This window comes from Uloborus diversus, unplaced genomic scaffold (genome assembly GCF_026930045.1).
Source record: "Uloborus diversus isolate 005 unplaced genomic scaffold, Udiv.v.3.1 scaffold_229, whole genome shotgun sequence".
NCBI classification, from domain to species: domain Eukaryota; kingdom Metazoa; phylum Arthropoda; class Arachnida; order Araneae; family Uloboridae; genus Uloborus; species Uloborus diversus.
Window position 1 is genome coordinate 159,678 of NW_026558383.1, and position 61,501 is coordinate 221,178.

Below are 61,501 nucleotides of genomic sequence, written 5' to 3' on the forward strand. Positions count from 1 at the left end.
TAAAAAACAACTATTGCTCTAAATTCATCGAAAAGTCAAACTTTTTAGTGTGCAATGTGCAATGCTTCGTTAAACTTCTTTTATGAACAAAAGCTTTGTCACAAAATTCACATTTGTAACACCTGATATTGTCATGAATTACCTTATGCTTTGCCAAGTCCCCCCTTCGACCAAAGCATTTATTACACACGTCACAAAGATATGGTTTTTCTCCGGTATGCATCACATAATGCGTAGCAAGGCCTTGTTTAGTGTTAAATCTTTTATCACATGTATCACAAGCCCACGGCTTTTCACTCGAATGAGTGAGTAAATGTGAATTCATGTACCTCTTCTGGGTGAACGTTCTTCCACACACGTCACATTTATGTGGTTTTTCACCTGTATGAGTTCGATAGTGCTCTTTCATGTGTCCTTTACGGCTGAATTCTTTTTTGCACACATCACACTGAAAAGGTTTCTCCCCAGTGTGTGTATAGTAGTGCCTAGAAAGAATAACCTTCTGGCTAAAACTTTTATTACACACCAAGCATTTATAATTTAATTTCTTCTCTTTCAATGATGATGCTTGTTCAATAGTGCTTTCTGAAAAATTATTATCTAATGTAGTGGAATCTTCTGAAGGGAATGTTTCTAACAGATCTGAATTTGTTGACGGCAGTATGTTTAAGACTTCGGACTTTTCGGATTTGATTCGAATCGGAGGGCAAATATCCGAAAAAGTGGAATTTTCAGTAAATAGGACATCAGAATAAATAGTTTCTGGAAAACTTTGATCTGGGATTATTGTTTCAGTTGAAAAAGAACATGGATTTAAAAGATTTTCAGACGTTTGTATATTTTCGAAGGTTGACATTTCATTCGTTGAAAGATTTTTAGATTTTAAGTTTTGCAATGTGTAAAATTGGAATGCACGCCCAAAGTTGTGTGTGAGCGGAAAACTGATTCAACTCAATCATTAATATTACACAAAAAATTGTAATCAACAAACACGGTACTCGTTTCTTAAACAAGAGGTTTTTAGCTGCTACATCATGTAAAAACTTTGAAAAGAATTTAAATGCAAACGAAAATTCTTGTCAATTATTTTCAATCGTTTCATTGAATAGTATCATTTATAATACGAGATGCAACTAAACCTTTCATTCTCTTCGTTAAAATGTAACTCTTATTTTGTTTGCTGTCTGTTTCATTTCCTTCAAAAAGTCGAGATTCAATGAAAATTGAAAACCATTATCATAATTCGGATTAAAATAATTGACATCACTGATCATGAAGCTTGAAAAGCAGACAACAAAAGTAAACACTAGTAGACGACGGAGAAACTAACACTGCCAGATGCCAGATAAATTATTTTTGACTTGACTCAAAAAAAAAAAAAAAATTAATCTTGGCGCATGCGTACTGAATATATTGTAATCCCAAACGGAGCAACTGGGAAATGAAATTCAAGTAATGCAAAGACAATTAAAACAAAACTGAAAATGTATTTCGTAGTAACGAGATTTCACTGCAAACCTAGTCCCAAATAGATGTTCTGACAACCATCATGCCCCCAAATAAACAGCTTTGCATCCTCGTAGGCTTCAGTATAAACATAAGTATTTAAACTGTGCACTAGATGGCGCCACTATTTTTTTTTTTTTTTTTCATATATTGGAAATCATGGATCTCCATGATTGGAAATGCACATTTTATTCAATTATACTTGTAAAACATAATTAATCTCTCTAACAAATGTATTTTCGCTCTGACATTTGAAGTTTTGCTACTTGTATTAATTTTATTTTTCTGCTTCTGAAACTATCAGCTTTGTAAATTAAAAGAAAACAAAAACATGATGAACATTTTTCATATCATAGAATAGAAATTACAATGAAACTTGTTTCTTTATCGTGTATCATAATTATTTCTAATTCTTCTGGTTTTTTAAAATTATAGAACGAAAAGAAATTCTTTCACATCTTGCTGACGTAAAATACAAAGAAGTTCATAGCTCTTATTTTTTTTCTTTTCTTCCCTTGCGTGATAAAACTATTTTGATGTTTGAATAATAAAAAGTCTAACTTCTTGTACATTGATGAATGTATATTTCATAAAACTTTTTTAATATTTCTGCTCGGTGAAATATCATTGTGCCTTGATTAAATTTTTAATCTTTCAACTTATTTCTTTTCATCAAAGATTTCAATTTGACACAAAACAATTTCACACAAAATCTGCACTTTAAATGCCAATTAAACCAAATATTCGATAATTAACTGATGTTCAAATTACATTTCAACGTCCTGTGAACTCTGCAGTCTGCATTAAATTAGTGCGATAGATGTTCAAGAGTTAATAAATAAAATTATCAATTGAAAAGGGCGGGGGGGGGGGGGGAGGGAATTGCACAACTAAAAACACACAATTTTCATTTCATTTCTATTTTGTTATACAAATATACAAATACAAATGTGACGACTAGCAACAGGCAGCTAGGCTAGTCCTAGTCAATTAATTAGTCCCCAATGAAGATGAATGGCCCTCTTAAAGCTATCCACTCCCTTGCTCATTACCGCCTCTTCCGGTAAGCTATTCCAAGTGCCCACGACCCTGCTAAAGTAGTAGTTTTTCCTGATTTCCAAGTTAGCCTGAGATTTAAATAGCTTAAAACAATGACCCCTTGTCCTGCTTTCCCCGCAAAAATTTAATCCATTTACATCTTTCATTTTGATAAATTTAAATAACTGAATCATGTCCCCTCTGACTCTCCTTTGCTCCAGGCTATACATGTTAAGCCTATTAAGTCTGGTATCATAATCTAAATCTGAGAGTCCCCTTACTAATTTAGTTACCCTTCTTTGAACCCTTTCCAATACAAAAATATTTTTCTTCAAATAAGGCGACCAAAACTGAACAGCATACTCCAAATGAGATCTTACTAAACTCCTATATAAAGGCAGAAGAACTTTCTTAGATTTGTTAGAAATAGATCTTTTGATGAACCCAAGCATTTTGTTGGCTTTGTTACTAGCAATACTGCACTGTTGACTAAACTTGAAGTCCTGATTTATAAAAATACCCAGGTCCATAACATTTTCTGCCTGATTTATGACTGAACCCTGTAAACGATATCTCATACGCTTATTTCCATGACCTAAGTGTAGCACTTGACATTTCCCTACATTAACTGCCATACCCCATTTATCTGCCCACTTAGTAATATGATCTAAATCCTCTTGCAGCTGTTTTACTTGTTCTTCATTTTCGACAATCCCCATAACTTTTACATCGTCAGCAAAACAATTCATGCTTCCAGAAATATTTTCATTGATGTCATTCATAAATATAATAAACAAAAGAGGCCCTAAAACTGATCCCCGAGGAACCCCACTTAAAACATCACTCCAATTAGAATGATTTCCTCTCACAACTACTCTTTGCTTCCTACCGGTAAGCCAATTCCTAACCCAAAGTAAATTTTTTCCTCCTATTCCAATGTCAGCTAACTTGCTGAGAAGAGCAACATGCGGTACCTTGTCAAAAGCTTTTTGAAAATCAATATAAACAACATCCACACATTTTTTGTTATTTAAAGCTGAGGTAACCTTGTCGTAGAAATGCAATAAATTAGTAGTACAGGATTTACCTTTCCTGAAATCATACTGCAAACTAGTCAACAGACTATTAGTCTCTAAGAACTTCATGATCTTAATTTTGTTCAATGTTTCGAAAATCTTACAAATCACCGAAGTCAAACTTACAGGTCTATAATTCCCAGCAATACCTTTAGAGCCCTTTTTGAAGAGTGGCGTTTTGTTAGCCAGCTTCCAGTCCTCTGGCACCGTCCCCGAGTTATAAGAAGCATTGAAAGTATTCAAAATAACATCCACTAATTCCTCTGCACATTCAACTAAAATTTTTGGATAAATATTATCTGGTCCCGGAGCTTTAATTGCTTTAATCTTTTTCAAATGAAATAAAACCTCCTCCCTGGAAAATACAAAATCCTCCAGCTGTATAATAGCTTGTGTCTTGTTAGTGTCAACTGTTGAGATACAGTTATCGTTAAACACACTGGAAAAAAAGTTATTTAGAACATTTGCAATATCCCTATCGTTTTGGATTAAATTTCCATACTCATCAACCAAAGGCCCAATTTGATTGTTTCGAGCTTTCCCAGAATTAGCGTAAGCAAAAAACCTCTTAGGGTTCCCATCAATGTCATCTGCCAGCCTTTGCTCCAATTCCCTTTTCTGAATCCGTACCAAATACTTAAAATTTCGCCTTGCCTTACCATACTGGAGCCTCTCCGCACTCTGACCAGTTTCTTTAAACTTACCAAAAGTGGCTTGCTTATAATTAAGAGCTTCTTTAGTCTCCCTGGAGAACCACATGGGCCAAATTTTGGTACTAACACCTTTTCTCCTAAATGGAACATAGTCCCCAACCGTTTTAGCAAGTTTATCCTTAAATTCCGTCCACTGCTGATCTACGTCGCTATTTTCCAATCCTGACGAAAAAACCTCTTTCAAGCTCTGCCTAAGTGCAACAAAATCAGTGCTTCTGAAATTGGGCACAAACCTAAAATTATCATCTTTGCACACTTCAAATTTAACCCGGAATCTAATGCTGTTATGATCACTATCTCCAATATGCTCCCCTACACACAACCCCTGAACAAAACTACCTATGTCACAAAAAACTATATCCAAAATCGCCTCCTCTCGAGTTCCCTGAGTTACAACTTGATCTAAGAAACAGTCACCAATTACTTTTAAAAATTCCTCTTCTTTGCCATTACCAGGATAAAAATTATTCCAATCAATACCCGGAAAATTGAAATCCCCCATAATAATAACGGATCCCTTACTGGACATGTCACTAATAATACTGTACATCTGTTTATCTTGTCCCTGGTTTGAATTAGGTGGCCTATAAATGTTTCCAAAGCGTAGCTTTTTGCCCTTACTGCTCATCAACTCCAGCCAAACCATATCAATATCAGTAGGCTTATCATTTTAACCAATTCATTGCAAATAAAATTGTCTCTAACATAAAATAAAACCCCACCACCTCTTTTACCTACTCTATCCTGTCTGAACAAATTATACCCAGCAATATGTAATAACTCTGCATCAGATTCGGTAGCCCATGTCTCTGTAATTCCAATAACATCCAACTTCTCATTCATAACTATGCTTTTCAATTCATCCATCTTGTTCCTAATACTGCGAGCGTTGGTATAGAAAACTTTAAGCATGCCTAAGTTGCTTTTATTTAACACCCTGAAATTTCCTAAATTACAATTGTTAACATTACTACTCTTGTTCGTCACTTTATTTTCATTTCTAGCAATACCCAAAAAAATTTCATTCTCTCGATACCTGATGCTTGAACCATGCCCCCCATTCCAACTTAGTTTTTTGACTCCGAAGCCCTTAAAATTAATCCACTAACCATTTTGACCCCTGTAGAGCTCAGATGCAGGCCATCCCTAGCAATCCAATCCCGTTTACAATGACTCCATACATCAATGAACCTGATACTGCGCTTTTTGCAAATTGACTTCAGTAGCAAGTTCCTATACCTCGCACGTTGATTTAGCCAGCTCCTATGCACTCCATACCTGGGAAGCAAATCAACCACTTGGACATTCGTCGAAAAGCTGGTTGCTTTATCCAACAGGGATTCCCATTCCCTAGAAAACTCCTCATTTTTACTGTGGCCTACATCATTTGTTCCCACCCACAAAGTAACCATGTCCTCCTTCTTCAATACTCCCTTCTTCAGTGTCGGATCATGCGATTTTGGGGCCCCAGGCGCAACCTATCCGGAGGCTCCCTTTAATTGACACAACGAAAGGTTTCCTATATTTACAATGCAAAAAGTCATATTTTTTTGAATCAACAAGCTTTGGGGGGGGGGGGGGGATTATTCTTATTTAAAAAAGAAAAACAACGATATTTCTGACAAAAAAGTTTACTACGAAAAATTTTGTCTTTGTTTTTTGGTAATTTAGGTAGTGCAGGGTGTGAGATCCGAACCCCGATTTCAGACCATCTAGCAAAATCGCAGCTTTCCCCTGTTTTTCAATGCGCATCATTCAGTGGCGCAACCAGAGAGAAAAAAAATCTTAGGGGCGGGAGGTTTTTTTCATTTGGCCCAGAAAAAAAGAGAGAGGAGAAAGAGAACCTTTAATTGGATAGGAAAAATAAGGAGAGAGGGGGGTCCGGGGGTTCTCCCCCGGGAAAAATTTTAAACTCGTAGTTTTAAAAACGCAGTTTTAGACTTTCTTTGATGATGTCAGGGGGCACAAAGGTGCAGCTGCTGGCAGGTCCGGATCTGCGCACCCGCAGACCCCGTAGTGCGGGGATGCACCTGGTCTTTTTACGGCTCAAGAAATTGAAGAAAAAACTGAAAAAATCTAGCACCCTAAGACTTATTAACGTTATAAATATACTCTGCTGGCCTCTGAGGCCCTACAAATTTTGTTGTAGGGGGTCCGAAATTTAAAGATCCGGTCCGGGGTGCAGGGGTCTCAGCGGAAAGTTGTTGAAATTGAAGTTCTAAAAACACGATTATAGGTTATATTTATTGACGTTAGGGTAAGGGATGGAGCTCAGGGACTGCCTTTAATCGATTTTTTTTCAAAACAATAGATAGAGATCAATTCCTTCTCCCCCCTTCCCAATTGTCGAAACTGTATAGTTTCAAAAATACAACAGTAGACAAACTTTACGGGATATTTAAAATCTGATGAAAACCTTCGTGAGAGATTTGCTTTTGTTTCTTTCTTGAAAATTGTACAGTATAATGAAATCCATACTTAAAGGATAACTTAATAGGCTAGACCGGTTATAGTTTAGACACATTTTACATTTTGATTTTTGTTATATTTGTTATTTTATATTTTTCGTTACGAGGGTTACGTACCAAATCAAAATTTCATCGGATGCAAGCACTATTTTCTTATTAAATAATGATTTCAAACCTTTGTAAAGATAATGTATTCGCAACAATAATATCTTAAATTTCTTCTCGAAATTTATTAACTATACTCAACGTGAGTCAAGTAGATACACAAAAGAATAAACTGTTGCGCTGAAGTAATAAGCGAAGTGAAGTTTTTAAGGGTTGTTTTGAAAGAAGATTCTCACAAAATATTTTGTTCGAGTGAGATGCTAAAAGTAAATTTGATTTAGTTAATGTAAATAAAGTATGGCTATCTTCTCCGAATTACGCTCTTTTAAATATTTCTAGAGTAATTTCATTCATTTGAAGGTTTTTTTTGAGCAATCACGATTGCTTATTGTTCTCATTTGACTGTTTTTGGCGTTACGCTGATTTTATTTTCCCGCCAGCACTCTCTGCCAGCATCACCGTCGCGTCAACCGGCCTCACGATGCTGCTCTTGCGAAAACCGTCTCCAGGTCGCGTCCATGTCCTACACACACACGCCTGCGCACAGACACAAACACACACTCCGACACACATACACACACTCATGCCTGCACACAAACACATATGTCTACATACACACACACGAACGCCTACACACACAGAACTGCAGACACAACACGCACACACATGCATACATACACACACACGCACCCACACACATGCGCCTACAGAAACATACACGCTCGTGATTGCGAAAAACATAATTTGAATTCAAGATGCCAAAAATTCAAATTAATTTTTTTTTTTTTTTTGAGGAATCACGAATTGCTTATTGATTATTTACTTGACCAAAGTTGATGTTGCTCTGCTTTTTCAGATTACCATGGCGATGGCTGTTTTTATTATTTATTTAGAGAGCAAGATTTTCATAGTCATAGTTACAAATCGTCTGAGGCCAGGGGCGGCAAATAGGGAGGGGGTGAGAGGGGCGGTTGCACTCCCAAATTTTTTACTCAGAATAATAAAAAATGGTCAATTCATTTAAGATAACTTATAAAATCATTTGCCTGCATTTTCAGAACAGAAAAAACTGATTTAGAATAATTATTTTCCTTAACTAAAGAAGTAGTCTCTTCATATGGGTTAAATATGTCAAAAATGCGTAGTCTATGTTATAATCGGGCATCTTGTATGAGATGCCGGTACAGTGTTGAGACTGCGCAATTTTTACGCGTAAACTCCATGTCATTTTACATAAATTTTAATGTTCATGTTATATTTTAATGTTTAGCTAGTAAGTATTCATTGATTCCTTGTACTAGAAACACATCTCGCAGGGGGCGCTATATTGGGAGCAATCAGCCCGCGCCTAAAATCCATGACTAACTGTCAATTCCATGAGTTTTGAGCATTTTTCACTCAAAATTATGACTTTCCATGGCAAATTCTCAAAAGAGAGTTTTTTCTCCCAAAAAATTCAAACGAAGGCAGCTGAATCCTGGGGCCCCTTCAGACGCAGGGGGGCCCTATTGAGAGCAATCAACCCGCGCCTAAAATCCATGACTAACTGTAAATTTCCATGAGTTTTGAGCATTTTCCACTCAAAATTATGACTTTCCATGGCAAATTCTCAAAAGAAAGTTTTTTTCCCGGAAAAATTCAAACGAAGACAGCTGAAGCCTGGGGCCCCTTTAGACGCAGGGGGCCCTATAGGGAGCAATCAACCCGCGCCTAAAATCCATGACTAACTGTCAATTTCCAGGAGTTTTGAGCATTTTCCACTTAAAATTTTGACTTTCCATCTTTTAGGAAGTGACGCGGCTCCGAGGCCCCTTGCTTTGTTGGAGGCCCCAGCTAGCGCCTCATGCGCCTATTCAGTGATCCGCCACTGCCCTTCTTTTCAGCAACCATATTAACGTCTTTTACCCGAGCCCCGGTAAACAACACCTAGCCACCTTTCGCTTTACTCTCCCAACTGTGTTACCCACCTCCCTTACCATAGAGTCCCCCAAAATTACACCCTTAGTTTCCCAATCTAACTCCTCATTTGAAACTTCCCCCTGAATCTCTGGAACATTTATACCCTCTACAACCGGCCTACACCCTAATGCTAACTGGGCTTCCAAAACTAGCATCTTAAGTTTTAAGTCTGAGAGTTCAGCACATTTAGTGCAAATATAATCCTCCTCAAAAACAGACTCATTTTCCCCCTTATACAGGCAGAACATATGACATAAATCACAAGAGATCCACCTGTCCCCCTTCCCACTCTTTACCTCTTTCATAATGCATATAACACCCATTTCTACTCAGTGAATATGTTCCAAAAGGCAAAACAGAAAGATAAAAATGCAAAAAAACACAGAATAAATACTAAAAACAGCAGTAAATAAACAGAGTTGCTACACCCAATAAAGCACACAAGATCAAAAACCAGGAGATCACCACATGTTAGGCTTAGCTCCAAAAAATGCAAAAACACTTCAAGAATACAATTACAGCAAAAATGAGCCCCCAAAACACATTAAAACTAAATTACATGATAAAGTGAAGTAAAAAAAACCTAAAACTAGACAGTAATAATGAAAAATTATAGTAAGAAAACACTTATCAAATTAGCAGCAGTAACACTCCCTGCATCACAGGCGCCCTCTAGTGGCCAAAAACAAATTGTTTCGAATCTCTCCTTTTGAAACTCTAATGGGACAAATGAGTTTCTCCCCGAAATTTCAACGTCAAACAAATTTATTTTGAACTAGCCGCCTGCGGCGACCAGCTGGTCCGCCTTTTCACGCAATTCGCCTTTTTGCGCCAGTGTTGCCGCCTTCGGCGGCAGCTTAGACAATTTAGCGACGGTATTAATCAATGTTTTTCTTTATATATCAATATTATCATTCGCCTTTTTACGCCAATGTTGGCTTCTTCGGCGGCTGCTTAAAAAAATTTGTCGATGGTATTAATCAATCTTTTTCTCTATACATCAATATTATCATTCGCCTTTTTACGCCAAGGTTGCCACCATCGGCGGCTGCTTAAATAAATTTTGTGTTGAATAAAGTATTTTCTAGATCTATCTCCAGTTATATGTCCTTTGGAATATTTTTAAAGGGGGGGGGGGGGGAGGCACAAAGAGCATACTCTTCATGCAAATTTTGTCGGAAAATAACAAAAAGCACTTTAACTTTTATGTGAAAGCATTGTTTTTTCAAAGTCATGGTATGTGTTTGTGTGGGGGAGACGGCTATTGATCATCCGTTGAAGTTCCTCTATTTCTTACTGTCTATCTACTGTATCCACCTCTATATTTGTCCACCCTTCTTTCTCTCTATCTATATATACGATCCATGCATATCTATCTCTGATAGTAATTAACAATCCTTTTCTATGTAAAAAAAAACATTTTTTGCCCACTTAATATAATCTCTCTATCTACCAAACCTAACCACCAATTCCTACAAAAATCATGCAAAAAACCGCGGGTTTTAATTATTTACTTAAAACTGCACGCAAAAAAAAAAAGGCTCTGTGTTCTCCGTAGTGTGCAAAAAGCAGCGCTTGCAAAAGATTAAAAAAAAAAAAAAAACACCGCTTTTATTGAATTAAAATGCGCACAAATATTTGACCAAAAATAAATATAGCAAAACGTCCAGAAAAAAAAAGTTGGAAAAATAAAGGTATGAAATCTCTGAAAGTTAAAGGGAAAAAAAAAGTGAAGAGAAAGCAAACGATTTCAGTTAGGTCACGTGATGAGGAAGTGCGGAACTCAGCCGGCAATGCTTACAGGTCGCGTCGCGTTCTGCATTAAAAAAATTGTAAAAAAAAAACTTTTGCGTATTTTTAAAAACTTTTTTCTTCTGAAGGAGGCGGAATGTTTTTACTATTACCAACTAAAATTTTGGAATCGAGAGTTCAATACTTTTTGCAGGATGGGTTTCGAAAAAAACTAAACCCAGAAAAAAATGCAAAATAAAGGTTTTTTAAAAAAATTATAAAAAATACAAAAATTTCAATATCTTCAAAATTTTTTCAATCATCATATTTAAAACTAAATTTCCTACATTATAGTACTAAAAATATTTGTATGGTGCGATTAGTTCGGGGTCTGTGAGGTAAAAAAGTACTAAAAAGTGCAAAAAAACGCGTAAAACATTAAATAACTTTTTTTCTAATAAAAATATCAAAAATCGAAGCCCGAGGTGCACTTTTTCAGCAAAAACTGCACCAATATACCAAATTTCATCTTTCTAGGCCTTACCGTTTTCCTGGGATACGCGCCACAAACACACACACACACACACACACACACACACACAAACATTTTATTTTATTATATGTATAGATAGATTGCACGTCATTATTTATTCACTAGAAAGTACTTCAAAATAAAATTGTTTGACAACTCTAAAAAAAAAAATGAATACAGATAGGGCTTACTGAGCAACTCTAAATATCATAGGTGTCTCTCCGAAATTCCGACAAAAAAATCATTTTGATCTGTACGCCATTACTTTATTCACTGGTTAATTTCTGTCAAATAAAATAGTTCTCCCATCGTTAATAAAATAAACAAATACGGGTGTATGTGGGGGGGGGGGGGGATTGATCACCGCTTGACGTCATAGATGTATCCATGTAAAATGTATTCTCGTACATCATCATTCGGTAAAATTCGAAGTTTCATTCGTTAAATTAAAAGAATCTTCAGTCCCCCCCCCCCCCCCAATAATAGTTCAGTTTGGTGCCAAACGAGGAAGATGCCTCTCTCGCAAAACGAAGACCATGGTGGGGAAAAAAATATGAATTTAACATTTTATAGTTATTAAGCAGATAAGAATTTTACCATACGATTATTTTTCTTGCCTAGTTCTTATTATAACCTAAGACTTTTTTTTGAGCAATCACGATTGCTTATTGTTCTCACTTGACTGTTTTGATGTCCTTTGATTTTATTTTCCCACCGCCGCCCTCTGCACCATCACCGTCGACCGAGTCCTCACGATGCTGCTCCTACAGCGAAAGCCGTCCCCAGGTTGCATCCATATGCTACACACGCGCATACATACACAACTACACACACACACACAAGCACATACACACACATACACCTACACACATACACACAACTAACTACCCACACATTCATGCCTGCACACAGACACAAACACATATGCGTACACACACATACACATACCCCTCACATAAACACGCATACCCCCCACACACAAACATACACCCCTACATACACACACTCGTGATTGCGAAAAACATAATTTGAATTCAAGATGTCAAAATTCAAATTAATTTGTCTTTTTTTTTCTTTTTTGTCAGTTCGTTATTATTGATATTATTGGTCTCAAAAATATTACTTATATTGTTAGTTTAATTGTTAGTTTAATATGTTTCTAGATTTTTTCCTATTGTTTTTAGGATTTTAAAATGTGTATGTATTCGTTTTATTAGTTTGATTTATATGCGTAGTGATTAATGGATTTATTTATGATTTTATTTATTTTTTTATTTATTTATTATTATTATATATTTATTCATTTTGTTATCTTGTGTGATGAAATTTTACGAAATAAATATTTATTTTTTTGATATTTGCTCACTTTTCTGAAATGATTTTTGAAAAGCTAACAAATACGAAATATTAATGACAGTCTCAATGCTTTTTTTTTTTTTTTTTTTGCCGACTTTCCCGTCAAAATTTTAAAAAATGAATAAAGACATGAAAGATACAAGATGGCTGCCCCTCACATTCAAAACTGTAGGAGCCCTGCCCCCTTGCTTTCCAAAGTAAAAAATTATTAATTAATTGAAAAATGATTTTTTTTTTAATAGGGTGAATTGATATATTTCTCAAAAGTAAAAACAAAAAATTCCGAATAAAGGAATTTTTCTAGTCTTATTTCCTAAGAATGGAACTTTAAAATGGAATGGGAAAGTCGACGGTGGACATCCGCCACAATTTTTGATGCACATTTTTAGAAGTTTTTTAATCAGTAGAGGGAGAGTGTTGTACCTTGGGACACTGCTAATTTCTACATATATATTTTTAGTAACCGTTTTTTTTTTTTTTAAATATCTAATAGTAACCTTCTCCTCTAAATGGAGCCATAGTAACAATCAGTATTAAAGAGTTGAATTGAGGCACTGAGAAGCAAAGAGATGTAAGTGGCAGAGTTAAAAATTTGGAGATAACCAGTACAAATGGTAGGTGAATCCCTCCTCTGTCTTGGGGCAAGCGATAGTACTAGACTAGTAGCCCTGGTAGGTGCTGCTGTACAGCAAGATTTAGATATTTTTTTTAAATGAAAGCCTACCTAGGATCTGAACTTTAAACGCGATTTACTCGAAACTTTAAATAGTCTACTTACACCCCTTTGCTCTCACTGCCTCAATTGATGATTTTGTGAGAGAAAGAAAATTTCATGACTCCAAAGTAAATATTTCCTTCAATTTTGTTTCATTTTCTATCTTTGTATTTGTAAAACTAATCAACTGAATTTCATTTTGTTATAACAGAGAAGTACTTTCAATATTTCGGTTATGAGAATATAATGATATTGCATCAAGATTGATCACCATTTTGGTTTTTCTTAAACCAAATTGTAATTGTACCTCAGGACAGCCAAACATATTGCACCATGGGACACGTCCAAGGTACAGCATATGCATGGTTCTTAATAATTAAGATATGTTTAGGACTATGGAAAAATGTTCTAATCTGATGTAGTCTTTTAAACACACTGAATGATGAATAATTCATTACTTATGTGATTCATTATTCATAATTTAATTCATTCCCATGAAATATATATACAGTAAAACCTCGCTAACGCCAATGTTCTATCAGGGAGGAGTTGAAAAAACAGCCCAGCTTCATCAGCGTTATAAATGTCTTCTGGTGCATACTTTTGAAGAATATCTTTCATCTTCTCTTGTCTCCAGGCATTTGCCTCATTCATCGGAGCAGATTTTTTCTCTCCGTGAATTTTCTGGAAAGTGATTCCGTGACGATCCCGAAAACGCATTAGCCAACCATTGCTAGCTTTAAAAGTTTCGTTCCCTAGCATTGCTGCATATTTCCGTGCTTGTGCACATAACAAGGGTCCATTTATTGGGATATTTGTTGCTCCCATCTTTTGAAAACACTTCAGGACGGCAGCATCAATGTTTTCATTAGTCGCGACTTTTAGTCGTTTTCGCTTGGGATTGACTGAATTTGATCTCACAGCATCTTCAATATGTTTCCTCTTCTTGAGGAACGTTGCAACTGTAGATTGAGATAATCCATATTTCTTAGCTGCATCAACCTGCTTCATTCCATCATCAATATCGCAGATGACGTTGAGTTTATCTTGAAATGAAATTTGCTTTCTCCCTGCCATCTTAGGGAAAAATACTCTAGTGAATAAAATCAAATCTTTCGTTTTCGTCGATCATGTGACAGTGATGACGCAATCAGATGGGAATGTTACACCTTTTCGGACCATCTTCATTTGCCACTCACTCAAAAAAAAAAAATTGAACATTTTCTGTTTTTTTACTTTTCAAGCATTTTTAGATGTTTAGTTTCCCCCTCCATGTGCATGTTTTCTTTTCCCAAAAAAGAAAAAAAAAACACTGTGGTTTAAACAAAATAAAAGAACAATCTCAAGGGGGGAGGAAGGACGGTTTCAGCTCTTTATTCCTTTGGTCTAGACGCCTTTTGATACAAGGGCGCCTTTTCTTTTTGTTCATTTGTGTTAAAAAAGAAATTTATACGATTGTACTGCTTTTTTTATTTATTTTGGAAGGTGCATTTTTGTTTTGACTTGTGAAAATAAACTATCTCCAGCGCGACGCCATTTTGGAAACGCATTGTTTAAAATGTAGCGCGAAACTTAGAGCTAACCATTTTTAAAGAAAAAATAAAGTTTTAAGCTTTTTTTTTTTTTTTTTGAAAATAAGAGGGATTACTTTCAGGGTTTTACTGTACTTGAAAATTAAATTATCGTAATACAGAGGGGTTGAAAACTTAAAAAAACATCGCTTTACAGGGGTTTATTGCTGTAGAGAATATCGCAATATTGAGAGGAGGATAACATTAGTTCCTATGCGAGTTCACCGGGACCCGAAATATTATCGTTGTATAGGGATTTATCGTTGTATCGGATAGCGTTGTAGCGAGGTTTTACTGTATTAGCTACCAGTTTGTTTGGCATTCTTGGCTTCCTAAAGAGGTTTTCCATCTCCAGCTGTGTCATTTTCCTATGCCGCGCTGATGAGTGCTAATGAGCACGAAACTGCAGTCCTCGGCTGGAAATGACTGAGCTGGCGGTGTATTTCATGTATTGTTAATATGATTTGTTTTTATTTTAACTTTAAATTTTTAATTTATGTACTATTCTATTTACGGTAACGGCAAATAAAGTGAAATTCGGAGTCTTTTATACTTTTACATAAAGAACTGCGCAGACAATTTTTTTCCGGTGATAGAAATTATTTTTTAAGTGGATATTTTATTGTTCTTTACTCATTTTTTATTGAATATTTATTTATTTTTTTTGGTAAGGAGGGAAAATAAAATCTAAGATGCCTTATTTTTACATGGAAAAAAAGCTTAAAAAACGGTTTATTGTTATTTATTTATTTATTTTATTTTATTTATTTATTTTAATTTATTTATTAATTTATTTATTTATTTTTATTTATTTATTTATTTGACATTATGCGTTTATTTTAATGTGCTTTCTAAAGCTTCTATTTTATTGAATACATTTATAAAGAAACTATCACAATTACAAACTTTCAGGAGAGACAGCAAGAGGGTTGAGAACTAGCTACCCTTAGGATTTCTTAAATACGCTGCGTTGCAATAACCAAAAAAGTAGTGTTGGAGTGAATGAATTTAAATGAACACAAGTTTCAGGATGCAAAGCTACAAAAATAAGTATGTTTGTCAAATACCTTTATACTTTTTTTCGTGATGAAAAAGTTATTCTAGATATTCGAGTAAATCTAGAGATAATCGCCCCGGACAGAGGTCCGTTTGTCCAGCCCTAGGGCCGCCCCTGCCGTGCACGTACATATTTCTCAATAAAAATAAATGGACGCTGTAAAAGTTGTTTCTCCGCGCAAGTATTCTTGATGCAGAGAAAACAACATATCGCTAAAATATTCAAAATTATGTAGTTCGATTTCTATATCAACAATTTTTTTCTACAACTTTGCTAGTATGACATAAAATGTTTTAGTTCTGAGTTAATCTTTATCTGAAAATCGCGGATTCTTTATTGTTTGCTGTTCCTTGTGCCCTAATATTTGTCGGACAGTCGGACTCCGACTCACCGACTCTGACTCCGCAAATTTGGCAGAAAGTTAGACTTCACCTCATTCCTAACTTGGGATATTTAACATTTTGATCCTGTAATTGGAAAGTCCAAATAATCCTTAATGTAGCTGTTTCTTAACCTCTACATGATCCTCATTTCACATCTTTTCATATTCATTTCCATTCCTTCATAATACGTGAAATTCACAGTAAATAAATTAGTCTCATCTATACTTTGTGACTCATTTTCATTAGTAGAACTAACATGTGTAATACTTTGGTGAAACGTCTTTTGCTCATTAATAGATTCCAATTTTTAACAGTGACAACTTTTCTGTCCTCTATCGGTATGATACAGTTAATGTCATCAGAATAGTCATAATTTTTAAAAAATTTGTATCTATACCTTTTTCTTAATACAATTATACACTTTATTTTCTCGATATTCCTTATGGATGCTTTTTATGCCTTAGTACCCTAACTTGAAACAGTATCTCAAGTTAGGAGCTTATTTGCAATTTCTCAAATTTATGAATAAAGTAATTAAATTTAATTAGTTAAGTGGAAATGAATTTCCCCCAAATGAGGAACGGGTACGTAGCTGAGATGATGTGTGAAACAAATTTAAGCTACTCTGTTAGCGTAGGAAACTAAAATCATTTCCATTCTTAAAATCCGCATATTTTTTTGAAATTTTCAAAATCAGTTAACGAACCTATAACGCTGATGCATCTAACTCACATAGCCTCAAAAGATAACTATTCATTTGTTCTTTTTTCTTTAGCACCATTTGTTTCTTATTGGTGGAAAACTGACAGATGTACCAGCCCTCAAAACTAAATTCGGCAAAATGTCCCAAGTAGGATACTGTCCTAGCCCCAAGTATGGACACTTGATTGTACATGATATTGGCTTTTCTTGCCAAGATTTTGAGAATTTTATGAGCTCAATCTTGGTTTGGCAAAAAAAAATCCCACTGGCAATAGGTACTGACAGATTCTGCAAGGGTGCCCAACTGGAAAAGGGGGGGGGGGGGGCTCGTAACGCAGACTGCGCCATATACATTGTAGGGATAGTTTTTTCTTTTTGAGGGATTCTTGCTCTTTGGGGGGGGGGAGTGACTTTATGGTGGTATTTTGGGGAAGGAGCGCGGCATTGCTCTTGGAGCGGATGGGCACCCCTGGATTCTCATAATCTTTCTGTATCATTATTATGGATTCATGTCTTACTGTGTCATTATTATACGTTCCTGTGCACTACTCCTGAAAACTCTGTGACAAGGTCACTCAGGCGGAAAACTTGACTGCAGTACTATAAAAGAATTTTTTCTAAGGAAACGAACATTATTTGTAAATTGATTTCACAGTTAATTGAGTACTTACTAAAAAAACTCTAAATTTAATTATCCCCCCCCCCCCCAAGACAATTATTTCGATGTGTCAATGAGAAATTCGGAAAATTGTTTTGAAATAAACAAATGTTATGTCTTCAAACAAAAACCGATCAAAAGAAGAAAAACTGAATTACGTATATAAAGAACGAAAGCCACCATTAAGCTGTTTGAACCTGAATAGAGGACAAACGAGAAGACAATGTTTACTAAGGTTGTCTTTATAAAAGAGAAGGAAAAAAAAAGATCTTTCTTCATCGCCGCTTTTCTTGCAGCACTTCGTTCTTCTCGCCAAACGCGTCATGCAGACTTTCCTGTGAGGAAGGTATTCAAGGCCGCTTTCTTCTAAAAAAACAAATAAATAATCGTTTCGGACAGTAGATTATATAGTCACGCCATTATGTTGTAGTGATACTTTAACTGTTGGGAGACTTCTGTAGCTGATCGTCTTGCGTCGTGCGGCTGTTTAATTTCCCCAATTCAACGACGCTAAAACGTATAACCGCGTCAGTAGTTCCTGATAATTGATCGGATTTTTGTCAAATAATTTGTTTGTTCTTTTGTCTTCAGATAGAAGGAAAACTAAAATGGATATCTTTGACGGGTGCTTGTGGTTCATTTCTAACAGCAAGCTACAGTTTCTTGGGTGCTTGCTGACAATACTGAACTGCTTTTCGGCCACGTTCCGACCCATAAGGAGACTGTATGATTGGATAAAATCCTGATATCGGTTTATCTCAGTACGACCTATGTGCCATCGGAATTATCCCCCGTGCGTGTTGTCCTTGTGATTTGTTTTTCTTTCGTTTCGTCATTTTTCGTTCTACTGTTGCGGGCTAGTGTTTGTGCTATAAACGGAATCTCAGTTTCCTCTGCTTTATGTGTAGTCAGTATTTGGTGATAGAATAATCTCAGTTTCCTCTGCTTATGTATAGTCAATATTTGGTGATAGAATAATCTCAGTTTCCTCTACTTTATGTATAGTCAATATTTGGTGATAGAATAATCTCAGCTTCTTCTACTTTATCTTTATCCAGTATTCGGTGATCGAATAATCTCAGTTTCCTTTGCTTTATGCGTAGTCAGATATTCGGTGATAGAATAATCTCAGTTTCTTCTACTTTAAATTTAGTCAGTATTCGGTGATAGAATAATCTCAGTTTTCTCCGCTTTTTATGCACTCAGTATCTTGGTGATAGAATAATCGCAGTTTTTTCTAGTTTATCTGTCTTTAGTATTTGGTGATTGAATAATTTCAGTTTCCTATGTTTTTTATGTTGTGATGATAGAATAGTCTGTTTTTTTTTTTTTTTTTTTTTTTTGTTTTTGCTTTATTTATAGTCAGTATTTGCTACTAGAATATTAATACTGCATCTTACTTAAGTGTGACTGCGCTTTTCTTTTAATATTTCATCCCAATAGAAACTGGAGATCATTTAACTTGTATTTTATTTTTTATTGAAGTTTTTTTTTCTTCTAAATTTCTAGACGACGTTACACTTGAACTCTTGGCATGGATTCCAATTTAGTCTCATTTCAATTATTTTAGTTGACACTCATAGTTAGTTTGAATATTGATAGCTCAAAATTGGAAATTAAGACCTCTGGCTATATCTTCGTTGTTCGTTCAAATTTTTGTTGTTCCAGTTACTAAAATTTTTGTTTTCGTTCTACACGTTGCTAAATTTTTTGTTGTTATTTTGATTATTTTCAAAACTTCTGTGGAACTCTGAAAATTCTATCTAGTTTGAATTGTTCTTTTGGACATGTAATTTCAAATTCCATTTTCACTGATATATTATATTACCAGTAGCTTTTTTCATCACGTGAAATTTTTTTCTTATTTAAAACAATTTAAATATTGTTTATTTTTTTAAAGAAATATTGATCAAAATTTACACTTTTCTTAGAGTAACGCAGTACTGTTTCTTCCCTTTAGTCTTTGAAAAGATAACTTTATTGAATGTCAATGAGCTACTCTTGATTTTTCGATTTTCTAAATCAATTTATTTATTTTCAGTTTTATTTAAGCATGAATGCCATTCAAGCCGTTCTTTACCTAACACCCTTCGTAATCCTCAATTTTTTCAAATGCCTATTCCTACGTATATTTTCGATACCGATAAAGGAAAAGAAAAGCATCGATAGCGATACTATTCTAATCACTGGTGCCGGTAGTGGAGTAGGACGCAGTTTGGCCGTCCAGTTTTCGAAGCATTCTACTAGTTTAGTGTTACTGGACATCAATACGAATTCTTTGCTCGAAACGAAAAAACTCGTGAATCAGAAATCGAAAGTTTTTATTTACAAGTGTGACGTTTCTGCCAGGAAATCTGTGTATGAAGTAGCAGAACGGATTAAGAAAGAAGTCGGGAAAGTTGATATACTGGTCAACAATGCAGGTATAGTCTTCGGAAAGCCTTTTATGGAACTGACAGATGAACAAATACTGAAGACCATGCAGGTGAATGCTTTAGGTCATTTCTGGGTAAGTTTCAATATTTTTTTTTTTCAATTTAAAAATTTATTTTTGAACTGAAACGTTTTATGCGAGGGCTTTGAAATGGGGTCGTTTCTAAAATTTTAACAGTATTTTTTTCTGAAAGAACATGCTTAAAAACATAGGATCTAACTATTTTTTTTAAATAATTTGTTTAAGTTTAATATTTTTCAAAAATTACTTAAATCGTTGCTCTTTCATTGTTCACATTTCTTGCCGATGACATCACAAATGATGAAATGCCATTCTGTGTTGCCATTCAGAGAGCAAAATATTTAATTCGCATCTTTACTCACGTGTATTGGCAAAGATATTGTACCGGATTCGGTGCGACTTCCGCTTTCTTGAAATGAAGACACAGTTCTTGATAAAAACACAGGAAATTTATTTACACTATGTACAGGAAAGATCGTCAACATCTGCTAAATTATTCATCAGCAATAAAGCAATTATCACACAACACCGTAAACTCAACGTTTACACACGTATTTACTTCCAAATACGAAAACAACACAGCGAAATGCCTCGCTATAAACAGAGCAAAAATGCACTCAGTTCGAAAATCTCAATCGAAACTAACTGTTTATCCATCGCTAACGGCTTAAATACACCGAAAAGAAATCTCTCAAATATTCCAGAAATTGCTACGACGTTCTACAACTACACTTCCATTGATAAAATCAGTGAATGAAATAAGAAAAAAAAGAATAGGGGGTTGTATACTTGAGCCATATGTTAAGGGGTTGTATATTCATTACGGGAAACTATTTACAGGTTATGTTACTACAATAATTACTATTTACAGAATTCGTAACATTGCCCCCTTCCCAAGGACTGCACGTCCCGGGCAGTACAATCCCCAGAAAGGGTGCAAACTTCTATCACAAGTTTACAAATATACACATTAATTAATAACCAATAATGCATAGGAAACACAATAATAACAAGAAATATTAATAAACATTAAAAGCAAAAAAATTATCTACAACTTTTATGTTATCAACCATGGTTGTTTACGTAATATACTCATGAACTATGGCCATAGTATGGGGCTAACCGATCATAATGTACAACCCTAGGTTTTGCATTAGGTGATTTTTGGATCCTCACTACGACGTCATTCAGTCGGTTAAGGACTTTGTAGGGTCCATCCCAATGCGACTGCAATTTGGGTGACAGACCTTTCCGTCGGATGGGATTCCATAACCAAACCTTGTCGCCTTCGTTGAATTCATGTCCAGTAGACCTTGTGTCGTATCGGGTCTTCATCTTCTCCGCCGCGATGTTGATTCGCTCTCGTGCGAAGTTATGAACGTCTTCCAACCGGGCCTGGAGATCCTGGATGTACTCCTCAGGCGATGAAGGCGCATCCGGAGGACGACCGAAGACGAGATCACAAGGTAGCCGAAGCTCTCGTCCGAAGAGCATCTGAGATGGGGCATATCCGGTAGTCTCGTGGACAGCACTGCGGTAGGCCAGCAGGAACAAAGGCAGCTTCTTGTCCCAATCTTGTTGATTTCTGGAGACCATAAGTGAGAGATTGTTCAGGATTGTGCGGTTAAATCTCTCCACCATGCCGTCCGATTGTGGGTGTAGTGGTGTTGTCCTAGTTTTCTCAATTCCGAGAATTTGACATAGGCCCTTAAACACAGCAGAGATGAAATTCCTCCCTTGATCGGAATGAATCTGCAAAGGTGTTCCATATCTCGAGATCCAATGTTGGACTAGAGTCTCTGCTACGGTGGTAGCCTCTTGATCTGGAATGGGATATGCTTCCGGCCATTTGGTGAAGTAGTCGATGGAAACAAGAATGTATTTGTTCCCATCAGCAGTTCTTGGTAGAGGACCCAGGATGTCGATCCCAATTCGTTCGAAAGGAGCTCCAACGTTGTACAGATGTAGCTTCCCTCTGCTTCTCTTCTTCGGTCCTTTACGAGCAGCACAGGCGTCACAAGAATGGCACCACTTCTCCACGTCATCCTTCGCCTTGCTCCAGAAGAAGCGCTCCCGAACTTTATTGAGAGTTTTCAAGACACCAAAATGTCCTCCAGTCGCACTACTATGTATTTCTTTCAGAACATCTGAAATCCTGGATCGAGGAAGTAGTAACTGCCACCTAGATGCCTTGCCGTCGTCAGATTCCCATTTCCGGTGTAGCACGCCGTTCCGCAAATGGAGTGAGTTCCATAAAGCCCAGTATCTTTTTGTTGCAGGACTGAAGATGGAAACGTCCTGCCTGCTAGGGCGTCCACTGTCACTTTCCATGAACTCTAAAATTGGTTTTATGTCGGGGTCTTCAAGTTGATCTTTTCGAACTTGGTCATCACTCCATGGATCAGGTTCTGATGATGTTGGAGTCACTGTCACCTGATAGGCGGTAGGGCTAGTCGTTCCATACTGTTTCCCGATTCGGGAACAATAGTGGCAGTTCTCAGGACAGGGTCTCCTTGATAAAGCGTCAGCATTACCGTGAGATAACCCTTTTCGATGCTTGATCTCCATGTCATATTCCTGGAGCCGCTGTATCCATCTGGCTATCTGGCCTTCTGGATTCTTGAAGTTCAAAAGCCAAGTTAACGAGGCATGATCTGTCCGAAGCAGAAATTTTCGGCCGTAGAGGTAATGATGGAAGTGTTCTACAGCTTTCACTATGGCCAGTAACTCCTTTCTGGTGACGCAGTAATTTTGCTCCGACTTTGATAAGCATTTGCTCCAGTAAGCGATGACATGTTCATTTCCGTCAATTTCTTGGGATAAAACAGCTCCAATTCCCTCGTTGCTCGCATCAGTGTCCAGGATGAAGGATTTTTCAGGCTGAGGATAGGCGAGGATAGGCGTTGATGTTAAAGCCTCCTTCAGTCGTAGAAATGCATCTTCGCATTCTTTGGACCATTCAAACTTTTGCTTGCTCTCCGTCAGCTTATGCAAAGGTCGTGCAATGTTGGAAAAACCCTTCACAAACTTCCTGTAGTACGTGCAGAGTCCCAGGAAACTTCGCAACTGATGAATGTTTTCGGGACGACTCCAACTCCTGACCGCAGATACCTTCTCTGGATCGGTTTGCACACCTTCAGAAGAGATGATGTGACCAAGGTAGTTCACTTCCCGGCGGAACAAATTACATTTGGACGGGCTTAACTTCAGATTGGCTTCCTTAAGCTTTTGCAGCACCTTCCTAAGATTTGCCAGATGTTCTTCGAAGCTGCGTCCCACGATGATGATATCGTCTAAGTAGACCAGACAGGATTCGTAGGAAAGTCCTCTTAACACTGTCTCCATAAGACGCTCGAACGTAGCTGGTGCATTGCAGAGGCCGAAGGGCATCACTTTAAACTGCCATAAGCCTTGTCCAGTTGTAAACGCTGTCTTCTCTCGGTCATCAGGGTGTATCTCAACCTGCCAGTAGCCGCTCTTCAAGTCCAGAGTAGAAAACCACTTGTGTCCAGAAAGAGTGTCCAAGGTGTCGTCTATCCGTGGAAGAGGGTAACTGTCTTTCTTGGTGATTTCATTTAGCCGCCGGTAATCGACACAAAATCTAGTGGAGCCATCTTTCTTTCGGACCAAGACGATGGGAGAGGCCCAAGGACTGGACGAAGGTTCGATGACATCATTCTCCTGCATCTCTTTCAGGAGGGTCTCAACCTCTTCCTTCTTGGCGAACGGTAGTCGTCTTGGATGCTGTTTAATAGGGGGGTGTTCTCCAGTGTAGATCCTATGCTGCGTTAAATTCGTACGGCCAACATCCTCCGATGTAGATGAAAACAGATGCTTGAAATCGTCCACCAATTGTTCCGCAGCAGCTCTTTGATCTTTCGACAATGGCGCACTCCCAATTAACTTCGATTTCAAGGACTCAGAAGACACAGTCTCGGGGGAATTGATTCTTCTAATGATGCAGTTTACTGGAGTACAAGTTGCCAACACTTCACCTTTCCGGATATTCCTTGGCCTTTCATTCACGTTGACGACTCGCACAGGAATTACATCATTTGAAAGGTCCACAAGCGTAGATGCTACCAGCACTCCTTTTGGGTTATTGCTTAAGTTGGGGGATTCAATGAGTCCAAATCGAAAACTACTGCTTTCTTCAAGGGAGCCAGGTATTAATGATTCTGACCTTGAGGGAATCGATAAATCTGTTTGGGCTATTATTTGATGAGCGGATTTTACATCACTTTCTGCGGGAAAGACTGCTATGTCTTCTCTCGTCGAGTGCAGCTCGTTAGTCTTGAAGTCGAGGTTGAAGTCATACTTCTTTAAAAAGTCCAATCCGAGAATGAAGGGGTCTGTGATAGCAGCAACGAATGCCGTATGATGGTAAGTGGCATTTCCAAACACAATTTCTAAGTTTACTTTACCTTCAATCTCGATCTTGTCACCTGTCACAGTTTGGAGGGTAACACAGGGCGGCGTCCATAGAATGTTGAGTCCAAATTGACGAGCCACATCTGTTCTAATGATTGTAACATTGGCTCCAGTGTCAATAATCAGTTCGCAGGGAAACCCGTTCACGTATGCGTAGACAAACAGTCCATTACTGCCGCCACTCGTCGATGAAATCTGGAAAACTTTAAGATGGGGCTCATTCCAATTTGGCGACCTCCGCCCCGCGAGATTGCCATGACTTAGTTTTCCTGGACCTGGGAGGGAGAGGTGCTCTTCCCTCTGGTTTCTTGGCGAGCTTCACAGTTTCTTCGTAAGTGACCCTCGCCGCCACATTTCCAGCACTTAAGTGATTGTCCATTTTGGTACTTGGGAGCCGAAGTCCTTTTTAGGATTCCTGCAATTTCTTTTATTTGCTTTTCCAGTTCAGCAAAGCGTGACGAAACCGGATCAGACTCGTCAGTTTTCACGCCGCGGACTGAATGGCGATCTCTGCGGGTTGCTTGCTGGGCGGCCTCCAACTTCATCGCATACACAACAGCAGAACTCAGGTCTTTGACATCCGCCATCCGTAGAGCTTTCTGGATTTCCGGATCTCGAACCCCGTCGATGTAGTAGTTGAGTGCCAGGTTGTCTCGAACATCCGCAGGACAGTCGCAAAAAGCAAGATGAGACAGTCTCTCGACGTCCGCCGCTAGCTCTTGCAGGGTTTCCCCGGTTTTCTGGAAACGGGACTTCAACTGGAGTCGGCTGAAATCTTTCTGGCACTTCTCACCGAAGCGAAGCTCCAACGCAGATGTGAGGGCGGCGAAATCCAGGCGCTGGCTGTCCGGAAGGGTCTGAAGAATGTCCGCTGCGTCACCTCTCAGGGATGCTGCAAGATGGCAGGCCTTGGTAGCAGAGTCCCATCCGTTCGCTTCCGCCACTATCATGAACTGAGTTTTGTAAACCTGCCACGAAGTTTTCCCATCAAATGTGGCAAGTTTAATAGACGGTCGAGCAACCGATGTTGGAGCGCCAAACTGTACAGAGCTGCTTCCCGCGGTCGCCAATCTCCTTTCCAGGTCTTTAAAGATGTCTTCTTTAAGTTGATGAAATTTTCTATCTTCTTCTTCCAGTTTATTTTCTACAGCATTGCATCGGCCTTCAACGGAACTTAATTTTTCTTCAAACTTCTCTTCGATTTTATTTTCCACTGCGATGAATCGGCCTTCAACTGCCTCAAACTTTTCTTCAATAGCATCAACTCGATGCTCTATCTCATTAAATTTATTTTCCATCACAGTCTTTACCGAAGTAAGATCGTTTTTAATTTCCTCTTGGTTAGAAACTAGGTCATTTTTCAGCACCGTTAAATCACTTTTCAATTGGTTTTGATTAGCTGCCATATCATTTTTTAATTGTTCTTGATTAGCTGCCATATCATTTTTTAATTGTTCTTGATTAGCCGCCAAACTTTCGGTCAAGTCACTTTTCACAGCATTGATTGCATCAAGCAGTTGTTTTAATTGTTCATCCATTGCGCGAGTAATCACCATAAAAATAAAGTCCAAATTTAAAAAGTCTTTATGAAAAAATGTCCAAAGTCACACTTACTGCAAGAAAGTCCTGAAGTAGCCCCACGTTGGGCGCCAAATTGTACCGGATTCGGTGCGACTTCCGCTTTCTTGAAATGAAGACACAGTTCTTGATAAAAACACAGGAAATTTATTTACACTATGTACAGGAAAGATCGTCAACATCTGCTAAATTATTCATCAGCAATAAAGCAATTATCACACAACACCGTAAACTCAACGTTTACACACGTATTTACTTCCAAATACGAAAACAACACAGCGAAATGCCTCGCTATAAACAGAGCAAAAATGCACTCAGTTCGAAAATCTCAATCGAAACTAACTGTTTATCCATCGCTAACGGCTTAAATACACCGAAAAGAAATCTCTCAAATATTCCAGAAATTGCTACGACGTTCTACAACTACACTTCCATTGATAAAATCAGTGAATGAAATAAGAAAAAAAAGAATAGGGGGTTGTATACTTGAGCCATATGTTAAGGGGTTGTATATTCATTACGGGAAACTATTTACAGGTTATGTTACTACAATAATTACTATTTACAGAATTCGTAACAATATGGTGGATAGCAAGCGAGAGCGCAATTTTAATTCGCTTCTTGATTATCATAACGTGGAAATGCGGTACAAAATGCGCCAAAGAGCATCATTTGTGACGTCATGAAGACCACACCTTGTTTGCGAAATCGGACATTTTAAAAAATTAATTAAAAAATAACTGTTGGGAAAAATGAAATAATTTTCTGGATTTGTGTTATTTATTTATTTATTTTTTATTTTGCCTGTTCTATCGATTTCAGTGACAAAAAGTACTACTTTTGACTGAAGGAAATAACCCCATTTTAGTGCTCTCGTTTATAATCTATTTCCTTCATTAAAATATACGATTATTTTGTGAATATTCCTGACGTCTTGGCCGGGACTCAACCTGGGGTACAAAGGGTTCGAAGCTTAGAGGTCTGCCTTAGAAGCTGAGCCACGGAGTCAGATTGCGCCGTGCGGCAATATTAGTATGTGTACGAAAACGATAAGTTCTCTCATTAAGACCGAAGACGATGATGTACTGTGACACACATGTATATAACCATTATGCTGATAAATGACATAATCCTCATATATATATATATATATATATATATATATATATATATATATATATATATATATATATATATATATATATATATATATATATATATATATATATATATATATATATATATATATATGTATATATATATATATATATATATATATATATATATATATATATATATATATATATATATATATATATAAATAATAGCCAATAATCAAGTAACGCTCCTGATGTCATCAACAATGAAACTCGCGCCGCGGCATGATAATTTGATAATATGTTTTGGTAATGTTTAACATGGCAGGGAAAGGCTTTACTGTGACAAGGCTGAACTAGATCCGGTCACTTAACTGTTTTACTGGTAGGACTGTCATTTCAGGGGAATGAAGAAACGAAAAAGTGATCAACAATGAACGCTATCTACTATGAGTTTAGGGTTAATCCACTGGAGTTAGGATTAAAATTTCAACCAACAAAATATCATCAAACAGATCATTGCTTCGTCCAAATGTAGAAGCGATTTTCACCCCTTATATCTTGACGGGCGATTTTCTAATTTATGTAAATAATAAACACAGCCTATGCTATTCAAAAGTGATGGAAGAATATTTAAGATGTTTCCTGGTAATTTAAAATTTTCACTTCTATCATGTGCCTTGACGACACGCCCTATTTTTTAAAAAACAAAACGGAAGCTCTAGTATTTAGTTTTTTGCAAAGTGTCACAAAAGAGGGAGGGGGAGGTGCAACTTAAAAGGGAACTGTGTGATCATCAAAACCTTGATTTTGGAGTCGGGCTTTCGTATAGAGCAGAGGTTCCCAACCGGTGGTTCGCGAACCCCCAGGGGTTCGCGAGGTGAAGGAAGGGGGTTCGCGAAAATTTCGGTGCAATGGCGGATTTTTCCTAGTTTGGTAAAAAATTATAAAATATTCATTTTGCACACATAGTTACTAATTTTTTTTTTTATTTGAAAACGCGCCAGACTCTTGTATTAAGCTCAAAAAAAAAAAAAAAATCTTTCAGCGGTTTTATAATCTTTGTTAAAAAGAAATTTTCTCATTTTTTTTTTTTTTTTCGATAGACAACAAAAAGAGATATCCTTCCTTCTTTATTGCGAGGCGCCATGCAGAAACGTTGTATTAAGCTGTGGCGGGGATCACGATGACCTTAAAAAGGCGCCATCGCGTGGAGTCAATCAAACAATATACATAATATACATATGTCGAAAAAAATAAAGAATTCTCAAACAATGCATCATAGGGGTATTATTTCTAATCTGGTTGAAATACAACTCGGGAATTTCCGTCGAATTCAGTCATCGAATAGCAGACATGACAGCAAAAGGCTCCAAACTTAAAATTTATTACTGGATTTTACCCATCTGTTCGTTTTCAAAAATATATAACATCAGCATGCTCCTAGTTCTGGGGAAATAGTTGTTAACAGACGTATTTAGAGATACTTTAGAGATGCTTGAAAACAAGTGATTTTGTTTGCAATTGGTTTTGCTACGTGAACTTGCTACTCTGTTTGTGAAGTTATAATCGTGTTGGTAATTTTTATGATTTAATAACTTTCTGCTGTTATGGATCGATGGTTGAAAACTGGTAGTTTGGTTGAGCGACAAATGGGCAAGCAGTCAATCGATCAACCCTCAACATCAGCAGTAACTTTCGAATCAACACAGGATATTGAAATAGATAGCTGTAATGAACTGCCGCCTCCCCCGACTAAACAGAAAAATGAACTAGGGGAGAAAAAAGGAAAAAAGCGAAAATATGACAGTGACTATTTACAAATGGGCTTTTATTTTACTGGAGAAGAGTCTGAACCTAGACCGCTTTGTCTTCTCTGCAACGAAGTTCTAGCGAACAGCAGTTTGAAACCGTCACTTCTGAGAAGACACCTCGAAACAAAGCATCCGACACACAAGGGCAAACCTATCGAATATTTTAAAAGAAAATTGGAATATAATAAAAAGTGTAGCGTCTCTACGTTCCTGTTAGAATCCAACGAAGATAGTAAAATGGCCCTTGAAGCTTCATATCGAGTCAGTTATAGAATTGCAAGATCTGGACAGCCACATACAATTGCAGAAAATTTAATTGGACCGTGTGCTAAAGATATTGCTAAGTGTATGCTGGGAGAAAAGTCAGCAAAAAAAAAATGACCTGGTTCCGCTATCAAACAACACAGTATCACGCAGAAATACTGATTTGGCAAGTAATGTGGAGAAAGAACTTGTGAATAGAATAAAAGAGAATAATTTTGCGATCCAGCTTGATGGGTCGACTGATGTAGCAAACGCTGCAATATTTCTTGTCTATGTTAGGTATATTTTTAACGATACAATTAAAGAAGATGTACTATTTGCAAAACCTTTGAAAACCAACACAACTGGAGAAGCAATTTTCGAACTGGTCAACAGTTACTTTGAAGAAAATGGAATAGATTGGTCTTTGTGTGTGGGTGTGTGCACGGATGGTGCAAAATCAATGACAGGAAAATTTGTTGGCTTTGTGGTGCGAGTAAAGAAGATCAATGAGAAAACTGAATGGACTCATTGCTGCATTCATAGACAAGCATTAGCATGTAAGCGTATTCCCGCAGAATTATCCGCTACTTTGAATGATGCGGTAAAAATTGTAAATTTCATAAAATCACGTGCCACAAACTGCCGTCTATTTCACGCGCTTTGTGAGGAATTGGGAAGCCTTCATGTTACTTTACTTCTTCACACAGAAGTTAGATGGCTTTCCCGTGGCAAAATTTTGACACGCTTATTTGAATTGAAGTCAGAAGTCCAAGCATTTTTTGTTGATCATCCATTTCACTCGTCCACTTGCATATTCGATCCTCTTTGGATGCAAAGGCTTGCATATTTAGCTGACATCTTTCCAAAATTAAATGAATTAAATCTATCCTTGCAAGGTGCAGTTGTTAATATTTTCGTTGTATATGATAAAATTGAAGCTATGGTAAAAAAATTGAATTTCTGGATCCAATGCCTGGAAATGGGCGAGTTTTCTTGTTTCACTTCTCTTAGTAGTTTTTTATCAGAAAATTCAATGAAGCTTGATGAAAGCGTTAAAAGAAATGTATGTGAACATCTGCAACATCTTGAACTAACTTTTGACGAGTATTTTCCTAATAGGCGTAACGTCCCTCTCTCAAACAACTGGACACGCAATCCTTTTGAAGGAAATCCATGCTTAGAGAACACCCTGACATTACCTGAAAAGGAAATGCTCATCGAGTTATCCTGTGATAATTCATTGAAAACTACCTTTAAAGAGCTCTCGTTAATTGACTTCTGGCTCAGTGTAAAAAATGACTATACCGTTTTGTCCAAAAAAGCAATTCGAATTTTATTACCATTTTGTACAACATATCTGTGCGAGAAAGGATTTTCCTCCTATACTTATCTCAAAGATAAATACCGAAGCAGATTGAATGCAGAGCCTGATTTAAGACTCAAACTGTCAGACATTGAACCAAACTTTCAGTTTCTTTGTTCCGTCAAACAGCCACAAATATTGCATTAAGGATTTTTCCCCCAATTTAAAGTATGCTTAAAAAAAATAGTTGGTTTATAAAACTTCTTGTTTATAATTTTTCTTGTAGATGTAGTTTTAACTTTTTATTAATGTTTGCACTTAATGACAACGTTATTTTACAATTATATTTTTGTTTATTGCAATCAAATGCTGCAAAAAATGGAAAGCAAACATGCTGTTTTTTTTTATTGTTTCTTACATGTTACTAATTTCAACATCAGGGGGTTCGCGAACTTTTTTGCCTGTTCCAAGGGGTTCGCAAAGAGAAAAAGGTTGGGAACCGCTGGTATAGAGTGATGTGGAGAGGGCAACTGTCACTGAAACGTGAAAGGAGGCTGGTAATAAGTATCAAATTAATAGACTAATTCTTCTTCCTCACAGAAGAAAATTCTTCTTTGCTCATGGACGTCGAGGTGGCAACTGTCCCTGGAGCGAGTGAATGCTTTTCATTGCTAATCCCTCATCAATATTTATTCCTGTCTCAGCTATCTTCCCTTTTATACTAATTCGAATAGAACCACTAAAAAAACTCATCTTTCGATAACGACTAAGAAGAAGTTTTAACAGCAGTAATCGCATTTTATCTTTAAGCTCCGACGCTCAGTGCTTTTAAACACCTATAAAGGAACAAATGGTAAAAATGGCCTCAAGAATTGTCTCAGACATTTGAAGGTCAAGTGATTGGTTTCGCTACCAAAAATCACACTATCGAATATCAAGGACAATACATGGGAAGAGATGGCTGCCTAAAATTTTGGAATACACGGAGTGGATTTCAACTTAACTGGAAAAAAATCTATTAAAGCCACATTTGCAGTAACTTGGGGGACCATCCAAAAACTTTGACATTAGAGGAAAATCGAGTTAAACGAAGCCGAGCTATCGTGAGTTGACTATATATATATTTCTAATTTGACAAAACTGGAAGGGTGTCAGTGGCATGATCTGGCAAGGAATGGCGGTAATAAATGTAGAGTCAATAGATTAATCCTTTCTTCCCTATCACAAGAAAATTCTGCTTTCGTCCTTGTTACTGTAGGTATCACTTATGCAGGGCAGTCCCGGAATAAAGTTATATCATAGATGACGTCAATCAATAATTACGGATTAATTTTTGTGGCAAAACCTGTAAACCATCTTGGGCGGTTTTTTTTTTTTTTTTTGTATGAAGGGGCAGTTAACATCCGCGCTTAAATTGTGTACTTAATACAGTGTTCCCCCACAAACCAAAATAATAATTATTTATTTTTATTTAAACCCCACCAATCACCACCGTACCAACCCCGGTGAGGGTTTAACCGGATGTGGTGACTGGGGCGAACAGAACAGATCACGAGCGACACTCGCTGGAACAGTTTTGATAATTACAAAAACCAATAACAAAATAAGATAACAAACAATAAAAAGAACTAAATAAAAATAACTAATATACAAGTGAAGAAGCTAAATAAGACTGGGATGGCTGGTAAATACAATGTAAACGGCAGTTTTGAAAGTTTTTAGGTTGGATATTTTAAGTCATCTGCTTGAGATATGAGAAGCGACATTATTTTATGGATATTCTTGCGTGTTACTGGATGAGATAGAATGCGTGAAATATTTTTGGAGAAAGAAGAGTTGGAATTGTAAAAGCAATGGAAAGAGCTGGTTAGAGGACAGTTGAATATGTAATGTTCAGGAGTTCCAGATTGACTGCATACACATAATGGTGAGCTAATTAACTTAAATCTGTGTAGATACGATGGAAATGGTCCATGTGCACTGAGAAATTGTACTTCTACTGGATGTTTGCAGCGTTGTTTTAGTTTTACTTTTGGCAGGAAATGATGAACTTTCCGACCGGTAACCAGACCAAAATAATAATGCATGCCCTCTTACAACGCTAAAAATTATAATGACATAGAAAAAAATTAAAAATCAAAATAATGTGAATAAATGTAGGAACTAGCCATTTAACGAAAGTGGTTCAAAATGAAGGCATGTATGATCCAGGCACAGCTGATAACGCTGACAGAGGGAATCCAAATCGATCCTAACCATTTCAATATACAGTCGGATCTATATAACTTGAATTTTATAACTCGAATATTCCTTTATCTCGAAGTTTTCCTTGGGTCCTGAACTCTTGGGACTGTTGTGGAAACTTCCCATTACTCGCACTCTTTAGTCAGTCCCTTGCGACTTCGAGTTATCGAGAATTTACTTTGTTTGGGTACATTCTTTCCCAATAGATGCTCTCAAATTATTGATTGTAGTCTGTAGATGGTTCTATCAAGACCGCCGAGAGTCAAGGTAGGCCGCTTTTGAATTTGGTCGCCGGGTCTTCCCCCCTCCTCGAACTTTAGGGGGGGGGAGCGGAAATTGAGTACCCTCTCACACAATGCTTCATAGCATACGTTCATAAACTTTATTTTTTAATGTTTTTTTAGGATCCCTTACAGCCAATTAATCTACTTTTAAGTACACAAACATTATGCACTATTATACTTTGAATAAGCACGTAAAATATCTTTAACATTTTAAAGCTATTAAATACTAAACCCAATATATATAACTTCACCGAGATCCTATAATATGAGAGGTTTTAATTAGGAATATTGTCACAAGCATTATAACGCGAGGGCAAGGTAATTAAATAAATCCATTCTTCATTTGAATTTTCTTATATTAATTTATATTTTGATTTATAAAATAGTACGTAATTAAGAAAATGATAGCTGCATAGCATCTAAATTTTATTGACGAATTCAGAAAATATTTCTTTGCGAATTTTACAGTAGTTGCTGATTTGTTTTTAAAGTCATTATACCCTCTCTCTATTCTCTCTTTCGTTTGATACACATTTGATGCATTTTTTGTCATCTTTTTCCCGATTTTATTTCATGTTTCATATTTCTGTTCGTTTTTCTTTTTCTACCATTAGAGTCGTAAAATTTAGCGTAAAATCCCAAAATTTGATGTCAAGGCCATACATATTGAGTTTCTATTTTTCCTCTAAATTTTACAAAAACATTCCAAACATATTTTCAACTTTAAAAACTTGTGTATAGGTTTTCGTTTATTTATTTTTTTTTCGGTTTCTTAGATTGTGGAAATTCAGTGGTATGCGCCCCCTCCGCACCGCGGAGTCTGCAGGTCTGCATATCCGGTCCTGCGATCGATTATTTCTACCAATCACGCAACCAGGAATTTCCCTCACCCCACCCAAAAGGAAGTTTATCGCTATGCTACTGGTGAATAGAATTCGATCGAATCACACAAAATCAAGTTCAAGGAGCCCCTAATCATGTTGCTATTGTTAGAAACCCCATGCGACAATAGAGCATCGAAGGATTTGTAGAAATGCAAATGATTTTTTTTTTTAATATTGTTCTGTGATCAACAAAGCCCCCTCCCCCCAAATCTGTTGATCCTCCACTTAAAACCCAACAAAATTTGAAAATACAAAAAAATCACGCTTGAATACTGTTTCCTAAACCATTTGGATGTTTAAAAAAGCAAATATTATGAATTAGTTTTAATATTACTTGAATCAAACATGAACCGCTATTTTATTCCCGAATTCAAATTTTTGCGAGGGTGGAAATTCTCAATTTACCAAATGGAACTCCAAATTTTGCAGAATGATGATAATTTTGCCGAATGGAACACCAAATTTCGCCGAATGATTAGAATTTGCCCAATGGAACTCCAAATTATTTCGAATGGATTTCCAAATTTCACCGAATGTTGATAATTTTGACGAATAGAACTCCAAATTTTGCCAACTGATGATAATTTTGCCGAATCGTCAGACAAAATTTGCCGGATAAGGAAAGATTTCGGAAGGTCATGGTGACCGCCCGTAGCCTCCCATTGGGGTGCTCCTGATTGGCACAAGTAAACTGCCTGATTGAAGTTTAATTCGTAAAATTTCGTATAATTTCTTAATTTTGCAACATATGATAAAAACAGTTTTCTTCACGAGTCTGTAATGACAATAGATCTAACAGAGCTCGGCACCACCCGCCAGTGGGCAGTGTCAGTTACACGCAAATAAGTCACGTAAGCAAGGCCTGAAGAAACAATTTTTGCGCAAAGCACAGCAAACCATTGTTTTTTGTAATTGTGGTAATCTTGCCACCTTGCCAGCTGCCAAGGCAAGATTAGTGGAACTAGATTTACCACACAAAGGTTTTCCCCATCAAGTTAGATTTCTAAACAATAATGACCTGAGGTCAATCTACGAAGGATCGAACAAATAACGATAGTGGTTCGGAAAAAATGAACGGTTATTAGGGAAGATGCTGAATTCTATTTAAAAATGAAGGCAACTTAAATGTTCCCAAATGACGTAGAAGGAAAATATCTCCATTTCTTTCTGCAACTGAATGATGTCATGCACCTGGTCACGGCCAATTGTCGCCGTTGGAATGTCTTATTAAAATAAACAGTGGATGGAAGACCTTATTTATTCTTACATGAAATGTGAACAGTAGTGACGTACTATGCCGCAATCAATGAAGTATGAAATGCAGACATTTTACTGTAAACATTTATTACGTAAGAACGGTAGTTTCTCAGGATGTAATGAATTCAGATTCCCAAGGGAATCTGGTTTTGTGACGTCATTCATAAAGACTGAGCTGAATACGAGAGTAGTTTTTCTTTTCGCTGGTAAGAATCACTTTAAAACAACAAAAATAAATGAATAAATAAACAAATTAATAAAAAAAGAAGGCAACAGAAAATGGAATACTGGTAACTGCTCGGTTTCTAATTTTTAGTTGTATACCTTGTATGATTTGTTATGTTACTGCCTTTATTTTAAAGCCAAATAATCCGCTAAAAATTAGTGTCAAATCAAAGTAGATATGGAACTTGCCCCAATCCTTCTTTTTTGTACATAGTTTTAGTAATATTCCATGGAACTATTACCTATATTTATTTTAATTTTTGATTTGTTTGGGACAGTACCCCAATTAATTCTGACATTACAGCTATTCCTAATACGATAGTTCATATACATGAAAGGATACTTGTACCCCCCCCCCTCCCCCCGAAGGTAAATTCTGTCTTATCTAGTAATTTGGAAGATAATCAAGTGATACAGTTTTCTGAGATATGATTTCTTCCGATTTTTGTCATGGTTTGAAAAAAAAAATCGTTTTTTTTTTTTTTGGTGGTTTTTAGTATAAATAAAAAGATGCGAATTACGATGTTTAGTTTTCGTCGCATTCACAATAAATGCTTAGATAAAAATGCTATATTTAAAAAGCCAAAACCTGTATTTTAACTGCTCAAAAATTTAATTTTTCTCTGCACAAGCAAACTGAAATCTCAAAGGAAAAATGTTGAAAAATTAAATACTTTTAGTAAAATTAAGAAAAAAAAAATGCGTATTTTAACTAAATGCTCCGATGAAGTAGTAAAACATGCACTATCAAACTGTCCCCTGCCCTTCTTTTTTTTTTTTTTTTAAATTCTTAACCAAGCCATTACGAGGAAAAACACAAACATTTAAATTAAATATATATATATACACTGGTACGAAACGAAACAGGGAACCCCGCTCTGCTATGCCATCTAGGGCTTCCAGAGAACGGACCTTTCGGCCGGGGCCCCCCTACCCGTAAGGGAACGAGAACTAAACCACTTACGACTCTAGACACCGTGGACCCAGGTACGGACCTGACTCCGGTGGTGCCCATTGCCTACTCACTGTCCCACTCGATAGCCGTTGGGCAGATACAAATCTGCTCACACGCAAGTAAAGAGTGGTCGTTTTACATACGTGGATGCTACACCATCGTAAAACCCTCCCCATTTACCCGGGCTTGGGACCGGCATAGGGACGGGCCTGGCCCCTAAAGACCAGACCCCACCTACGGCTGGGTTATATATATACACTGGTGTGCAAACACTAAGGACGAGACGGTTTTTTCAATATAACTTTGTACAAAAGCTTTCCAAATCAACACATTTACTACCGTAAGATCCCCAATACGTAAGGACATGTGTAATGTAAGCAACACTTACTAAAAGAGAAATCAGAGGGATAAAAAGAAGCTTTATTGAAAAAGTAGCATGGAGCGCAATGCGACTGAAGGCTGAAATATCCCTGTGATGGGTGTCCAGCAAGAAACATCCGGTCTTTAGTAGAGGATATGATCTCCCCCGACTGCTAGGCAGGTTTCACAGCGTCTGCCCATGCTGAGAATGAGAGTGTCAATGAGTTGTTGAGGCATTGCTGCCCTTTCGTCTTGCAACGCCAATCGAAGCTCCGAATAGTTACTGGTGGTAAGGTACGAGCTGCCAAGCGTCTGCCTAGAAAATCCCATACATACTCGATGGGATTGAGATCCGGAGATCGTGCTGGCCAATCCATACGTTCAATATCCTCACTCTCTAAGAGCTGTTCGGCAGCTACTGTGCGATGGCATGGTGCATTGTCGTCGATGAAAAGGAACTGCGGACCCATAGCGCCTCTAAAAAGATGCACATGTGGAAGAAGAATCTTGTTACAATAACGGGTCTCGTTGACTGAACCTGCGTCGAAGATGTGAAGGTCTGTACGACTACCAAGAATGATGCCTCCCCAAACGAGAACACCGCGACCTCCATACCTGTCCCTTTCAATGATGTTCGAGGGATGACTGCGGCTTCCCCGTTCTCTCCAGATGAGTATGCAATGAGAATCGCTACTCAGACTGAATCTGCTCTCATCTGTAAAGAGTACTCGTCCCCATTCATTGTCTCTCCAATTCCGGCGTTCCCGGCACCACAGAGAACACCTTCTCCGATGGGCAGGCGTTAGAGGTACACACCGTATATGGCGTCGTGCAAACAGACCACCACCGTGCAGTCTTCTGGCCACGGTAAAACGCGATATCGGTCGTCCAGTCGCCTGTGTCGTGTGTCTAGCGATTTCTCCCACTGTCTGCCGCCTGTTTCTTCTGGCCTGTAAGACAATATACCGGTCATCTGCGGGTGTGGTTCCTCGTGGACGACCACTACTGAACCCCCGGATAGCTGTTCCTGTAGTTTGAAATTGTCTCCAAAGTCGTGAAACGATGCTGTGAGCAATTCCAAACTCTGCAGCCACACTTGTCACACTGCGGCCTTCCTCCAACTTCCCAATGATTCGACCTCGGATAAAAGCATCCAGATGTCGTCTAACAGATTGATTATTCCCCATTTCTCGCTGAGGCAGCTACTCAGTGTGATTTTAACTGCTATACGGCGTGCAATCTTTTTGCCAGAAATACTGATCTTACACCGACAACATGCTTTATACTACTCAGACACTCCCCTATTACGTCTGCCTGCATATCTGCGCATGTGCTACCGTACATCACCTTACTTAATCTCCTGATTGGTCTTTCTGTCCGCTCTGCCTCTTCGTTCAGCTGATATGCTAATTTTTCGACTTCGCCCTTAATTTTTGCACACCAATTTTGCACCAAACAAGAAATTCCTTTTGCCACCTCTCGGGGTCAGGGATAAGCTCCAGGTTGCCGAAAACATATCCCTGTAGGAGGGAGGACTTCACCAAGAAATATTATTACACGTTATGAGAAGCCCCTAGTTTTGTGACACTACAATAAAAAGTAATCGGTGCAAAATTTGAACTCGATCGGTCAATAATAACACGTGCCCCTAGGACGTTGAACTTTAACACTTTTGATAATTTTCCCACAAATCTTCCAGTTTTTACTTCAGACCCCGTACATCGTTTCTCCTGTGTTTGTAAAATATTTTTACAGCGAGGTAGCACTAAAATTAAATTTTTTAATTACTTCATATCGTCTAAAGATTTTACATTGAATAAGAATGAAATATTGCTTTAGAAACTTTACCTTAATCGTACGCTTTTCTCAATATATCTCAATCGTGTGCATTTTTTTCCGACAGTCTTGGAGTGTCTGTAAAATACAAAATTGCTTTTGTAACTCATATTTGGTAAATTGATTGTGAAATTATTCGATTAATTGTGCTCCTCTTTCAGTTGTAACATTCACAACTTTCAGCATTTTAACGATATCTCTTCCCTTTAAATAGCTTCCTTCATTTTGTCATTAATCAGGATCAAATAGGAAAACATCTTTTGGTGTTTGTAACTTATCAAACAGTTTCATTGACTTGTAATTGATTCTAAAAAGAGGAAGATCTTTACTAAGAAAGTATTCCAAATCATTTACTGTTATTTGAAATTTTTTATACAGTCATCAGACACGTCTTCCTATTCAGCAAGCATTTTTTGAAGTAGTCTTTTCCTATCTTCAAAGTTAATTCCTTCATCCAATACGGACAAAGCTACTAGTTCATCCCCTAAGTACCATAAGTGATTTATGAATTTTTCAATCACTGCTTCTGCTGGCATGTTTGTCATCATTTTGTACGCTGTAGGTTTTTTAGACACTAGACTTTATATTAATTTAAAAGGCCTAGAATGGGCTGCTGCGAAAAACTATATCTTCATACAACATTTAACTGTAAAACAGCATTTACTGGCAATCTCTTCGTGTAATGTCAATTTAAATTGCTTCCTAAGTATATAAATTTTCAAACAAGAAATTCCTTTTTCCACCCCTCGGGGTCAGGGATAAGCTCCAGGTTGCCGAAAACATATCCCTGTAGGAGGGAGGACTTCACCAAGAAATATTATTACACGTTATGAGAATTCTCTGTAATATTTCTTAATTCCGCTTTCTATGAACAATAATATGTCATAAAATTCTTCTTTTAGAATTTAAGTGGTATGTGTAATTTTTGAATTTTGAAGCGCTTAAATAATGGAATATCGAGTCTAGAACTAAGAAAGGCAAGAACTTCTTTAAAGACACTCTGCAGTACGATTTCAAGTGCATGATGATAGCAATACAAATGCAATATATCACCGTTAAGCTTTTGCTCTAAAAAATTACCTGCACAATTTATACGGCCGGTATTGTAAGCCGCTGTATAAAACACTACAGCTTGAACAGTTAGCAATAAAGAGCAATCATCTAACATATCATATACAACTAAAGAAATCTCAGAAATGCTGAGTAGCTGTTCAACATTGGAACCTGAAGCTATCATGGTAAACCTATCGGCGTTTTTTTCCAGTTACATCTGGATGTAGCTTTGTATCCCAGGGAATAACTAAAAAATCTAAATTTAAATTCATGAAATTTAATTTTACCTCTCGAAGATTTTTTCTTGCTCTCTTAAGGGATGTACGATTGATCATAAGGTTATTTGGATTTAAATTTACTGCATCTACATAGGCTGTTAATAAATGAGCAGCATCTTTGTCCCTAATATGGCATTTGTCTAACATTGATGAAATGCGAGCAGATCTCAATAGTTGTCAAGCTTTTTTGCGTTGTGGTAAACCAGATATAGAAAAAAGGTTCAACAGGTTAGGATAGATACCCATTTCGGTTTCTAAATCTTGTGAATTGCAAAAGGAATTTTATGATAATAAAGGAATATGTACTGAAATAGAAGACAGTTTAAAGTATAGATTTTTACATCATTCCGATCTGAATTTTTTTTTTTAATTTATATTTTAGATATGGAAAATAGAGTTTATTTTTATGGTAGGGTAGTCGGGGATTTTTCAAAATTTAAATTATAAGAATGCATAAACATTTAAGTATATAACTTAAGAACAGCAAATTAAAATATAATTGTCATTACTTATATTTATAGCATGGAAACCTAGTGACCCTATTTGCCACACCTATTACATACACAGAAAATTTTCTAAAATAAACACCTCCAAAGCCTGGAGGAGGCAAATTGTTGTTGTCAAAAATCATTCATTAATGGCCTAACCATTCATTAAACACCTTTAGAATCCCTTGTATCCATCTTGGTGGAAAGAAATGTTCCCATGCCGCTTGGTTTGAAACAAAAGCGAATAGCGGTATGCCTGTGCCAAGGCTATTGGTGTACATGTACCCTATGTAATATGTAAAATTTTACAGAATGAAAGTGAGAAAATGGTTGGTCTGGAAGTAGCAACATCTATTGAGGTTCAAAATTACTTTAAATATGAAACCTAGGAATGTTTTTACATAAAAATGAGAAAATCCGCAATTTTTTCTTAAAAACTCAAAAAAGGGGACCCTAGGGGCACGTGTTAATATTCATGGATTAACTTAAAATTTTGCATGGATCACTTATTTGTATAATGGAACAAATTGAGGGGGCGTCGTGTAAAATATCTACAATTTCAAAAATAAGGACCACCCTAATATATATATATATATATATATATATATATATATATATATATATATATATATATATATATATATATATATATATATATATATATATATATATATATATATATATATATATATATATATATATATAAAATTATAATTCTTGTTTTGTGTCAACAGTTTCATTTTGTGACAGGAGTCAAAGGATTTGTGTGTGTGTGTGTGTGTGTGTGTGTGTGTGTGTGTGTGTTTTAATGGCAAAATTATATTTTCCGTAATGTTATCTTTATGCTCAACATATCACAGCCTTTTATTTTTTTACAGTAATTATATTATTTACAGAACCGCTTTTCATAAATTTAATTATCCTTCGAATGCATGAACGTGTTCCTGAGTGACGAAGACTGAAACTTGTATTCAATTAATCTACTAATTTCACAACTGCTGTCGAACTCACTTAAAACGAGCGTGAAAGGACCGCGATATACCGCGATATTTGCTCGTTATAACCGAGAGCTCGTAAAAAACGAGTTCGCGAAAAAACCATTAAAATTCATTCATACTTACTGTATGTTATTGTTTCTGTACAGTAGGGTAAACTAGAGAGGTTTGACCCACAGGGAGAGTTGACCCATGGGCATTTTTTCCACTAAAAGAATAGGGTCTGGTGGGGGAAAGTATGGTCAATGGGGTAAAGTGGTCATAATTCAAATAAATGGCTATAGCTTGGAAATGAATGTTCGAATGAATGTGAAAATTTTATTTTAGGGCAGTGCATTTAGAAACTACATTTTGAATACGAAATTTTACAACTGGCAAAATTTTATTTGGTAAAAGAAACTATTTTGTGTAAATATGAAAATTTTAAAAATCTAAACACCTCTTTAAACTTCCTTAGGAAATTTTGTTTGTTAGAATTATGAACAGATTGACCCCACAGGAAGCTTCCTACATGTCTCAAGAACTCTTACTCATTAGCAGTTAGCTGAATCTATTTTGAATAATTTGTTAGAACAATTTAAGTAAGATGGGGTAAAGTGGTCATAATATTAGGCTTAACGAATATTGTTCTTCTAAAGTCACTTAATCTTTGAGTATAAGGCAGATATAAATTAAATATTAATTTCACTTAATATGTATTGTTTTTACAATAAACAGGGTTAAATATATGAGTATATGCGTATGCATACGCATAAACTCGTGTAGGCACGTATATATGCGCATTCATGTAAATGCACCAATAAACACGTATTTGGGTATCTGTAAGTATTTTTTATCTATACATTCGACTATACACGTATATTCCCGCTTATGCTCGTATATATATATACGAACAATTATATACACAGGGATACACATATATATACGCGTACGTACTCGAGTAGACACTTGCATACAAGCGTATGATATACAGGGTGAGTCTATATACAGGGTGAGTCTAAACTCTTGGGCAAATTATTAAAAGGTGTTAGACGGGAGGATAAGAAGCAAGAATCATAAGAAACATATGGAATCAAACTCAAGGCTGACGCGTTACATGCACGCAAAGCCAGAAACTGATGGATGCAAAACAGGTCACAAATTTATTATACAAAGATAATTAATTTTACACAACATTTTAGGTTTTAAGAAAGTTTTAAAGTTATTGATGAAATTTCGGCCGACAGCTGTAATACATGCATCGCAATCACTCTGTTGCAATTACGATACTTTTGAAAAACTTTCATCAGTCGCTGCGCCTTTGTTGCGATGCGTGTATCACAGCTACTACGGGCCGTAACTTTTAACAACTGCTCTAAATATTTCTTAAAAACTAAAATGTCGCGTTAAATCATTTTTGTGTAACAAATTTTTGACCTGGTTTGCCAACATCAGTTTCTGATCTTTTGTGCATGTAGCGCGTCAGCGACCATAAGTTCCTTATGATTCGTTGCTTCTTATCCCCCCCCCCCTTTCACACCACTTAGATTTTGCAAAAGATCTTTGATTCATTCTGTAAGTATACTTGTAAATTAGCGGATACACGTGGATTCATGTACTGGTGTATACACGTAAATGCATGTATATACATCTAACAGGTATGTAATCGTGTTTACACGTAAACATATGTATATACTCGTGCTTCCATATATATTTACGTGAGTAGACACGTACAAACACGCACTGGATATATGCACGAATTAATTCGTGTATACCCGTATAAGTTTGTATGTACGCTTATATATGCGTATATACGTCGACTGTACATGTATATACTCAGGTATGCATGCATCATATACTCGAGATACAAGTGCAAAACACGCATATGATATTCGTTTATACGCGTGTATGCACGCATATACTCCAGATAAAGTGCAAAACACGCATATTTTGTTCGTTTATACGCTTATATACTCGCATATACACGTGACACGTATATACTTGTGTAGACACGTATACACTCCTGTAGGTAATCAAGTATACATGCTTATATACTCGTGTATACACATATATACTTGAGTAGGCAAATGCGTGCATGTATCTGATGTATACGTGTATCTTGGCTAATGGGCGGTAATTTACTGAATATGTTTACTCATGTCTACACGACACGTATAGTATAGTCGTGTATACCCGTATATACTCGTACATATACTTGTAACTATAAAAATAACCGAAATATACAAAAATTAGGGTTATTTGTAACGGTTTTGCAGTTTTTTTAAAAACTATGACCACTTTACCCCATGCTATGACCACTTTCCCCCATCCCATGGGGTAAAGTGGTCATAAATACAAAGGGAAATGAAAGTGTTATAAAACTACTTAAATCAATATTTTTTTTCCTGGAATGCAATGTACCGCGTTCTTTAATAATGCAATGTAAAATAACAACAAAAAAAGTCGAAGTGTTTAATGAATTTATTGTATTTATTATCCACCTAAGTTGAAAAACCTACGATTTTATGACCACTTTACCCCACCAGACCCTATTTAAGCAAAATTTTATTTATATTATTGGTCACCAGTCGCACAACAGTATTTTTCAAGGACGATCCATTTCGAAATTTTCATCGGTTTTTAAGAAATTCAGTGTAAAATGATACTGCACCTTTCATGTAAGTTTGAAGATTTTAGAATTTTTTAGATTTTAACTTCCAGTTTTGAGGAAAATGAATTTTAAAAATATACATGTTTTAGTTACTTTTCTAGCTATCTAGTTATATATTAATATGCAGTAGTTTTATATAACTTTAATCGAAGTTACTAAAAAATTAAGGTAAACAAAAGAAAGCTACCTAGGGAGCTTTGACCCAAGACAACTAGGGAGACTTGACCCAAAAACTAATTTAATGTTTTTGTTAAATTTGATGTTTTTTCAATTAATTTTTGTTTATGAATAGCTAAAATATTGCGATTTAGGCCTAATGATTTGACTTTATTGATTTATGTTGCTAAAAATTTAAGATAAACAAAATAAAGCTATCTAGGGAGCTTTAGCTCAAGCTAACTAAGGAGACTTATCCCAAAGAATAATTTGATGTTTTTTCAATGAATTTTTGTTTATGATTAGCTAAAATATTGCGATTTAGGCCTGAATAATTTTACTTTATTCAAGCAATGACTCTAATATTGTGAATATGAAGGCCTGCTTTTTATTATTATTATTATTATTATTATTATTATTATTATTATAACTTAATGAATAGCTAAAATGTTTTGGTCTAATAAATTGTTTTTATTTGACAAATAACTTAAAATAATATTAATAATTTTTAAGCCCAATGATATATTATTAAATAAAATAATTGAAATATTGTTTAGGTCTGAGCGGATAAAGTTTTGAATTAGACTTCTGTTTTTCTGCTGATATGGAAAAAGATTAATTAAAAAAAAAAATGTGTAACTCTTCTTCTAAAGAGTTAATATTTGTTCACTCACTTCAAGTATCTATACTAATATTATTAAGAGAGAAACCGGATTTTTGTGTGTTTGCATGTTCGAGGTAATCTCCGGAACCATTGCACCTATTTGAACAATTTCTTCAATATGCGAAAAGTGCATTCTTACTGAGTGACATAGGCTATAAATTATGCATATATGTCTTCATACTATTCTTTAAAACTATTAAGTTCTCTTCGCTACCAGTTTATGTTTCGTAATGTTTTGTTGTTATATATACGTAAAAACGAGCTCCGATTGCTATGCATCCGTAATGACAAAATGGTTGACGGTTCTCCTTAAAACTGAAGGCTGAGAGATGGGCACATGTGAAAGGTAAAAACTTCACGAGTGCCACTAGGAGAACCGCCAAAACTTTTTCCTGTATTATCGGGTTAATCTCATTCTATTAAGCATAGCACATTGAAAACCGTTTAGAGTCATATAATATTTACGCTTCAAAATTTAATTAAATGAAATATACAGTAGAACCTCGATTATCCGAGCTTCGAATAACCGAGGTTTCTGTTAACCGAGCCGATAATGAAGTCTTATTTTTCAAAAAATAACGTAAATTTAATCAAATGAGGAATTTTTAATTTGAAAATAAAAATATTTTCTGGAAATGTGTTTTTTAATGCATCTTTCAATATTTAACTTGGAATGGCTAAAAAAAAAAATTCGATTCACTTTTTAAAACGTACTTTTTATGCGTCCATCTTTTATGAATATTCAATCGTATTTTTAATTACAGTCGAACATCCATATATCGAACTTCCACATATTGAAATTTCCTATGTATCGAAATCCCAGCAAATTTCTATGTTCATTACATAAAAAATTGTTTCTATATATCGAAAAAATCTCTATATTCTATAATCTATCTCTATATTTTCTCTATATATCGAAAAAAATTTCGAGACATTCGTAGGTTTTTTTTCCACTTTAGACTTTGTCTCATGAAAAATGAAGGTTAGCGGAGAAAATTATGATCACTAAAGGTTGCTACGAAACTCATAAGGAATCTGGGGTTCAGGGATGTGTAGATAGGGTCGTTGTTCCGTTCTGGAGTTCTTACATTCCCTCGAGTTTCTTTCAAATGTTAGTTGCAACCAGTAACACTATAAAATCAGTTTCAAGCTATCCCTTTTGTCTGTTGATTATCATTCCTAGTCTTTTTAGCTTGAGTGAAAATCATTCTAGTAGATTGATTTTTTACTTTTTTCTCGATTACATTGTCAAAACGAAAATCTTCCAACGTGGCGGTTCAAGTTGAATTGTCGAAGATTGAAGGTGTATGAAGGCGCAAAAATGTAATTTCTGTTAAATTTTTAATTGTTAACTTTCATTTAATCCGATGCTCGTTTAAATTAGAAATTGGGTTTCATGCACGAAAATTAGTTTTAACTTTAATGTTTTAGGATATTTTTATGATAAAATAAGATCGTTTCTATGTATCGATTCTGACAAGTTTTTATATAAAGTTTCTATTAACCGAGAATTCTGACATCCGAGGCTCTAGCGGTCCCAATTAGCTTGGATAATCGAGGTTCTACTGTATCTGCGATTCTCTTCGAGAATATTAGTTTTTTAATTCAACTAGTGTAGATACACGATAACAATCCGTGTTTCTGAAAGTTGTAATTTTGCATGCGTTCAATTAAGTACATTTAGTTTAGAAAATTATTAACTGAAAGAGTAAATGCACACAATTACCGTACTTTCAAAGTTAAGAGTTGAAACAAAAATGAACTAAAAACAGTGGATAGAAAACAATTTGACAAAGAGGAAAAAATAAATAAAAATCGTTTGCGAAATTATTCTTCATGATGACCGTATTTAAGCATTTAAAAATGATATAATGAACTAATATAGTTCACAAATATCTTATCAGAGGGAAATTGCAAAGAAAAAAAAAAGGAGGCATATGGAAAAAGCAAGTTTTCCGATGGAAACGAGAACAACATTTTAAAAGTCCTCTCCTAGCTTGAAAAAGACTCACCTGTTGGTAGAATATACACTGGTGTAAGAAATTAAGAGAATTTTCAGATTTGGTCAATTATCTCCAGAACTACTGGTCCGATTTTAATGAAATTTGGTATGTGCATACATTGAAACAATACAAAACAATTAACCCTCCGAAATTTAAAATACATGCGCATGATCATAAATAACACTCGTTAGAGTCGGATGGCATGAAACAGCGGTTGCAAAATTGAACGAAAAAAATGGGTTAGTAGAACGTATAGTCCCCTCTAACAAACATATAGGCCTCGCAGTGTGACATCTTACTTGAAATAAAGCAGTTCATGGGACCCTTAAGCAATTTATTTCCACTCGTTCACCAACGCCCTTCTCAGGCTATGAATGGTCCCCGGAAGGGTGTTGCGAGTTGCTATTGCCCTCCTGAGAGCGTTCCAGACATGTTCTGTAGGATTGGAGTCTAGAGATCTGCTTGGCCAATCCATCGAATGAATATAGTTGAAATAAATGCTTAAGGATCCCGTAAATTGCTTTATTTCAAGTATGGAGTCACACTGCGAAGCCTATATGCATGTTAGAGGGGACCGAACCCCCTTCTACCCCCCCCCCCCCTTTAAAAATTTTGCAATTGCTGTTTCATACTATCCGACTCTAACGATTGTTATTTATAATCATGCTTGTGCATTTTAAATTTTAGATGGTTATTTGTTTTGTATAGTTTCAATGTATGTGCATACCAAATTTCATTAAAATCGGTCCAGTAGTTCTGAAAATAATTGACCAAATCTGAAAATTCTCTTAATTTCTTACACCAGTGTACAATATTCATTCTAAAAGCTAATCTGAATTCGGTCACATAAGAATTCAATTGAAATATTTTCGTGGTTCTACATATTTACGAAGTCGATTAACAGTTAAAGATCCTGCCAACCTATCAAGCAGCATATAAAGAACTCGGTCTTATAGATGGCGACATATCTGTGAAAATAACCTTAGTTTATACATGTAACTTTCTGACTCCACTCTTAAACTCAGATAATTGTTTACAACTATTTTAACTTTTATGTCAACTTTTAAACCCTATGGCTTTATGGCAAACATTATATATATATATATATATATATATATATATATATATATATATATATATATATATATATATATATATATATATATATATATATATATATATATATATATATATCTTTGACGACATATTGCAAGGAGAGCGTCAGCAGAAGTACTTTGATTTACGTTCAATGTCAAGCGATATAAAAATTAAAGGCATAATTTGTGAATGAAGCGGACACTCAACAGGGGACTTTTGTTTGCCACCACCGCGGAGAATCAACGAAAAAATTCTATTGAAACATGATTGGTACATGAAAACCAGGAACGTACATTAATGTTGATCGGCACACCTGGTGGAACTAAAAAAATAATAATAAATTCAAAACTATTAAAAATCAACCAACATGCTTTTTTTTTTTTTACGGAACTTCAAGGAATTTAATTAGAGATACAAAAATTGACCATTTCACATTAAAACTATTGAAACTACTTTGAATATCTCCTACAGAAAAACTCCGTATTTTTTTTAATGAATTTTTTTAAAGAAATAACGGGCAATTGGGAGAATTTCTTTAATGGGGTTGTTGAAAGGTAATTTTAGTTGAATGTGCAGAGAAATTAGTGGATGTTATTTTAAATATTTTCAATGCTTCTTATAACTCAGGGACAGAGCCAGAGGACTGGAAACTGGCTAACATAACGCCGCTCTCTTCAAGAAAGTGTCTAAAGGTAATGCAGAAAATTATAGACCTGTAAGTTTGACTTCAGTGGTTTGTAAGATTTTCGAAACTTTGATCAAAATTAATATTATGAATTTCTAAGAGACTAATAGTCTGTTGACTAGTTTGCATTATGGGTTCAGGAAAGGTAAATCGTGTGCTATTAATTTATTGTATTTCTACGATAAGGTTACCTTGACTTTAGATAACAAAAAGTGTGTGTATGTTGTTTATATTGATTTTCAAAAAGCTTTTGATAAGGTACCGCATGTTGCTCTTCTCAGCAAATTAGCTGATATAGGAATAGGAGGAAAAACTTTACTTTGCGTTAGAAATTGGCTGACTAGAAAGAAACAAACAGTAGTTGGGAGGGGAAATCATTCTAAATGGAGTGATGTTTTATGCGGGGTTCCTCAAGGTTCAGTTTTAGGGCCTCTCTTGTTTATTATTTTTATGAATGACATCAATGTGAATATTTCTGGAAGCATGAATTGTTTTGCTGATGATGTAAAAGTTATGGGGATTGCAGAAAATAAAGAACAGGTAAAACAGCTTCAAGAAGATTTAGATTATATTTCCAAGTATGCGGATAGGTGGGATATGGCAGTTAATGTAGGGAAATGTCAAGTGCTGCACTTAGGTCATGGAAATAAGCGTACGAGTTATCGTTTACAGGGTTCAATCATTAGTCAGGCAGAAAATGTTCTTGATCTGGGTATCTTTATAAATCAGGACTTCAAGTTTAGTCAACAGTACAGCATTGCAAATAACAAAGCCTACAGAATGCTTGGATTTATCAATAGATCTATTTCAAACAAGTCTAAGAAGGTTCTTCTGCCTTTATATAGGAGTTTAGTAAGACCCCATTTGGAGTATGCTGTGCAGTTTTGGTCTTCTTATCTGAGGAAAGATATTTGTGTATTAGAAAGCGTTCAAAGAAGGACAACTAGACTATTTAAGGGGAGTTTCAGATTTAAATTATGATACCAGTCTTTATAGGCTTAATATGTATAGCCTGGAGCAAAGGAGGATCAGAGGAGACATGATTCAGTTGTTTAAATTTATCAAAATGAATGATGTTAATGGATTAAATTTTTGCACCGAAAGCAGGACGAGGGGTCATTGTTTTAAGCTATTCAAATTTCAGGTTAACCTGGAAATAAGGAAAAACTACTACTTTAGTAGGGTTGTGGGCACCTGAAACAGCTTACCGGAAGAGGTGGTACTGAGCAAGGGGGTGGATATAGCTTTAAGAGGGCCATTGATCTTCATTGAGGACTAATTGACTAGGAGCAACCTAGCTGGGCCAAGAGCCTGTTGCTGGTCGTCACATTTGTATTTGTGTTCGTATTAAATGACTGTAAGCATTTCATCATTTGAATGGGTGTCGGGAAAAACGTTGTACATTTTTTTTTTCAGTACAAAACTGATGAATCTAGTCCAGAGAATGAATCACATGTGTTTTTAGTTCGTTCACACTGTCCGAGAATGGTGAATAGTTGTTTGTTTAGAATATACATCGTTTTTCCCTCCACCCATTCATTTTATCGTTTTGCAGGAAAAATAACTCTCAGTGGATGTTTTTAATTACAAATTCACTGAAGATAGAATTGGATTTGTTCCTGAGGGTTGCGAATTTCGTCCTTCACTTTGGACGAGAAATATGTATTAAAGCTTGGGTTGGGCAAGATTAAACCAATAATATTCAATATTTGCCAATTAATTATCATTAAGAAGTAAATGCGAATAATTTTTAATGATTCCTCTGGTTTCGGAAAATTTTGTAGAAATCTTGTTTAGTATAAGTTTTCTCCAACCCGTTATCAGGGTTTAAAATTTTGTGTCTGATAGCTGAAACTTAATTTGAAACAAGTTTATAAATGATAAAAACAATTGTCGAATTTTTTTCCCGTAAGCCCTTTTGTTTTGCTTTGAAAAAGTAGTTACTTGTAACCACAAGAAACGCGTTTGAAATTATTTGAAATTTTGAGCCAAATGAACGTGGCTTTTATCTGCAGGCAATTTACCGACAATCCGGTTATGATGACATCTAGAGAGACTGCAGTTTTGTCCTTGCTATGGACTCATCAGTCTGGAATAGTCAATAACCGATCTAGAGGCAGATCTAGAGGCAGATTGCATGTAGTTATGCCTAAGACCTAACTTAAGGGTGGAAACTGATTCCTTATTGTAGCTTTTATCGCTTATATTTCAAGCTCAAAGGGTATTGATATATATTTATTCCCAACAATTTTTCTTATGGAAGGTACGCGTTTTTTTAAATTAATGTTTTTAATGCTTTAAATTCTAACATATTTCTCGAGAATTCAAACCCTTAAAAATCTAACTTTGATAATTCTTTAATAGTCAGTAATTCATTTGGGGTTTTTCTCAATTACGTAGTTACGCAACAAATACAAGTCTTTCAAGTTTCTAAACTCGTTGGTGAACCTATTCATTTACGTTCATTCCACTTTTAAAAATATTTCTCAATTTTACATTTTAAACATAATGAAATATTTCACACGAATTTCAAGGAAGTTTTCCCAACGTCAAATTCCACTAAATAACTTCAATTGACTAGAATTTTCTCCTTGCGCAAGTCACGCGACCGCTTTCAATCGAACTTAATGAATAGTTCGTTGAAACATTGTCATTCATAGCCTTTTACCAGCCCTTTTATCCTGCTCTTACTTAAAAGGCAGTTTTTCAGCGATCGAATAAAGGCAAGCTCTTGTGACGCCATTTGCTTTGCCAGGTTCCATACCAATCAGCAAGTGATTGACAGTATCAGAAAATCACTGAAAAGGAAGGAGCCTCCATAAGTGTGAATGACACGTGCTTATTTGAAGGCAGAAAAAAAAATCGAGAACAATATGAATCATGATTCAGATAGATTCTTAACATCTTCAGTAATAACTTCCTTCTTCGGGATAAATCGAGAGGATAAAAATTAGTAATTGCAGACATTTTAAGGTCTTCATTTTCGATCTAACAATAAACTAAATTCGGGTGTTGCTCTGACATAGTCAAAATCTAGCTTTGTAACAGATGGATTTTGGAATTAACTCTGAACTGCCTAAAAATGACTAAAATACTAGTGACCAGTTTAAGGTGTAGGCACATCGGGCACTGCAGGGACTGATTACTGAATAGACCAACTAGGCCGTGGCCTAGGGCCCCATCTTTTGGGGGCCCCAACCCCAATATATCTTAAATTGTTTTAGCCTATGGCTAAAACTGTAAAGCTTGATGACAGAGGGTCCCCAAAAAAGCCTTTTTCGTAGGGCTCCCCGTTATCTTAATCGGGGCCTCGGCGCAGGCCCAGGGCACCAAAATTTGAGCTGCACGAAAAATCTGTATCTAAAGTTTTTTTTTTTTTTTAATGGAGTTATTTGATATCGTATTGTACTAACCTTTTATTGCAAATTCCAAATTCAAAATATTTTAGTGAAGTTGATAGAATGAGCAAATAATAATAATAATAATAACATGGATCCAGCAAATACTTTCATTTTCCCAACATTTAATTTTTAATTAGTTTATTAAAGTGTCGGAATTTTCAAACAAGGCATGGTCTTTATGACGTCACAAGTGATGCACTTTGGCGTGTAATCCACTGTCACGCTGAATGCTTTCGCTTGCTGTCTACCGCGTTTCCACGGTATAATAATTCAGAAGCGAATTAAATATTGCGATCTACGCTTGCTATCAACCTTATCGTTGCCAGTACATGTGAGTAAAGATGCGAATCAAATAATGCGCTCTGCGCTACTGGCATCAGTTCATCATTTGAGGTAGTGAGAAGCAAGCGGATGTAAGTGGACATTTTCAAGTTTTGAGTAAAACGCGTTTAAAGATAACATCCAAGGTAAGCTTTCATTGATTTTTTTTTTCTTTTCTAAATCATGCTGTATAGCAGCAACTACCAGGGCTGTTAGAACCATTTCTTGTCCCTAGACAGAGGAGAGGATCACCTACCATGTGTACTGGTTATCTCCAAACTTTTAATTTTGCCACTTACAACCCTTTACTTCTCACTGCTTCATTTGTGATGTCATGCGCAGAAACGTAAAAAATAAAAATGAGTCTGCGCACCGATTTTAATATTTTTTTTAAAAAACAGTAAATTTTGTCAAATTATTTAAAGATGGTCAAATTCTATGTTTTTAAGCATGCATGGAGTCTGATCTTTCTATCAAACAAAGGCCATTTTCAGGGCCAAATTTTTAACCTCAGAAGAGCGTACTAGAATTGCAGCATCACTTCTAATACAATGCCGAACCCTCAATCTAAATAAAAATGTATAATACTAAGCTGTCTACGCTTGACGAGAAATATCTGCAAAAGACAGATATCTGTACTCATATTCCAATCATTTTTGAAGTGCACAACGTGTTTTACGTTTATGTTGAATAAATATTTCCTAACCAATAAATATTGAAGTGTCATTTTTCTCTTTACATTATAAAGATTATCAGTTATTTATATGCGTAGTTTCATATAATATATCACGAAATCGCTGTAAAAATATTCTAATCGCATTCATTAATTTGTTGGCACTCTAACTTAGCCTAAACAAGCAACGCGAAATCTTAAAACAGAAAGCCGGAAAAGCTAAGTCCACGAGCAAGCGCAGTTGAAATGGCAAATTTGTGATAACCGGGATTTAACGTCTAGTGAAACGACCCCATTATTGATTGATTCTGCACTACTTTAACGAATTGCCTTCTTCTTGTAGCGTAAAATTCGATCACAAATATATTAGCCCTTACCATAAAATTATTCACGTTACACTGATGATCTCAACCGCTTTCATTTATTGATTAATGTTTCATTTATTTATTACTTATTCATTTCCCTTATTACAGATGTGCAAGGCGTTCCTTCCGTCCATGATGGAATGGAACAAAGGCCACATCGTCAGTATTGTTAGCATCGCTGGTGTCTTTGGTGGACCCAAGCTGACTGATTACTGCGCCAGTAAATTCGCTGCTCTTGGTTTTGCGGAATCTTTGGAATTGGAACTGAAAGAACAAGGATTGGACGGCATCAAAATTACCACAATATGTCCGTCCCTGATAACAACTGGGTTGTTTGAAGGTGCTGACGTCAAATCGTAAGTGAACTTTTGGGGAGTGAAAACTTCTAGATTAGGAAATATGGTGGCGCGAAAAAAAAAATAAATGTTTACATCAGGTTGAGAATCACTATCCCACAACTACGCTTAAAATCTGAATTACAAGTAGCAATTCTATAAATCCAAATTTGTAGTAGTTTTTTTCTCCTAATCCTTATCATAGGACAGCCTTTCTTAAATTTTTATTGTACTTCCCATAACTCCAGGTTTCCATGGAGATCAACCAAAGGTTCCGCGCTCTGTTTAACATCCGAAATAGGCATTTAAAATAACCGATTCAAAATATTATAGAGAAAACAAAAAGGATTTGCGGTCTATAAACTAAATTATTGCCAATATATGGCCTGAGACCTTAGTGTTCTCAAAAAACTTTTGAACCCTTAGGGATCAAAAAAACTTTTTTTTTTTCAGCTAGAGTTCAGGACCCCCCCCCCCCCCTTTTTTTTGCAATTATTAATAGTATTATGATGTAAAAGTTTTAGCTTCTTACTCAAATATTAAGACGGTGCTCAATGACCCCTTAATTTAACATTAGCCAGATCGTAGAAAATGCCACAAAGTGATAAATATTTAATTCCCCCAGCTGTTAGCTCTTTTTTTCTTCTTCTTTTTTTTTTTTTTGTAAATAATTATTTTGATTGCAATGAATATGCATATTTTTAATGTATATCATAACATGTAGCATTGTTTTTTCTGTTCGATGTATTTTTTTAACCCTCCTCCCTATACTATTGAAGTTTGGAGAGGGGGTGGAGCACCCTCTTTCAGTTGAAATAGGAAGCTAAAATTCTTCCAGTATATTGCTATCCACAGGTCTAAAAATACTGAGGGGTGTCCCCTTATCTGGGAGAACTTTGTTTTTTTACATGTATTTTTGAACCACCTTATGCGACCTGTTAGTACAAAAGTACGAAATTTTTATTGAGATGACATTTTGTTATTTAAAAAAAAAAGTATTACTTTTAGATCACAACAAGTATTATTTCGAATATTTTTCGTTTTTATTGCAAATAAGCCATTTATGAATGCTGCATTTGAACTATAGATGAATTGAAACTATTGATGTATATGGAAATTGATGCTATTGATGGATATAGAATGAATTTTAACTATTGATGTATATGAAGATGAATCAAGGGTGCCGTGAAAAAGCTGGGCATTAAAAAAGGTTATATTTATCAAGGAAATTGGAAGTCATAAGAGAAAAATCAAAAATTATGAATTATTCCATGCGTTGTCTGGAGAAGTTCCTGGTATTTCTAGAAATCTTGATATCGCCCGAAATAAATGCTTAAACAAAAGGTTGTTATTCATGTTAACAGATTCTATTATGCTCGTTTCCATGAAATACTATTCATTGAGTAAAAAACTCTAGTTGGCATCTCTTGGAAAATAACCATGTCGTTAATACTTCAGTCACTAAATCCTTGGGTCGCGCATTTAGAGTGATTGCAACAATGTCATGTAGAATGCTGTTTTGTTGATAAGTTCCGCGCAAATGCTTGGTGACAATAAGCGCAAGCATTGTGTTTAGATTTCAGTAATAGATAAAGTTCTAGATTAGGAATTCTGAATAGTAGCCATTGGCTACAGAGTTACAGAAAATGGTAGACACTTTTGATTTTGGCTAGCTCTTTAAAAAATATATATTCAGTGCAAAAAATAAATAAACCTAAGGGAGTTTACTTTGAGTTAAGTTGCCAAGGTGGTGTCGACTGATGCTCTGAAGATTGGAATCTTGTGGTCGTAGCATGATAAGCGATAGGATTTTTAACAAATAAAAAATAACACATGATCACCACTTTGGATGACAAAGACTTGATATTTTGGTAGCCATTTTCAATGAAATGGTCGCCCGTTGGCGACTGGAGACAGATAATCTAGAAGAGCTTTAGCAATAGAAGATATGATTTATAATGAAAGCGTATAAAACTAAAATTTACAAGCTTTCTGAAAAAAGAAATTTTAGAAAAAAGAAACTTTTCGAATTTTCAAAATTAATTTGAATTCTGAAATTTTGAATTCAAATTATTTTTTTCGCAATCACGAGTTGCGACAGGACCCTACTCATTGGTTACTACCTCACTCTCTTGTTTCTAGAAACGGTTCCTGTTCCTTCTCTTGGGCGGTAACGTGTGTAAAGTTGTGTATGTGTAGGCTTGTGTGTGTGTGCGTAAACCTGTGTGTATGCACGTTGGCGTGTGTGTACGTGTGCAAAGGCGCGTGCGTGTATGTGTGTGAGTGTGTATGAGCGTGCGTGTGTCTAGGACATGGACACCACCGACCAGGAGCAGCGGCTACAGGGGGACAGTGCTCAGGACCAGAGGAGTCGCGCCGGAGCTGCGCCTGCAGAGGACGGTGGAGTTGAATAAGGAACTGGACATCAAGGAAGGCCAAATGAAAACAATTAGCAATCGTGATTGCTCAAAAAATAGTTTTCCCTGTTTATATTCTTTGTGAAACCATAATCTGAAGTTTGATTATAAATACAAATCCTCATACAATGTATGAATGTTCTTAAACTTTCTTTCATGGTTGCCCAATAAAACGTTATGAAAATAATATTTCGGAGTCGGACCGGGTAAAGGAGTCGGAGTCGCTCATTTTTCCTCCAAGTCGTCAGCTCTTTCATGACTGCCGAGGAGTCTGATTCGTGAAGCCGGATTGATTTTTGAGTAAAGGAGCTGTGCGGAGTCAAAAGATTTAAATTTCAGAAGTTGGAATCGGTTATTTTCTCTCCAATTCCGCATCTCTGCTTCAGTATTTTTTTATTTTATTATTATTTTTTTTTCAATCCATAAATTGAAAACCGCGGAATGCTTATGAAAGGTTTAGTGTTTTTAAGGGGCGTTGGTGTCCTGTATACGCATAATGTTAAATTGCTAATTTTTATATACTTTTCCCTCAAAAACTTTTTAATGACAGAAACTTACAAGTTTCAGTGTTTTCAAGAGATTTCTGAGAGTTTACTAGAGGTAAATTTTAAGAAAATTGCTAGTGCATTTAAAAAAAAGAAAAAGAAAAATGCTTTGAAGTAGGTTCCTCCCCTGGAGTCGTTCCATATTAACTTGTATCAAATTTCACAACCGTAGGTGCCGGTGGCGGATCCAAGAAGGGGGCTAAGTGGACTATAGCCCCCCCCCCCCCCTGAGGTCCGAACTTACACTAAATAAAATCGAAATTTCAGAGACTTTTAATACTGCAATACAATTGCGAATTTCAATATGTATTATCTTTAAATATAACTGCTATATATAGTGGCATAATAGAAAAGGGGGGCTAGAAGATTGTAGCCCCTCCCATTCTCTCATTTAGTCGAAACTCAAAACAGATTAAAATATAATCGACAATGGAATGGAAATTCTGCAATCGTTTTTTTTTTTAATCTGAAAGTTATAACTTTTAAACTAAATCAGCCACATATATTTAACTTCATCCCCAGGGTAAGGGGGCTATAACCCCCCTCCCACCATGAGGTCAGAAATAACTCTAAGCAAAACCGAAATTTCAAAGATTTCAAATACTTCAATGCTTTTTCTAATTTAAATATGCATTATATTTAAATTAAAAAAATACAGTGTGGCGTAGTAATGGTGAGTTGAAGGGGGACGGGGGCTAAAAAAAACTGTAACTCCTTCTCCCATTCGATCAAAACGTACACCAGATTGCAATGCGATTTACAATAGCATGGGAAGGCTTGGAAGAAATAGCTTCGTCCTGATGCTATCAAGGTTTTTTAATCTGAAATTTTCAGTTTCAAATTCACACAGTTATATATTTTACTTCGTTCTCGGGCTAACGGGGCTATAGCCCCCCCCCCCCCGCCTTCCCAATGAGGTCAGAACTTGCACTGGATAAAACCGAATTTTCTGAAATTTAAAATACTGCAATACTTTTACAAAGAGAGACCATAAAACTGTTTTTATGCCTCAAATTTCGGAAAATGTTGTTGGGTGAGCTCCCGCTTCCCCCCAATGTCATCAAAGATTAATTAAAATTGCATTTTTAGTAAACTATTTTCGAATATTTCTCGAGATTGTATTTTATTTTTTACTTTGTATTTTTGATTGTATTTCTGCTGATTATTTTTTCGATAGGGAGCCATGCCATGTTTGCACACTTCTTTCTATTATGCAAATGTATTTCTATCTACCAATGTGATAATCTACTCAGCTTTATAAGAGGGTTTTGCCTAAGCATGGTTTTAGCTACTCCAGACTCATGAGCATAAAGCTAGAATCCAGCTGCAATCTCTGGATGCTGTAACTGACATTTTCGGTGTTTGCTTGCAATTCCGTCTTAGCTCTGGCCATGGGGCGGTAATGTACAGCTTTATATCCAACTGAGGTGCATATAGTGTTTTCAGAACTTTAATATGTTCGCGAAATTATTTATATTCTTCAGTATACTATATAAGTTTATTTCAAGTAAAAAACCGTATTTAAAGTCCTGCATTTTTCGGAAGAGGGACCCCTTGTAGAGAAAATTTCATACTGTTTAAACAAGGGTGTACGTCCCTCAAAGAGCGATGCCCCCCTCCGTTACCGAGATTGAGAATATACGCGAAAGCGACGAAAAAGACTCCCTACTCTAAAGCGGTGACTCCTCACTTGGACCGAGGTTAGCCCCCCCCCCCCCCCTTGTTCGAGTTCTAGATCCGCCACTGGTAGGTGCTAAGGCGCTCCTGATCATAGCGAAACGGCCGTTTTGCGCGTTTAATAAGTCGTTTTCAAATTCGTGATTTCCCCTTTCCAGTAATATTTTGTCCTCAGATCCATGCTTGTATTGAGTCAAGGCTAAAATTTTTGCTAAATTAGAAACCTTTATATCTGTTGTTCTAGTAAATTGATTAAATTGGAACGGACTTTATCTTGTGTGAAAAAAAAGTCCTTTCGAATGACATAGAATGTTTAGAAGTGCGGAATTCGTTCACTCTTATATCACGCAATTCATGTGAAATTTTAGCTTAAAAATTAATTTAAAATAAAGCCGAATTTATTTAAAAAAGAAAGAGCTCTGAGGAGCAAATCTCCGGGGTCTAAAGTAATTTTGTTCCTAATTTCAGGACTGTAGGTGCGATGGGGTCTCCAGTAGAAAGGATAGTCCTGACCTAATTTCCATTTCTTCGACGTTACCTGCAGGAGCGTGCACAGAGCTTCAGAAATGGGGGTACCACTATATCAGGCAACCTATATGCTTATATATTATTTCCAGCAGAGGGGAGAGGGTGCACGCTACTGCTTGTGAGCATCTCAGAGTAGGGGAGAGTGTTGTACCTTGGGACACTTTCCATAACGTGAATTATTTAAATCAAATTTAAGATTTAAAAGTCACATTAAAATACCCCAATATACTTTTCGATTTTTTTTTCTTCAATTCAAACAGTTTGAAAATAAAATATTGCCAGCCATTTAAAGTAAAAGTTCCAAGCTATCCCAAGGAACAACATTCTATTGTACCTCGGGACACGTCCCGTTACACCATGGGAACCCTGCTTGATTCAGGAAACAGCAATATACTTGATTCAATTTTGAACCCCCCCCCCCCATTGGTAATGAATTAAATTATGGATAATCAATAACGAATCATAAATAATGAATTATTATGTAACATTCAATGTGTTTTAAACACTACAGCAGTTTAGAAAATTTTTCTATTTTCCTAAACATATTTTAATCATTAACGACTATGCATATGTTGCACCTTAGGACGTGTCCTAAGGTACAATATGTTTGACTGTCCCAAGGTACAATCCCCACGTGGTTTAAGAAAAACCAAAATGGTGGTCAAACTAGATGCACTATCACTATTTTCTCATAACCAAAATATCTAAAATACTTCTCTTTTGTAATAAAATAAAATTTGGTTGATTAGTTTTACAAATACAAAGGCAGAAAATGAAATGCAAATGAAGAAAATATTGTCTTTGGAGTCAGAAATTTTTTTCTCTCACAAAATCATCAATTTAACTTTTTTTGTTGCTGATTGTTAATATGTCCCCATTTAGTTGTGAAAGTTACTACTGGAGATTACAAAAACAGGGCTGCTAAAAATAGATTCTTAGAAATTAGCAGTGTCCCAAAGTACTTCACTCACCCCTACTACTCTGTAAAAGTCGTTTCGTTGCCAGCGCAGTGTCAATGCAGGGAAATCCACTTAACCTTGCACTAGTTACGTAATTCGTGCGACATCGCTGGCGATATTTTCGAAACATCGACGTTTTTTTAAGCCATCGATGCTTTTACCACCGATGTTTAAGGTCGATATTTTTTTTATAACATCGATGTTTTGCCTTCAATGTTTTTTCTGTGTCGATGTTTTATAATTAAACCAAAAATATCCTTAAAAAATATGAACATGTTTACATAACGGTTTACAGTTATGATGAAAACTTTAGTATTAACTAGTTATTCTGACATTTATCACACCGGGAAGTTTTCTACTCCAAGTTGCCTTTCGGTTATATTGCATAAAAGTTGACAATTCTTTTTTTCAGCATACTGCTAAAAGGAATTAATAAAGCACACTGGTCAAAAGAATTAAAAGAAAATATTAAGTGTTACTAAAGGTCACTCCAAATAAGCTATAACATGCTATAATAAGCAAAGGACTATAATATGAACCTACATTGAAGACCTCTGCTGTACCTATTTTCAATATATAGAGATAGAGATAAAAGAGCCGGGCTAAGGAATAGATACGGGTACATTGATGATATAACAAGAACCATTGGAAACAAAGGATTTCATAGTTGACAACAGTTTACGACTGCACTGTAACCATGGTATTTGTTGCCATGTTTGATCTCAGTTACAAGTAAATTACTAATTTGGCAATACCACGTTGTTTGTGAATGCATTCCAATCACAATTTTCTTTTTTTAGTATGCACACTGCTCTAACTCCAGATTATGCTGCTCAACAAATTGTGAATGCGGTTTTAGAAGATGAAGAATTTCTGTTCCTTCCAAGATCATTCTATTTCATGTTTCTATTGAAAGGGTGAGTATATGAGTAAAAAACCAAGAATTAATGTCAGTGACAATGATAGAATCATTGCAAGAAGTCGCCCCAAACAAAGACCGTGATCGAAACATAGTTTGTCAGTTGCTTTTATTTAATGTGAATCACATAATTAGATACACACACCTTGGATGAGCTCTTTTGAGTAGAAAGTAGAGATGAGTTCGGGCTCATTTTTGAGAGCCCGAGTGATATTGTCTCGGACCAAAATCCGAGCCCGAAGGAAACTTTCTTGTATCAAAAACTAAGCTTTCTACAGTCTGACATGATCTCTCTATTAATAAAAAATGTTACGTCAAATGTTCTTCATTTTAGACGTTTCTAAATTTTTTTAAAATGCTCGACTTCAAATACATTACAGTATGACATATTGCAATAGTAATCCCAAAAACCGCTATAAATAAGCGTTAATTTATTTATTTATTTTGGGAGGGGGTGGGGGTAAATTTGACATTGATTGAACTGATTTAAATGTTCCTTTCATTTTCTCACAGTAGGAAAACGTTTATTTGCTTCGAATTTGTATGGAGATTGGCGATTGAATATCTGTGCTTGAGCCCAAGCCCGAAACCTATTTTCGGTTCTAGAGCCCGAGCTCGCTTCGGGCTCGGGCTGTCGGGCCCGGGCTGAGCCCGTCTCATCTCTAGTAGAAAGAGGAGAAATTTTTATGTTGGCACAGAGCCAAACAGCGTTTCGCAAGTCAAGCCGGCTCTCCCCACCCCTATCGTAGTTG

The 61,501-nt window shown here is 36.1% G+C and overlaps 1 protein-coding gene across 1 annotated transcript; it reads left to right on the forward strand.

Annotated features, from left to right (window-relative positions):
• Nucleotides 1-18,013: 18,013 nt before the first annotated feature.
• Nucleotides 18,014-60,747, forward strand: LOC129233181 (short-chain dehydrogenase/reductase family 16C member 6-like; the record flags this gene model as incomplete). Its single annotated transcript, XM_054867246.1, is given in 3 exon segments — nt 18,014-20,079; nt 53,478-53,725; nt 60,631-60,747. Coding segments are annotated over 3 exon segments (821 nt in total), but the record flags the coding sequence as incomplete, so codon positions are not given.
• Between the last annotated feature and the right edge of the window lie 754 nt (nt 60,748-61,501).